Raw genomic sequence first — 69,547 nt, forward strand, 5'->3', positions numbered from 1 at the left:
TAAGATTTATATAAAATTTTTGAATAAGACGAATGGTTAAAACTTATAACATAAGTCAACAGTGTCACATATTAAACAACCGACGAAATAATACTGAGTGTGTCCAAAAGCATTCATCTCACTCTTACTACTCTAAGGCTGCATTCATTTCTGAGGGTTGGGAACCCTTTCCTCCCGACATGTAAAACGGAATGATAGATTAACACATAATTAATTAAGTATTAACTATAACTAAAAATAAATTAATATAATTTTTAAAGCAATGTTTCAATAGAAAAGTTTAAAAACGCACGTGTAAAAAACAATAGATGAAGTTAGGAAAGTGTTAAAAAGGACGCACTCTAAAAGGAGAGCCATTCATCGTCCCTTTCGCTTCGTTTTGTTGCACACAACTGCCTGTCCGAAGAACACTAAAAAAGAGAAGAAAACGTAAGGACAAAAACAATGAGTAACAAAAGCACGGCCTACTTAAAAAAAATAATCTCAGTTGCAATGAGGGGTGTTTTACAATCTAATTAAGTGTTCCTCTGTTTAATCATTCGTCTTATTTAAAAATTTTACAAAAGTATGTAAAAATTAAGCCATGCTTAAAGTGCCTTTAATAATAAAACAAGTAAAAAAATAAATGATAATTATGTGATATTTTAAGATGGGTGCTCAAACTTATATTTAAAAGTTAATTCATCAATTAAAAATGGAGATAGGATTGTTACAAATAAGTTATTTTAATTAATAGTTAGTAGCATGCATGCTACACAGTAACAATTTTGGCCCATTTTCATGGCCATCAGGCCATGTACTTACAACTAATGTAGTTAGTACGGTGTCAGCTTGTATTTTTGAACCCAGTGTACGAACAAACTTTGGATAAGACATATTAGTACTCCATATATTAATATATCTATATTTCTGTTACGTACAGAGGTTACAAGTACTACTTTATTGTTAATAGTATGTTATGGCATTTTAATACCTTGTTAATAAGTTGCATTAACTTTTTGTGGCCCCCTCAATATTTTACACAAGCTCCGTCATTGCTTACAATATACTACTACTCTAGGTCGATCTGATGCATGGCGTTGTTGCGAGTACTACTACGTACACGACCCTAGCTAATATAATATCCCATGTGGGTTGTACGTCAATGTTTTGTCCGAGAAACTATGCTTGAAGACAAGATTCACTGGTGGAGAAACCATCTTTCGTCGGTCGGCCGATTTCCACAATAGTCCCGGATACAATAAAAACCGGGGCTAAAGATGATCTTTAGTCCCGGTTCAAAAGGGTAACGGGCATATTTGATCTTTAGTCCCGGTTTGTGTTACCAACCGGGACTAAAGATCATCTTTAGTCCCGGTTCGAATGCTGTCAGGGCCTGTCAGGCCCCCCGGGATCTTTAGTCCCGGTTGGTAACACAAACCGGGACTAAAGATCGTAACTTTAGTCCCGGTTGGTAATACCAACCGGGACTAAAGATCCCGGTGATCTTTAGCCCCGGTTGGTGCTACCAACCGGGACTAAAGTCCCACCCCTATATATATGTCTTCTTCCTCCTCCAGCTGCGCGAGCAAGCTTCAAAATTTCTTCAAAAAAGAGGGGAGGTCATGCCAAAATTTCTATTGAATTTATTTTGGTGATTACATACAAATCGGAGGTGCCTAAAAGGTTTGCAACTTCATCCTCCAATGTTTTTTTTTGTCATACTACATTTGCACCTATGTTTTGCACACTTTTTTTGTCTCCAAAATTTAGTTGTAAGTTGATGAGAGAGAAAATGTGTGTGGGGAAGAAAGAATATATAGAAATTTAGTTCATTTGCTAAACAAGGTTTTATAAAATAGTTGAGAAGGAAAACTGTAGTGAAAGTTAATCTTAAATAATAGAAAACAAACTAAAATGAAAATTAAAAGAAGTAAAACACATTAAAATTAGTTTAAAACTTTACAAATAGTTTTTAAGAATTATTTGGTGTAATATTTTATGATTTTTGTATAAATAAAGATATCTTATAATTATTGTATGACTGTCATTATTGTAAGAATAATTATTTGTGTACGGTTTTTTTGACTCATGTAGATGGATCGGCAATGGATGTACGCTGACCGGCGGTCCAAAGAGTTTATTGACGGCGTGCACTATTTTTTGAGAGTGGCCGAAGCTAACAGGCAAAGGGGTTTTATTTGTTGTCCATGCAATAAGTGTAAGAATCAGAAGGAGTATTCTGCATCCAGGACTATTCATTTCCACTTGTTTGAGTCGGGGTTCATGCCAAGCTATAATTGTTGGACATCCCACGGAGAGCAAGGTGTTGAAATGGAAGAAGATGAAGTGGAAGACGACAATATTCCGGACTTTGCTCAGTATGTTGGATTTGAAGGAAATCAAACGGGGGAGGAGGAAATAGCTGCTGATGGTAACGACGTTGCGGATGATCTTGGTCAGATGTTGCAGGACGCCAGGGAGGACTGCGAAAGTGAAAAGGAGGCCCATAAATTGGACAAGATGTTGGAGGACCACAGAACTTCGTTGTACCCAGGTTGCGAGCAGGGGCACAAAAAGTTGGATACCACTCTGGAGTTGTTGCAATGGAAGGCAAAAAATGGGGTTAGTGACAAGGCATTTGGCGATTTATTGAAACTCGTCAAGAACATTCTTCCGGGGGGAAACAAATTGCCCGAGACAACGTACGAGGCTAAGAAGATAGTCTGCCCGTTAGGACTGGAAGTTCATAAGATTCACGCATGTCCGAACGATTGTATCCTATATCGCGGTGAGGAGTACGAGAACCTAGAAGCATGCCCTGTTTGCAAAGCACTACGATACAAGATTAGACGGGACGATCCAGGAGAAGTTGACGGGCAGCTAACAAAGAAGAGAATTCCTGCTAAGGTGATGTGGTATTTCCCTATAATACCACGGCTAAGGCGTTTGTTCAGGAACAAGGGGAATGCTAGAATGTTGCGATGGCACGCTGAAGAGCGTCAACAGGACGGGATGCTGAGACACCCCGCCGATGGTTCGCAGTGGCGAAACATCGACAGAAAATTTAAAGAATTTGGAAAGGACGCACGAAACATACGGTTTGGTTTGAGTACGGATGGCATGAATCCTTTTGGAGAGATGAGCAGCGGCCATAGCACTTGGCCCGTTACGATGTGTATCTACAACCTCCCCCCCTGGCTATGCATGAAGAGGAAGTACATAATGATGCCGATTATTATTCAAGGCCCCAAGCAACCTGGTAACGACATCGACGTGTACCTAAGACCACTGGTCGAGGATCTTAAACAGTTGTGGAAGAAGGAAGGTGTCCCCGTGTGGGACGAGGACAAACAGGAGGAGTTTTACCTACGAGCGCTGCTGTTCGTAACCATCAACGATTGGCCTGCACTTAGCAACCTATCCGGACAGTCCAACAAGGGGTACAAGGCTTGCACTCACTGTATGGATGAAACAGAAAGTACGTATCTTAAGCACTGTAGGAAGGTTGTATACATGGGTCATCGTCGATTCCTTGCAGCAAACCACCCGGTACGGAAGAAAGGCAAGCACTTCGAACATAAGGCCGACCACCGTACGAAGCCTAAACATCGCAGCGGGAAAACAGTGTTTGCTATGGTTAAAGATCTTAAAGTAGTGTTCGGAAAGGGGCCTGGAAGCCAGCATATAGAGAGCGAAGATGGTCACGCGGCGATGTGGAAAAAGAACTCTATATTTTGGGAGTTACCATATTGGGAATTCTTGGACGTACGCCACGCAATCGACGTGATGCACCTCACTAAGAACCTTTGCGTAAACCTTCTTGGCTTCCTAGGTGTATACGGAAAGTCGAAAGATACACTGGAAGCACGTAATGATCTGAAGCATATGGAACAACGCGGCGACCTTCACCCGGAACCAAAGGAGAAAGGAAGCCATTACTTGAGTCCAGCCAGCTACACTCTTAGCAAGGCAGAGAAGGAAAGTATGTTTGAATGCTTGGAGAGCATAAAGGTACCGTCTGGATACTCCACGAATATCAAGCGAATAATAAGCACGAAGGAGAAGAAGTTCACAAACCTAAAGTCTCATGACTGTCACGTGTTGATGACACAACTGCTACCAGTTGTAATAAGGGGTATCCTTCCAGACAATGTCCGGGCAACAATAACAAAGCTATGTGCATTCATGAACGCAATTTCGCAGAAGGTCATCGATCCGGATAGATTAGATGCCCTTCAGAATGAAGTGGTGCAATGTCTCGTCAGTTTTGAGTTGATATTTCCACCTTCATTTTTCAATATAATGACACATCTGCTTTGTCACCTTGTGAAAGAGATCCGTATTCTCGGGCCTATGTACCTACACAACATGTTTCCTTTCGAGAGGTACATGGGCGTTCTGAAGAAGTATGTTCGTAACCGTGCTCGTCCAGAGGCAAGCATCGCCAAGGGTTATGGAACAGAGGAGGTCATCGAATTTTGCGTAGAATTTATCGAAGACCTTCGCCCAATCGGGGTACCGGAATCACGCCATGAAGGGAGACTACGGGGAAAGGGAACTCTCGGAAGGAAATCAATTATGACGGTAGACAACAATTTATTCCGTAAAGCCCATTTCACTGTTCTGCAACACTCTTCATTGGTAGCTCCTTACATCGAGGAGCACTTGGCTCTAGTTCGCGCCAGGAACATCGGTAAGTCCGATGTATGGATTACACGGCATCACATTGATACTTTCCCCGCGTGGCTACGACAACATCTCATGGGTAACGAGTCGATCAACCAACAACTTGCCTTCCTGGCGAGGGGACCGTCTGGGTCGATCGCGACATTCCAGGGATATGAGATCAATGGGTACACATTCTACACGAGAGCCCAAGACATGAAGAGCACGAACCAAAACAGCGCTGTTCGTGTCGATGCCATGGGACACGATGGAACAACTGCCACGTATTACGGTGCCATCGAGGACATATGGGAACTTGACTATGGTCCTCTCAAGGTTCCTCTGTTCCGGTGCCAATGGGTTAGGTTGACTGGTGGAGGCGTAATGATTGATGACAGTGGGATGACAACTGTTGACCTTAACAAGGTTGGATACTCGGACGAACCTTTTGTCCTTGCCAATGATGTAACGCAAGTCTTTTTCGTGAAGGACATGTCTAGCAAAGGAAAGAAGGGCAGAGGGCCTGATGAGCCTAAGCGTCAAGTGGTTCTCCCAGGCAAAAGAAAAATCGTCGGAGTTGAGGACAAGACTGACGAGGATTACGATCAGTTGGATGGGCAACCCCCTTTCACGGTGACGATTGACCCTAGCATCCTCCTATCAAATGAAGACACCCCTTACTCACGCAGCGATCACAAGGAGGGAACAATAGTGAGGAGAAAGTACGTGCGGTCAACCGTCACCGCCGATGTAATGCCGTAATTATTGTGTACACGATGTAAACTATTTTGGATGTATTGATTATCCATATAAATCAATTGATGTATGGCATATGTTAATTACGCACGATTATTAGAGGTTTCAACAAGTTCAAATCATGTATATGCTAGTTATATGTGATACTTACAATTTTTAAAAGTTTTAAATCACACAGGTGGCAATTTCATATGTACGTTAATTAGAGTTTTTAACATTTAATTTACTAGCATTCATATGCTAATTATAATTGACTAGAGGATTTTTAAAAGTTTTAAATCACGCAAGTGGCAATTTTATATGTTAATTAGAGTTTTTAACATTTAATTTACTATCATTCATATGCTAATTATAATTGACTGGAGAATTTTTAAAAGTATTAAATTTAATATATTTTTAAAACTATCATTCATATATTAGAGTTTTTCACAATTTAATTTACTATCTTTCATATGCTACTTATATATGACTATTCGAATTTTTAAAAGGTTTAAATCATGCATGTGGCATTTACATATGTTAATTAGAGTTTTTAGCATTTAATTTAATATAATTCCTACGCTAAGTATATATGATGATTACAATTTTTATTAATTTTAAATCATGCAGTATGTACATACATATCTTAATTAGAGTTTTTACCAATATAATAATATCATTCATATATATGCTAAGTATATATATATATATATTGGAATTTTTATTAATTATAAGTCATATATTTGCTTATTACGATTTATCCACTTAAATATTTATTACAGACAAAAATAATTTTTCGAAGTAATTGTCATTAATCTTTGTACTTTAAATAATGTTAATGCATTAACTTCTATTTTATAAACACATATGTAAGCGAAAATCATATGCAGTGCTATAATCTTTAGTCCCGGTTCTTAACCCTAACCGGGTTTAAAAAGAATTTCGAAATAGCGGGAAAAGATATTTACTCCCGGTTGTTGAGAACAACCGGGACTAAAGATATCTTTAGTCCCGGTTGTTCTCAACAACCGGGAGTAAAAATCTTTTCTTTACTCCCGGTTGTTCTCAACAACCGGGACTAAAGATATCTTTAGTCCCGGTTGTTGAGAACAACCGGGAGTAAAGATCCGGGGGTATATATATTCCCGGTGCGCCCTCGTCTTCTTCACCAACACTTAGACGTTTTCGGCCGATCGATCTCCCTCGGCCTCTCTCCTTCGCCGCCACTGCCTAGGGCAAATCCCCGCGCCGACGCCGCCGTATCTCGCCGTCGTCTCGAGCTCGTCGTCCTCGCCGCCGCCTCCGCCTCCTCCGCTGCCGCCGCATCTCTGGGGTGAGAGCCGCCGCCGCCAGATCTCCCTTTATCTCTCGATCTCTCCGATCTCAGCTCGATCTCTCTCCGTCTCTCTCCGTCGCCGCCGCCACGCCACGCCGCCGCCGCCACGGCCCCGCAACGCCACGCCGCCGCCGCCGCCGTCGCCACGCCACCGTCGCCACGCCGTCACCACGCCGCCGCCGTCGCCACGCCGTCGCCACGCCGCCGCCGTCGCCACGCCGCCGCCGCCGCCCCGATGCCGCCACGGCCCCGCAACGCCTCGCCGCCGCCGCCGCCGTCGCCACGCCACCGTCGCCACGCCGTCACCACGCCGCTGCCGTCGCCACGCCGCCGTCGCCACGCCGTCGCCACGCCGCCGCCGTCGCCACGCCGTCGCCACGCCGCCGCCGTCGCCACGGCGCCAACCGCCGCCCCGATGCCGCCACACCGCCATTAACGAACGAGAACGAGAACGATCGAACGAACGAGAAGCGAGAACGAACACGTCAACGTACGTTGCCGTGAGAACGTGAACGAGAACGAGAACGATCGAACGAACGAGAGCGAGAACGAACACGTCAATGTATGTTGCCGCGAGAACGTGAACGAGAACGAGAACGATCGAATGAACGAGAGCGATAACGAGAACGATCGAACGAAGACAAGTGAGAAAGAGGGAACGAACGTGAACGAGCTAGGGAACGTGAACGAGCGAACGAACGAGGACGAACGTTAACGTGAAATGCAATATATATATATATATATGTATATATATATATATGTATATATATATATATGTATATATATATATGTATATATATATATATGTATATGTTACTTCGCATTTGACTATATACATCTTTTTGTATCTTGCAGAAAAGACGTGTTGTCGGAGTCGTCCGTCAAGCCTGAGTGGAAGAGCTAGCCCTAGAAGGAATTGGAGCAGGCAAGTGACGTAATAATATAAATGATTGTTATATTTGTAATGCAATTAATTAAGATTATTAGACCTGTAATTAGACTTATCATATAAGATTGTGTAGTGTTCTAATATTATTTGAGTTTTAATATAAGATTACTTTATTTGTAATTAGACTTAGTATGTAATTATTGACTACGGAAGTGGTGCGACAAGTAGCAATTGACTATTGTAGTCTTAATTACACTTAGCATACATGACTATTTTAGTCTTAGCATGTAATATTATTTGAACATATATATAAGATTACTTTATTTGTAATTAGACTTAGCATATAATTATTGACTACGGAAGTGGTGCGACAAGTAGCAATTGACTATTGTAGTCTTAATTAGACTTAGCATATACGCACGAAACACTTAGCATACATGACTATTTTAGTCTTAGCATGTAATATTATTTGAATATATATATAAGATTACTTTATTTGTAATTAGACTTAGTATATAATTATTGACTACGGAAGTGGTGCGACAAGTAGCAATTGACTATTGTAGTCTTAATTACACTTAGCATATACGCACGAAACACTTAGCAGACATGACTATTTTAGTCTTAGCATGTAATATTATTTGAGTTTTAATATAAGATTACTTTATTTGTAATTAGACTTAGTATATAATTATTTACTAGCTAGGGTTGTATAATATACGTCACCTAGACTTAGCTTATATCACGATTTGTAATTAGACTTAGCACGTAAGTTTGTGTAGGGTTCTAATGTACGACATTTACACTTAGCATACATGACTTAGATTGTTAAAACATAAATGTCTAGTGACTTAGCAGATGTTTCTTGTATCAACAGATGGCTGACCGCGATGAGGAACAGATATTGTACGATACAATCGCGGAGGGAAGCAGCCAGTACTGGAATGAAGAAGAGGGGAACGAGGATCCAAACCAGTACTTGAACGAGGAAGGGAACGTGGAGAGGGATGCGGAGGGGAACCAGCAGGGGCACGTGGAAAGGGATGTGGAGGGGAACCAGGAGGAGGAGGCTAGTGGTAGTCAACCCTCCGTTGGACAGAAGAGGGCACGCGGGCAACGAGGTGCAGCGAAGAAGCTTGAGGGTCGGCACATCATAACGGAAGTGGAAGAAGATGGACGTCCTAGTGCCCCGGCCGAAGCCGCCAAGAACTATGTACGTCACAGCGGTTGGGTTGTGCGGGATAACGTGCCTGTCAGTACGGTGTACTGGCGAAGAACAAGGGCACGAGGAGATCATGAGAGCTTTGTCCCAGATTCGGAGAAAGAGATGCTGTGGACCACAATGCTCGAGACATTCACGCTTCCTGCGGGTACAGAGGACAAAGTGAAACGGTGGACTCTGAAGAAAATGGCAGAACAGTTTCAGAGCTTCAAGGGAGATCTGTACAAGAAGTATATACTGAAGGGGCAGACACCGAACTTCGACACATTCCCAAAGCTAAGGGATCACTGGGACGAGTTCGTTGCATATAAGACAGGTGAACAAGGGCAGGCGATGATGGAAAGAAACAAAGAAAATGCCGCCAAGAAGAAGTACCATCACCACTTGGGGTCAGGAGGCTATAGCGTCGCGATGCCGAAGTGGGAGGAGATGGAGGCTAGCTTGATTGAGAGGGGTATCGAACCGGCAACAGCCAATTGGCCGGAACGATCGAAGTTCTGGTACTATGCTCACGGTGGAACGCTCAACCCAGCTGATGGCTCACTGGTATTCGGCGTTCAGATACGAGAGGCTGCGCAACGACTAACAGATGCAGTGGAAGCCTCCTCTCAGGGCACGTTCCGACCCGACAGAGATAGGGACGAGCTGACACTCGCCCTGCAGACTCCAGAGCATCCAGGACGAACACGAGGGAAAGGGGTGATTCCTTGGAAGATTGGTTTCAAGGAGGACATCCACACGTACAGGAGTCGGATGAGGAGCAAGAGAGATACCGAGGCGAAGATTGCAGACCTAGAGTTCCGGGTATCGAGCTACGAACTCAACATGCAAGAGGAGGTGGCAAGGAAGGTTGATGAACGCATGGCCGCACATCGGTCCCATGATCCCCAGCCGACCATTCCTCCTGCAATGGTGAGCCCGTCAGGAAACCGTAGCAGCTGCGCCTCAACGGGGCAGGTAGGATCGCAGAGCATGGACGCCATGCAAACACAGGACGAATCGACCTGTCCCGTTGATGACATCACTCAGCGGACACCATGTGAGCTGCATATTCCTTTCAAGAACTTATCAATAAAGGTAAGATTTAGCCATTCCGCTAGTTCCTGCTTATATATGTTGATTACTAATAAATAATCTCTCACAACATGAAGGTGGCGTCGGGCATGGCCATCCCAACGGACCCTTCAGGTACTTACCACTGCAGGCCGATTCCAGCAGGATACTCGAAGGTCGAAGTTGAGTTGGTCGAAGGCGCGTACAAGGACCTCGAGCTGGATTACCCTGGAGGAGACGGTGAGACGCATCTACGAGACACAAGCCATGCCATTATTCTATGGCGCAGGCGGTACATCATCCTCCCTGGGCGACAAGCGGCGTCTCGTGCACCATCTCCTCCGGCTCCGCCATCTCCTCCTCATGATCCTGCACCGTCTCCTCCTCATGCTCCGCCAGCACCGTCTCCACCTCAGGCTCCAGCATCGACTCCTCCTCAGGATCCTGCACCGACTCCTCCTCGTGCTCCTACACCTACTCCCCCGCAAGCTCCTCTTCCGGCACCTTCAAAGTCAAGGGCCCCCCCAGCTGCACCGCCTGCCCACACAAGGGCAACGAAGAAGGCGAAAGTTGACGCCGCCAAGAACAAGGACCCGGGGTACGATTGCACGCAAGAGGAGCTTGACGCTTACGTTGCATCAGAAGTCAAGAGACAATTCAAGCCTCGAAGTCCAGAAAAGAAGATTCCTATAGACCCCAGTGTCAGGAACTTCTTCAGGGGTATGTCTGCACCTGTCAAGGAGGCCATCAAGCTATCGGACTATGAGCGAACGCTGAAGAAAGCATCTTCTGGAAAGTCCAAACCAGTCCCTCAGCTTGGAGAGCAACCAAACCAGGAGATCGAGCCGTTGGTGACCGGTAAAGAAATGACGATAGAACAGTTTATTACTGACACCGGTCTAACTACGGATCAATTGCTAGGAGTCGCACCAATCGAAAAGGCGGAAGTGAAATACATGTACGAACTCGGTAAACCGCTTGTCAAGCCTGAGCTGCTGCAGTCCCTACCCACACAAATGTACAAGTTCCATCAGCTGTACATGGAGATGAGCGCCACCGGTAGAGAGATGATCGGAGCGAGGATCAGGGACACGGACTTCTTGCAAGGAGATGACATTCTCTGGATCAATTTCACACATATCTACGAACTATACCAGCTGGACGCCGTCGACGTCTCTATTATGAGTTGCTGGATTTTGTAAGTATATCGTCCAGTTCGATTTCTTACTATACGTCTCCTTTAATTAATTAGGTCCTTGTATATAAGTAGACTATAGAAAATAATATACTCCCTTTTATCGTTGTAGAATGGAGATTCAAAGGGCCCGACGGCGGAGGGTTTTCGATACTGGATTCATCGACCCTCGGAGAGTAAACGTCGCAATGCTCGACCAATATCCACAAGAAACAGAGGACAATCTCGTCCATCTCCTGAAGGCGCAGCATTACAAGACGTTCATACTGTTGCCGTACAACACAGAGTTAGTTTAATTTTACTGTCTTCCTACATACCAAATTTCATTCCCGTACGAACTTGCTAAGTGTTTCATATGTAATGCATCCCACGCACATTGCAGATTCCACTGGGTGCTTTTACTCTTCGACCTGGAGGCCTGCACCGTCAACGTATATGACTCAATGGATAAAAAAGAGTCTACGTTTGACAAGGTTTTCGAACTTATAGACAGGTACCGTCATAAGTTCCTTTGTTAATTAAGAAAATCTTGTTATGTTAATTGCTATTACGAATCATAGCTTTAAACTCCATGTAGGGCTTGGTATCGGTTCCGTCATTTGGTCCGCGGCACATGGAGAGAAAGACTTAGGCGGAAATTCAAATTTCCTGTGAGTACACATGCTCTACATTTATATTTCTCCGATTCAAATACATACAAGTGTATATTAATTAGATCTCTCGTTGTTTGTCATTTATTTGTAGTGCGCAAAGCAAAAGCAGGGAACTAACTTGTGCGGCTATTACGTGTGCGAGTATTGCCACTGCCTTGCAGACCAAATCATCACCACAAGAGAGCTCGATGTACGTACAAATAAATTCAAAATTTCATTACGTAGCGATTTCTTGTTTAATTACTAATCAATTTCATACATTCATATAGTTTATTCGCATGAGGGATAACCTGACCACACACAAGGAATTTATCGCGGCGGTTCAAGAACAACTCATGGGATTCATCAACGAAGAAATCCTTGATCCCAAGGGTGAATTCTACTACGACGGAAACACAATTCACCGGTCCTTAGCTTCTGAGCTAGCAGCGAGTACTACTACGTCGAAATCGTAGCTAGCTAGGACATATAATGGATTGTAATTAATACATGACTACATATGTTTCTATATGCATGTGTACACATTTTCTATAATGTAAATATATTTTGTTCATATATATATCTATATACATATGCATTTGCATAACATATATATGTATAAATACATATATATATATGTATGCATATATATGTATTGAAACATATATATGCATGGTTTATATATATATATATATATATATAAACCATGCAGCAACAGGGGCATGCAAAAAAAAAAAGGTCAGCTCTATCTTTAGTCCCGGTTGGTAACACCAACCGGGACTAAAGATGGCTCAGCCGGCCACGTGGCTGAGCCATCTTTAGTCCCGGTTGGTGTTACCAACCGGGACTAAAGATCGATCTTTACTCCCGGTTATTTCACCCGGGACTAAAGATAGCGATCTTTAGTCCCGGATTGGTACTCCCGGTTTGGAAACCGGGACTAAAGGGGGGTTACGAACCGGGACTACAAAGGGTTTCTCCACCAGTGATTGTAAGCTGGAGGGGAGTTATTGTAGGGTCTTTGCTTCACCATAGCAGTGATAGCCGATAATCAATCCAATCTACTATGTAGTCTTTTAGCAATTTACACTAGGAATTACATCATTATCATCAACACCTCCTCCTCTGTCGTCTTTCAGGGATGGACATACCCATTAGAGAAAGGGTGAATTCTCCATCCTACTACCCATATGGCCACATATTAGCACCAGCCAGTGGCGGAGCCAGAAATCACAGAAGAATAGAGCTAATAAGGTAGAGCTCAACTAATGAGATATTCATTTTCTACAAAATTTACATGGTGAATTAATAAAAATTAACTAAGTTCTTGGAGGCAGGCCTAGGGCTCAAGTCCTAGCTGCCCTAGGCCTACCTCCGCCCCTGGCACCGGCACATAAACAACCCATCAAACCGATAAAGTATTCCATGCTAGGTATGAGGCGATCAATCATTGTTTTATCTTTTAATTTTATGATTACGTGCTCTTTCATCCTAAGCCTTGTTCGACTTTATTGCTTGTTGCTCGTCCTCTTCATTGCCCTAGTGAATATGCCAACCGCTAGCGCCAGTCTGCGTATGTCAACGTCGTGCAGTTAGCGATCCCACGGTCGCGCCTTTGTCAGTCTGTCCTATGGCTTGCGATGCTTCACTACTACAAAATGGATTTTTCATGGCACTGCCCTATATTTTTCTCTGGTGGTTATACGTGGAAACCGCCAGCGAAAATATAACAAGGGGTGAGAGGCTACGGATGCCAGCGAAAATGGATCTTCGCTAGCGGCCGGATTAAGAGGCCCACTAGCAAAGATACAATTATTTTTGCTGGCGGACCTCTTAAGTAACAACTAGCGAAAATGGATTTTCGCTGGTGGTTGGCTAAGAGCTCCAGCAGAAACGCCATACAAGCGCTAGGAAAAACCTACATAGCCTATAAAAGATATCTATCTATAGGAAAATCCCACTCATCTCTCTCTCCACTCTCGATCCCTCCTCCCTTATCCTTATCCCCTCCCAGCTCTCTCTCTCTCTCTCTCTCTCTCTCTCTCACTCTCTCCACTCTCGATCCCTCCTCTCCCAGCTCCGGGCGGCGGTGCTCCCAGCAGGCGGCGGCTCGCGGCGACGCTGCGCGGGCGGATCGAGGCGGCGATGCACGGGCAGGTTGTGGCGGTGGCGCTTGGGCAGCCCACGACGGTGGATCCGGCGACGAGAAGGCGTGAGACGGTGGATCCGGCGGCGGCGTTCGGAGGCAGATCTAGCGGCGGCAACTCCATTCGGCGGCGGATCCACCGCTGCCTAGTCCTAGGTCTTTCTCCCCCGCCCCTCCCTCGTCCCCTTCCCCCGCCGCCACCACCCACCCCCTCTCCCTCTCTCAGATCTGGCGCGCGTGCCACGGTGGAGGCTACGGTGGGGCTCTGCAGCGGCGGTGGCGAGGCGGAGGCGGTGGAGGCCGACGGGGCTCGGCAGTGGCGTCGTCGAGGTGGAGGCGGTGGAGGCTGACGGGGCTCGGAAGCGGCCCGTCGGCAGCGGCGGCGGTGATGGTGGAGGGGACTTCAAATTTTTGTTAATGTGTTGATTTTTGTGATGCTTGAATGCTTGGGTGAATGGAAATTTTTTACTGTAAATTATTGATGTAAATTTCTGTGGATTTTTGAATGCTTGGGTAAATTTTTGTGAAATTTTTGAATGGTGGAGCGTTGTCGGATGCGGACGGAGCGGTGTCGCTCCATCTGTCGATTTTTTTTTTGTTTAAACTTGGATAGTATTATCACTGGCGGCTAGCACAGTGTAACCCACCAGCGAAAATGGATCTTTGCTGGCAGCTGGCTTAACACGGCCGCCAGCGAAAATGAATTATCGCTGGCTGTCGATAACCGCTAGCAAAGATCTTGATCTTTATTGGCCTTTGCTTTGTGGCGGCTCCAAATTCCGCCAGCGAAAACCCAAAATGGCCGCCACGAAAGATGGTTTTTGTAGTAGTGCTTTGCCCTAGCCAGTAGTCACCTATAGCTAGGCTACTTTGGAATTTGTACTCTATTTTGTATCTTGGATGTCCTTTTGTGTCAAATACAAATATTGTATGATATTTATTGCATTTAGTTATCTTTATCGAGCATCTCTATCCCATCTTTTTTTTAAAGTTGTTTTTATCACTTTCGATTACATCAACACAACTAGGTGGATGAAGGCCAAGTTTTCTATAGAAACATGATCAATGATCTGCCAATCTAAATTAGAAGGGCCTGAGTTCCGTTAGATATATTTGCTTTTAACAGTTGCAATGCCTTCAATTGAGAGAGAGTGGGGGGGTGGGGTTATAATGCCTTAGCTATCTAACTCTAAGGTATTTGTAGTCCCCACGGACTTCATATATAATGTAGGGAAATAATTAAATAGTAGGGAACATGTAGGATCATGTGATGATTAATCTTGGTGATGAACAATTGTCAAATACGAGTGTTTGTTGAAAATACGGTGAAGAGTGTTATATGTCGGTGAACAGTGCGTCGACACTGGGTGGCCAGTCAGACCAAGCAGTGGGCGTCGGTCACACCCAGTGGCGGAGCCAGAATTTTTCTAAACCTAGGACCCAATTAGTTGTATGTATATAATTTTGCCTTTATCTTCTAGTTTTTGAAGTTTTAAAATGGAATTTCAATGAATATTTAGGATCAGAAAGTAGGGCTGCAGCCCTAGCTGCCCTACTCCTGTCTCCGCCCCTGGTCACACCGAAGGTGTCTGGGCGGTCTGACTGGGTAGCCCGATGATCAGATCAACAGACTCCGAGAGGAAGTCAGTTTCGAGTTGTTTTCATGGAATTTATAGATTGCTTCATGTTTGTAATTTCTAGATGGTTTCTATTCGTATGTGATACTCTTGTGTGTTGATGTGTGAGTCAAGTGGTGCGAGCTTGTACTCACATATGGTGTTTCTTTGTTGTTCATGTGCAGGTGTTGCTTGAGGCATAGGAGTATAGCCAATGATGGATCGGGACTAGGCTTAGGAGAAGTTGAGGTCTAGATGGTAAGTATATCATGCGGGATGCTCAGTCTAGAGAATAATGCACGTGGAGGTGAATGATTTCATATGGCATACACGTGGTGTTGTGTGTATGGAAAGATAAGTCAAATTTGGATTAAAGTCCAAGTTTAAAAAGATTGGACTGTGGAGTTGTATGGGGATCTTGTTTCCCTGGTTTGGTAGGTTTTCTATATAATTAGGAGTCCTAGTTCTAGTTGGATTCGTGGCTAAGGGCAACCATGTTGTAGTTATAAATAGAAGAGAGGTTGAGACTAGAAAATATCGACTTTTTGGGGAAAAAAGTTAGGGCTTTCTTTGAGGTTTCAAATCTAATTCATGAATTGAGAGATGAGTGCTTTAGATGCACTTTGTAAACATATATTGATGCAATAAAGTTAATCTACTTTCAAGAGTTTCGTCGATACATGTTTTTCTGGATTCCAATGGTCAGACCGGAATCTAGTGAGCGGTCTAACCACCAGGACTACACTGGTATAACCGGCGGCGAACAATCAATCAGACCGGCGACGGTGAGAAGGCAACGGACAAGGAGACAGCGGTTTGATCGGCCAGACAATATCTGTCTGACCGGTGCAAAGGTGAGGTCAGATTAGCGTGCACATGGTGATCAGACCGCTTACACCGAGACTTCATCAGGTTAGAGGGTAAACTTCTATTTTCGCTAAAACTTTTGGCAACCCCTATAGTAGATTTGGTTTCTTATGTTCGATCTTGCAGAACATTAAGATTTATAGTAATATGGATGTAAACAAATTAATTAGTGGGGCATCAAGAAATTGTTATCACAGAGAAAAAAACTTGAACACTATTCCCTCTGTTTCAGGTTATAAGATGTTTTGACTTTGGTCAAAGTCATACTGTTCTAAGTTTGACTAAGTTTATAGACAAATATAGTAATATTTATAATACTAAATTAGTTTCATCAAATCATAATTGAATATATTTTTATAATAAATTTGTCTTGGGTTGAAAATGTTACTACTTTTTTCTATAAACTTGGTTAAACTTAAAACAGTTTAAGTTTGACCAAAGTTAAAAACGTCTTTAACCTAAAAAGGAGAGAGTACCCAAATTCCCCCCCCCCCCAAAAAAAAAAGCTTTAATTAGCTAGTCATGTAATACCCATATGGAGAATTAATGTTATATTAATTACCTCGTGCAGAACATATTCATTTTCTCCTCCTCCCTTCATTCTATATATTTCTCTTAGAAAAACTCTATTTGTAACCTGCACCTGGTTACTAGCTTCCAAAAAGGGAAAATAAGAGTGGAGAGCATATCAACAAGTCAACAGTCAGGCTCGCCGGAAATCCATCTTAAAGGACGTTAGCATGATCAAATAAGACAAACTTAGCTAAAGGTAATCATAATGGAAGGCACATGCGTTTGAACATCAGATATCATTGTGTGCTAAGCACCGATAAATCTAATGATGATCACACCAACCCTAAGCTGAGACACAATGGCATTATTAGTGACACATTTAATCTGTAATTTTGTTCTGCCTTTAGCCAAAAGAGGTAGTGCTACCTTTTCTATAGAAAAACTTGAACTAAGACTTACCTTAATTAATTTGAAGGGTTAATTTTTTTTTAAAAAAAAAGAAATAATAAAAACGGCTCCATCTTATATTAGTCCATCCCAACAAGAAAGGGAAGATTTTGGCGGCATTAGTATGCTGTTTTTGAGTGAATTTTACTTCGGACCATAATTATTAACCATACTAGTTTTCTCTACTGGACTAGGATAAGTCTAACGTTCCACTTAACACCACATGTAATTACTATTATTGCACTTTGAACTAAGATTTACAGTTTGGGCCTTCATCCCTACTTCAGCAAGTAGTCTCCTTTCCATTTTCACCAACATCAACTTGTACTGGCTGTCTGCAGACCCAGATCGATTAGCCCTCAATCCTTGTGAATTCATGTGACATGCCTCTGTGGACTATGGGTCCATCCTCTAGCGATCTAGCCGCCCGGAGCCTACAGTACCAATGCCACTATTATCTTGCCGGCTGCCGCGCTTCTTGATCGATCGAGTTGCTTTATCTGCAATATATATAACCCAAAGATTGAAGTGCATCCCTAAACATATTGAAGTGAGTCACCAGAAAGATATCCCAGTTGCAAGGACGACATTGACAGGGTCGCCGTAGCAAATTGGACAGGCACGTTGGTTTGGTTGTGACTTTAATCACAACGGTCCAGGGGATGCAAGTAGGACGGAAAGAAACAACAAAAATGTGCTGCCTAGGGATACCGCTGAAAATTACTCCAACCATTTTGCCTAGTGTACCGTACAAGGGTGCTGCTGGCTTCTCCCATCATTACTTAACAACCTTTCCAAGGGGCCTAATTAAACACGCTATGATATACCATAATTACAACATAACTCACCTCATTACCAGGATCTACCACAATTACAACATCACTCACTTCATTACCAGTGCGACGGGTTCAGAGTTTAATTTTGGTATTGGAGGTGCCGCAGTATCACACGTAGAGACTAACGATTTTGCTGTAGCAACACACGCCCCCGGCGTCCCCTCTCCCGTGCCGCCTACTACATCCAGCGCCACAGCCCTGCTCTTTCTTTTCTTTCCTTTCCGAGACGATAAATAGTTTTCCGGCGTCCGCTGCACCGCGCGAAGCGATAGCACATCGCGCTCGCCTGGGCGTTTCCCTCCCCGCCACCCGCTTCCCAACCCCAAAGACGCCGCGCGCTACTGCTTAAACCCCGGAACCACCAACCAGGGGCAGCGCGCACGCCCATGCAGTGCGAGAGGCAGCGCCCCCACGCCGCACGCGCTGCCACGGACATATCCGTGCTGCCGCGCCCCCAATCCTAACAATCCGCTCGGCTCGGCTCGCCTTCACCATGGTGGCCGGCCGCGTCAAGGCGGCCATGGGCTTCCAGCGCAGCCCCAAGGTGTCCAAGTCGCCGGCTCACGTCGGGCGGACGCCGGAGACTCCTGGCCGGGGGTCATCGTCTGGCTCCCCGGCGCCGGGCGGCTCGGCGTCCAAGGCTGTCTCCTTCGCGCGGTCCTTAGGCGTGCACTTCCCGCGCTCGTCGGCTCAGGTGCAGCCGGCGCGCGCCCCGCCGGAGGTCGCCGACCTGCTGCGCGCCATCGAGCAGCTCCAAGAGAGGGAGTCGCGCCTCCGCGTGGAGTTGCTGGAGCAGAAGATCCTGAAGGAGACCGTCGCCATCGTCCCATTCTTGGAGGCTGAGCTCGCCGCGAAGAGCAGCGAGCTGGAGAAATGCAAGGACACCGCCGCGCGACTGGAGTCCGAGAACATGCGGCTGTGCGCGGAGCTCGACGCTGCCGTGCTGGAGGTGACGAGTAGGAAACAGAGGATTGTTCACATGGAGAAGGAAATGGCGGAGCTGAAGAAGCAACAGGAGGCTGCCGCTGCTGACGCTGACGACTGCTCGTCCACGGCTTCGGTCTCACACGAGCAACCCGAGAGCGCCAGTTCCGCAGCCAATCCCGCGAGTCTAGTTCAACGTGGACCGCCCATTCCACCGCCCCCGCCGCCAGTGCCACCGGCGGCATTCAAGTCCAAGTCCTACTCTGCCTCGTCGCGCGTGTCGCTTCCGAGTACTTCGGCGCCCTCGCCATCTTCTTCCACCTCGACTTCACCAACGTACTCCTGCTCGTCGTCAGACACCGTGACCACGCCAAGAAACCGAAAACCAGAGCTCTCGAAGCTACCGCCCATACCTCCGCCACCACCAATGCCAGCACTCAGCGTTTGCGGCCGCGCAGCCGCGCCACCTCCTCCTCCGCCGCCTCCTCCGGCTCGGAGAACGTCGGGGGCAGCTTCGCCGGCTGCGTCGGGACCGCGCGTGACGAGAGTGCCCGAGGTGGTAGAGTTCTACCACTCACTGATGCGGAGGGATTCAAGATCAAGGGACGGGAGCGGCGGAGGCGAAACCGCCAACGGCGGCGGAGTGGCCGCGACGAGGGACATGATCGGCGAAATCGAGAATCGTTCGGCTCACCTCCTCGCGGTGCGTAATTACTCCTCCTGTTCCTCCCAACCGCACATGAAAAAACCGCATTAAGTTATCGCTAGTGAAGAGATCGCACATTCTTGAAGTAAACATTTTACTGTTAGTAAAGCAAGATTAGTGTTCAACGTTGCTTCGTGAGACCGTCACGTTTAAGGTGGTGGTGGTGGTAGTAGTGGTTCATGTTGGTGGGAGGGGTCATTCTGTGCAATCATGGAAAGAGAGTACATGTGTACAAGTGATTAGGTAGCACAGCGACGATAGTTATTGGTGAGCCTGCATACGCCATGCTGCCGTTCTTGCCGGTACACACACCATCGCAAACCAAAAAAAAAAAAAACAAAGAGTGATATTCGATTATTAAAGTACTGGTTATGGCTCCGTTAGCATGGGCGAGGGCAGGCGATCATCTATCTATCTGCAGGACGAGAGTTTGGTGGCGGTGCTGACAGGAACAGCTGCATGCGCGGAGTCCGGAGAGTACGTGTCAGATTGGCACCGTGGGGCCAGGTGCAAACGCAGTGAATGTGGCATTCAAAGCGTGGTACCGGTTTGCCTAGCTAAATCGAGATTAGATTTGCGACTTACCACGGCCTCGAATTAACCCGGTCATTACTGCGACCGTGTAGTTGTCTCTTTCCCAACTGAATTACTCGTTTTAAGGATGATAGTCGCATTGAATTGGATGGAAAATATTCAGTGAACTGTTTTGCGACTGAATTACTACTCGTTTTAAGGATGATAATCGCACTGAATTGAATGACAAAGAGATGAAAAATATTTAGTGAACTGTTTTGCGTTTCACTGCAGATCAAATCGGACGTGGAGAGGCAGGGCGACTTCATCCGGTTCCTGATCAAGGAGGTGGAGGGCGCGGCGTTCGTCGACATCGAGGACGTTGTCACGTTCGTCAAGTGGCTCGACAACGAGCTGTCGCGCCTGGTACGCACTGTGCGCGCGCGTGGAACGATCACGAGAGGACGTCCGCTACGACGGTGAAACTAACCCGTGCCCGTGGCCGCGGCCGTGCGTGCAGGTGGATGAGCGCGCGGTGCTGAAGCACTTCGAGTGGCCGGAGAACAAGGAGGACGCGCTCCGCGAGGCGGCGTTCGGCTACTGCGACCTCAAGAAGCTGGAAGTGGAGGCCTCCTCATTCCGCGACGACGCGCGCCAGCCCTGCTCCACCGCACTGAAGAAGATGCAGGCGCTCTTCGAGAAGTAAGCCGCTGTACTTACCTGTATGCGTGTAGCTCGATTGGTTGCTCCCTAGCTGGCTCGGTTAGCTCACGTGTATGTGGCGGCTGTCGATGCGGCCAAAATGGCATTGCAGGCTGGAGCACGGCGTCTACAACCTCGCCCGCTTCCGGGACGGCGCCACGGGCAGGTACAGCCGGTTCCAGATCCCGTGCGAGTGGATGCAGCCAGACACCGGCATCGTCAGCCAGGTACCTACAACTTGCTAGCCCCGGCACGTTGTCGTGCCACTTAATTTGGCGGTTCACGCCGAGCGACACCTTAATTTTGGCAGCGTAGCTAGACCAACCCCCCTCGCGGGTGTGACCGTGACGAGCGTTCGTTTCGTTGGTTGGTTCTTTCACATGCGTGCACGAGGCGTATGTACGTAGCCGCGCTCGCGGTGGTACAGCGCAAAGGGAAATTCTAGGTGGATTTGGCCACAAGCCACGGCTGGGGCCTGGGAACCCGGGGACCGGGCCGACGGACGGAGGCGTGGCGTTTTGGTCGCCGCCCTCCGTTGGTGATACGGCGTACGGGCGTGGGACGCGGTGGTGTACGTGCACGTGAGCCTGTGCGGGTTGCATCTCGTGAGCTTGCCTTGTTCTCTCCTCGCGCTGCCCTTCTGTACAACAGCTACAGACACAAGAGGCTCATTACGCCTCGACAGCCGCTTCGTCCTGCGCTGCGTATGTGCGTCAACCGGAACAGCGCGAACGATCCGGATTTGTCAGCGATGCGTATACTTAGCTCAGGCTGAGGAACGTTTCGTCATTTCCATGGTCCAGTGCACCGTGTGGATGTTTGTGTGGATTTGCTGCTTGTGTGTTTCGGCAGGATTTGGAGCCTCACGAGAGAAGCTAAGCTAGTACTACTAGTGTAAAATTTCTTGGATACCGTTTGATCTGAGATCTACAGTTTTGTCACTTCGTTAGATTGTAAGTAGCGAGAACATCTGACAAGTGGATAGTTGTTCTGTTCTGCGGCAGCTAGGTTTGTTTAAGGCTTCTGAAAGAAAAAGATAATTGTCACGTTTGGCTTGAATAAGTTAAGCATTTTCTGATCACTACGTACTGAAAGATGGGGCTCCATGGCTGCTCAGGTGTCAGATTTCCCTCATGCATCTGTGACTGTGAGCATGCATTTGCATTTGGTACCTTTGCAGCTTTGCTGATCAATCGGGACAATTCTTCACCTGTGCACATCTTATCGTTGTAGACTTGTAGAAAGAAGACATGATATGAACTATTATGAAGTTTGTAATTGGCCTATCAGTTTGTAAATTGCACATGAAGTCTTTACATTTACAGTTTATTGCATTCGCGAAAAAACATTTACAGTTTACAAATTGGTAGGAAAATTAGAAACATAAACACATGCCCTCATCAATCTGCAATCACTGAGTTGATTGGTCTGTCCTGTCGTTTGGCCGCTTCATATCCTAACTTTTGAGGCTAACAAATGAAAGCAGTCCTCTCTTTCTCTGAATGATGTCCATTTGATTCATGGGCAAGTAATTTGGGCATATCTGTGATTTCTTTTATCGATAAAATGCATGAATAAACGTGTACGTTTGATGATTACTCATGAATGTAACCTTTGGTGTACAGATCAAACTCCAGTCGGTGAAGTTAGCAATGAAGTACTTGAAGCGGGTCTCTTCTGAACTTGAGGCCATAAAGGGTGGTCCTGACGAAGAAGAACTAATGCTTCAAGGAGTGCGATTCGCCTTCAGGGTACACCAGGTATATATTTACTCGCTAAGATGTTAAGATGCGCATGAATAATTTCTGAAAAGAATTCATGCTTACATTTTCTTCCAAGGTGCAACTTTGAAACGAATCACATCCATACTCCTCGTTTGCTGCAGTTTGCAGGCGGGTTCGACGTGGACACCATGCGGGCATTCCAAGAGCTCAAGGAGAAGGCATCTATGTGCCGGATACAACGACAAGAGCAGAACCGTCATCTAAGGAGGCAGCAAAAACTCGTTGCCAGGGCCTGAGCACCATTTTACTATCCCGATGTATCATATCATTTCGTCGTTACCATAGTTCGTTTGCTTTCTTGCTTGTTTCTGTTGAGAAATGTTCTCACTAGATTTATCACACCAGTGAACAATCTATGTTCTCGTTGTCACTGTAGCCGTCTTTCATTTTTGTCCCCTCCATGTTCTCTCTCTAGGGCCCTATTCCTAACCAGTATCTCGTCAGCTTGGCTGGGTTGTGATTAGCTTTACATAATTTTGCAGCGAAATGTATGTGTGTGGTGGTAGATAAATCTGTTGTCTGGAAATTCTGGTACTACCATATGTAAAGGATTACTGCCAACGGTTGAGATCAACGTTGTGCTTGCCTGCTTGGTATATCTTTATTAAGCGTATTGGATTAGAAATAGTACTACACTACTAGTTGTTTCCAATTTTCCATCCACATCCGAACAACCATCTGTTGTCTTTTGAAGGAGTTGTATCCAGTTGATCCTCGCTGTCTACCCTGGCATTATCCCCAACTTCTCCAACAAGAAGGAAAATGTAGTATCCTCTGATGGACTATCCATATATATCAGTTAACCAATTATGGAACCACCAATTGAAATACTCTCCATACAATCAACCAACAAATTATGAGAGAACGGCCAATCGGATTGAGAGATATATCCCCTTCCAATTCTTTCCCTCTATGCAAGGAGCGAGGCGTACAGGATCTGGTTCCATGCGTCCGGCACGCCGGCGAGGCACCAGTGGCTGCAGTCGTTGCCCGGGTGGCCGCCGCTGTACCCCGACGGGTGCCCGTCCCTCCTCAGCTGCGACAGCAGCGTGATGTCGAGCAGGAACACCGGCTTCGACATGCCGGCGATCGCGCTCCTCACCGCGCTCTGCGCCGGCACCGGCCCCGCCGGGTACGCCGACCCCGCCACCGGCTGCGTCTGCTGCGCGCAGCTCCTCGACCCCTCCCCCCAGTCCGCTCCGCTGCAGTTTCCGGACGTGTCACGGTGTCAGCGTCGTGAGGCAAACTGGGCCTAAAACGGGTGGGTTCATATGGGCTTTGGCCTTTTAAAGGCTACTAGTACTTACTTGTAGTGGGTTGGAGAGATGCCCTGGAAGTAGACCCTGGTCTTGGATGTGTCCACGTTCGAATCGACCCATCTGGCCCATGTAGACATCCCCTTGGAGAAGGCCGAGAGCCGGTCCATGTCCTTCATCACCTGGCCTCCATCTTGCACAAAGTCCCATCTGGATACAGAAAAGAATCAGAATAAACGTGACGGATCAGATCAGGCCATGATAATGTGACACGTATAGTTTGTGGTCTTACGGCTGGTCTCTGCCGGTGTGGGTCCACCAGTGCCAGGTGTTGAAGATGAGCATGTCGGCGCCGAGCCACGCGTCGCCGGAGATGGAGTCGAGCTTCAGCACGCGGCCGATGGACTCGTCGACGATGTCCACCAGGTAGGTGCTCCGGTAGTACGCCACCGACACCCCGTAGTCCTGCACGCATGTCACGACACGCGCACGTTAGCTGCCATTCCAGCGCTCGGAACCCACACTTGTTCCGGTCGATCGATCTGTCGATCTCGACACGGGATTTTTCTCAGCGTCGTGCAAATACGGCAACGCCTGTAGATAGCCGCATCGCATCTGGTATATACAGTACGTTACTACTGTAGAACGTAACATGCACAAAGATCCAAATCCGTCGGCGCCCTTACGGTGGACTCGGCCCATCCTTGTCTGCATCGGCGGCTGCTTGTGCATCTCGCTGTCCAGGAGGAATAATGAATGGGCAGGTGCGATGTCAACAACTCAACATGCCACCGCGCGCCGTAGCGATGGCCGGATATACGGGGCCAAACGGCGCGCGGGCACGCATAGAACCGCGCGCTCCGTGGTGGTTTCCTTTCCCTTAGAGCAGGTACAATAGCAGGCTATAAGCCAGCTGCAAACATATTTTAAGAAGATAAATAAGGAGAGAGAAGAGCAGTGGGCTACAGATTTGTACTCAGCTGTAGTACGAACTTCAAGATATATGACAGGTGAGATCAGTTAGCTATTAGATTGGCTATAAATAAATTGGAGCTAGCAGTTGGCTGTACTATTAAACTTGCTCTTATCTTTGAGCGGCTCCAGTACCCGTAGCTTTTGCACATATTGCGCAAAACAGAGTGATGGCAAATTGGGCCCGTGAAACGGCAGACCATATGCTAGTCGCATGGCATTCGCCGCGGGCAATCATTAGCACTTGGTACCCACCAGAGTGGACATGCCATTTGCTGTTGGGTTCATAGTATGTTCTAATCTGTAGTACTCCCTCCGTCCCAAAATACCATGGTTTTCCGCGTCCAACTTTAACCATTTGTCTTATTTAAAAAAATTTAAAAAAATTAAAAACATAAGTCACGAGTAAAGTACTATTCATGTTTTATCATCTTATAACAATAAAAATATTAATTATAAAAAAATTTCAAATAAAACAGACTATCAAAGTTGGACACGGAAACTTATGGCTGCATTTATTTCAGTACGGAGGTAGCAGTTGCTCACAGCCATGAGGCCATTGGCATGAACGAGCAGAGCCTAGTACACTCTGCTGGCTAGTACGAAGTGGTTGAGTTGTGGAGATCAACCGCAGTGCTTGCTAGTAGTCGACGTCTGTTGCAAGGAACCGGCTCCCGAACGATCGGACGGCTTTAAACGAGCTCTCGATCTTCTTGAGAGTTTTAATGCGTTGCCTAATTTGTTGGACCAAACCGTTTTGGTTAACGATATAATAGAATGTACAGTTATATGGTTGGTGGCACTAGCTAGCTTTGTGAAAATAATTGTAATTGTGAGACGAGCCGTGTTATGCACCTATTTATATTAAGCTGCCCAAAAAGGACATCATGAAAGCAGGAGTACTATCCAACCCCGACTGGATAAGATCAGAAGAAGCATGAACCCGTATGAACTTTGCTCTTTATTTACAACTTGGTTTCGGAGTTGAATCTCTCTGTTGATTCTAGGAATAACATGGACAGAAAACCCACAGCAAAAGTGCAAAAGTTAAGTTTTGTACAGTAGTACCTCAAATCGAAACTGACACATCCTAAGCTCGTGTACAAAACATGGGAATTGCAGATATCCTCGAAAATTGGTTTCTTACAGAAAAAGTTCCTCGAAAGTAACAATTGCACATTCCAACCTTAGATGTACTTGTACAATCCGACCATCCGAGCAAGTTGGCCCATTGAGTAATCCACGCTACAGAATACGTGCAGCGACCTTAAGGTGTCAAGGTACTACACGAGATTTCTGCAAACTGGTCACTCCCTAACCATCGATTACTTTGATAGACCGACTAACAAAAATGTGACTAGCGAACACAAATCTAATCTACCAGAGGACTTTCGCTTCTCACGTGCCGATGATTGTCTCGACCCCACTGGAATCTTTTTTCTTTGTCCCCAAAAAAAAAGGGAACAGGTACTGCATTTGGAGAACAGTTTGACTCTTGCCAGTGTATCGAGATCACGGGACGGGGTAAGAAGACCGATTAGAAAAACGTCAAGCTTAAAAAGGGACCGGAAGGAGACGGCGGCGATTCACTGGTCGGATAAGGACGCGCACGACGCTCTGCGCTGTCTCCCATGGCGTCCGGTTCCCACCGCCCCCAACCCCCCACGGGAGCCAACCAGCGAGCAAAACCAACCCACCCACGATACGATTTCCCCCGTTTCTGCCGCCCCGCCATCGCCAACTCGCGGTCGCGCGCGCGCAGGCGCAAGCCATGTGACGCGCAAGCAAGCGCGCGCGCGCGTTGGGACGGGCAGGCAGGCAAGAGCTAGTGGGCGGAAACGGCACTAGCGTTAGCGTACACTATTGCCTCGCCGCGCGAAGACGAAACACGCCGCGCGCTCCGGCGGGCAGCGGCCGGGGGGCACCAAAAGGGTATATAGCACGAGTGCGCGAGACAATCCGACCTCTTTTCTGAAAGCGTGTGGCTGCCCATTATGGGGTCATAATTTAAATAGTAAGCTTGCGGCCGTTCCCTTTCGCCAAAAAGGTTTACTACTGCTACACTTGGAAGATGGAATGTCTGAGCCGTGCCAGGGAGTTAGATCTGCCTCGCCAAAATAAATGAGAAAAGAAAAGGAACTGTACCGAGGTGGTAGTACTTTCGTTTTGTGCTTACGCTATGCAAGGGACGGCAAGAGGACAACTGATAGTAGTAAGAAGTACCATATGTGGGCAAGGCGCATGTACGTACCTGGAACGTGACGGTGGAGAACGGGGTGCCCCTGCTGTAGGTGGTCCTGGAGGACGGCGCGGCCGCGTGCAGCATGCACGCCAGCGACTCCCACTGGTTCAGGCTGATGGAATCCCCCACGAACAGTATCTTCTTCCCCCTCCATTTGCTGAGGAAATCCAGCCCGTTGAACCTGCAGTGCCAATGGTCGATACGCCATTAACGCAAACCGCTGCAGCTAGCTCGGTCGATCGATCAATTGGGCGCTCTCGCGGTCGCGGCTGCGTATGTTACCTCGGGAGCTCGCACGAGCTGGGACGCCACCGGTACTTGAGGTAGAGCTTGTCGGGGCGGCCGTACTTCTGGCAGTCGAACTCCGCCTCCACGAAGGGGCAGCCCGCCGTGTCGTACATCGGCAGCGAGTCGTCGTACACCCAGCTTCCCTGGAACATGTTGCACGACGCCAGACCGCTCCGGGCGGAGCCGCCGCCGCGGCGCCGGCCGGCCCCGTGCTGCCCCGTGGTGTTGCGCTTCGGGCTGCCGAAGTGACGCCGGACGCCGAGCGTCTCGACCACGCTCGCCACGGCGCCGCCCGCGAGCACCGAGCACGCGAGGGCGGTGGAGGCGACGAGGAGGAGGACGAGGCGGCGGAATGACAGCCGCTGTCTTGGCGCCATTGTCTGGCGCTGTGGAGATGAAGGGTGACGAACTGGGGACGGACGAGGGGAGGCAGTGAGCCAGTGACGACCTTTTATAGAGCTCTTCTAGTACAAGTTGATAACTGACCAGAGCTATTATTTAATCTTATAAACTTTATTATTAGTATTACTTTATTATCTGATGAAACAAGGAACTTATTAGTGCACCTTATAATTATACTTCCAAACTTGCTGTGCATGTGGTCTACCGAATTAGAAACCTTCTATTTCAGATTTTTTTTAAAAAAAATAAGGGAGAGAAATGGATGCAAATATGAAGCTGGATAGCCTGGATGCTCTGTTTTATTTCATCTTCGAAAGAAAAGGAAATGCTTTATTTTAGATAAAAACTGTATAATTGGAAAGTATAAAAATGACTTGAAATAGCGAAATAGTTGGTATTGATGCTCTTATTTATAGTTAATTATTTTTTTTCAATGGTAGGATATGTACCTACCGGGAGCAAGACGTCTACGTTAATTTTTTCAATTTGAAGATATGCCATCCTAAATTCTCGAAAGTGCTCATAGAGGTAGATGTTCAAATTGTGCATTAAGGATAAGTGTATACGTATTGTGAGCGTCTATATTTATAATGTGTTTCTAAACATAAATGACTTGAAATAAGTAACAGACAGTTATTACATTTCTCAAATAGCAAAAACTTTAAATACATATTTTTTTTCATATATAAGAATCAGTCTAAAACTCTTAAGATTGAAAGCACAAGACATTATTGACTTAATATTTTAAACAATTAGGTTTTAATCAAATTCATAATTAAAAACACACGATTTCTAGATTCTCGGTGGGATTTGATAATAAAATTATGACAATACGATGTACTAGTTTAAAACGATGGTACAAGATCATATTTGCAATTGTGCATTTTTATTTGAATTTCAAAATATAGCAGACAAGGTTACTTAACTAGTTACTTATTACAAAGCTCATAATAGCGAGTGATTAAAATTATATTGTATTCTTTTTAAAAATTATTATTATCTTTTTTAGGAACAATTATTATTATCTTCAGTGGAGTAATAAGAAGCTAATATGAAATGGATTGTTTAAATAAACAAAGAACACCACGAAAAGGAAGTTCATCTTTTTTAAGGGGCAGTTTTATGCCTTTTATCCGATCAGCTTTTTTGTGAGATATCCTCGTTAGATTCCACTACCATACGGGACCTGGAATGAGCAGAAAAGCCTTTTGTGACCCGGCTTTGATGCAACTATGGATTGACGACCCCGTTTCAGCGGGAAGAGACACATCAAGGACATGTGTCGCTAATATAAGGACATGTGTCGCTGACATGTGGACCTGTAAGGGTAGGCTCCTTCCCTTTTCATGACTCAACCTTGTCAAACCATTTTTTTAATTAGTTAAAGAAAAAGTTCATATGCCCCTATACTCCGGATAAAAGTTTATCTATCATCCTAAACCTTAAAACACCATATCCAAACTCTTAAACTAATTTAGATGATGCTTTTGTATTGTTTAAGCTTAAACTAGTGGTTTTGAATAACTAATATATCATATTTACATTTCTTTAATCATTGGTTCTCAATTCATACCTCATAATGATATCAGTACTTGTTTTAAGTGAGAGAGAGAACAAGAGTGTAAAAAAGAAATATTTAAGAGGATATTATAATGTATATGTCAAAGGTGGTGTTTGAATCTCCTGAAGATGAAGATGAAGATTAAGTTTTTTATGCAAAACGAGGTGGTATTAACGTATGATTGATTGAGTTTTAATTATTACAAACTTGAAAAATAGATTAATATGATAATTTAGAGCAACTTTTATATATAAAGTTTTCGCACAAAACACACTGTTTAGCAGTTTGAAAAGCGTGCCATGAAAATCTTAATCTTCATCCAACTTTTATAAGGTGCCGCATTGCAAACCCATCTTAGGCTATGTTCAGCAGCCTGTGTTACCAACACTTCTACCTTACCTTGTGTTTCGCGCGCACGCTTTTCAAACTGCTAAACGGTAATTTTTAAAAAAAGTTTTTATATGAAAGTTGTTTAAAAATCGTATTTATTATTTTTTAAAAAATAGTTAATACTTAATTGATCACGTGCTAATGGACTATTTTATTTTTCGTGTACGGGGGATTTGTTCCCATGTACTCCTAACTAAGTCAGCCATACAGGCTATATAAATAGTGAGGCTGATCCAATCAGCCCTAATGCACGGTGATTTTCTGCAGATGCAACAGGACGCTCGGCTTGCTGGCTCAAAGCCAGTATTGTAAAGTTAGGTGGTTGGATATCTGATTTCAAACGGAGGCATTGTTTTGCTTATTTGTGAAATAAGCGAAACGGTATATTTGCAAATGAAAAATAATTTATGAATAAAATTTTCATATACATGTTCTTAGCGATCTAAAAGCATCGGCTGAAAATTAAACTTCGATGAAAAAACCTCAAAATCAGCTCCAAATTTAAGGTTAAAAATTCATGTTTTGGCTGATAAGTATAAGCATAAGTGAAAAGATGAGGCACAAAGATTAAAGTGCCAAGTAGACTTCTAATAAATTTTTTTGGGAGCGGGATAATATGATTTTTATAAGAAATACAATTAACTAAATGCTGATTTGATTTATATGCAAATCAAATTAATCAAGAATTTACTCTACTTAAAAATATGCGAGGTTTGATTTTCTTTTTTTTACAATTTTATATGTGTTACTTTAACCACAGTTTAATATAAATAATAAGTTTACAAAATTTAATGAGTTTAAGAGATCATAAAGTTCTTTTTAAGGCAAATCGATACATGCCATTTTTTTAAGACTAAGTATTTTAAAAATTACTGATAGTTATTTTTTAAAAAATAAGTGTTTTGATTAGATCCCATTTACAAAATCAAATATTATAATGTGGGAGGGAGTAAGGACGTATATATTTAGTAAGGTTTCAACTTTTAATTTTAACTTTATGACTTAGGTTTAGAGTGGAGTTATAAAACAATTTGAACCCTGTACCTGCTCATGTTCCACCTCCTTCATTTTGTCAGAACATTTCAATTTGCTCCACTTCATTTTTAAATGAAAGTGAATCTGTTTGGTTGGACTTTAGCACTAGAAGAGATATAACGGACTAAAGTTGTGGGTTTGCCCTGTGTATAGCTTAAAGATAGAGCTAGTTCCCTTTTTTTTTTTTGATAATGGGAGTTTTTATTAAACTCAGATCAATTATATTAAGATAATTATATTATGATGATACAACTGCGCTAAAAGGTAGCGCCCAGCTAGTAGATGATTTTTAAGAAATTCTTGTGCAAGGTAAGGTGCGGTAACCTGTGACATCGAAACCAAACAATCGCTTGGGCTAAGAGGATGGCACCCAGACATCACGGATGGTCGGCTGGGTCTGCCATAATCAATACGGTCCACGAAGATACTCGTTACACGGGTGTGTACCAAATCTTTAGCTAGTTAATGTGCATCTTTTAATCGTCAGATAATTCTACACATGCATTTGTTCCTGAAAGTTTAATGCGTGCACGGTGCATCTTTCTTTGCCCTTTCCATGAATCAGATGCGCCTCTTTCATATGCACGCCACTGCAGGGAAAAGCACTGCATATGACAATGACTTCCCCAAGGTTAGTACAGTGTGTGATAGGCTGATGCTCCAAACTTATTTCGGTCTTTCCAAGTCCTCTTCCGGAGGACCGAAAAAGGAGCAAACTTTTAGTTTCGTGGATCAGGTAAGCATTGAAGCAGAGCATGTGACATGAGGACTGAGATAGCCTCTGCAACTGCATGCAGCATAACATTCTATTTCTGTTCTGAAATCTGAAAGATGTCGATTGCAGGGCACAGATACTCCACGTGTTGGAGGTTCAATTTATGGCGTCAGGCCGTCGCAAAACTTTGGATCTTTATTTAGGGGGTACAAAGAAGGACAGGGCAGGATCCTAACTCGAAAGATGGACAACTCGAACGCCCCATTCCGAGCCGGCCGTCGTAGCGCCGGTGCTGCATGCCTGCATGTTCTGCATAATTCGAAAGGCTACGAGTTATCGACGACGCCAAACATTCTGCCACACAAAAAAATCCACTTACATTCTGATGACATATTCTAGAGGAATGTAAGCAAGCCATAAGCCATTTGATGTCTGCTCCGTTAACTAGCTAGTAGAAGAAATGGTCAGAACTTGATCAGGAAGTACATGAAAACTCTGAAGTCTTGATAACGGAAGTGTTCCTAACCAGTAGCATGCAATGCTTTTTTGGGTCAGTTCCGGCGAAAAATGCACATTTGGGTCAGAGAGATTCCATCAGTCCATGAGAGTCTTCATCTTACATCAGGCACTGGATATAGGTATATCAGAACTCAAACCTAGAACGGATTAGAGAGTGATGGATTGAGGCGGTCACAGTCGTTATGCTATGCATGCACATGGCTGCATTAAGTCGTTGAAACAGAGAGACTAACTAACGCCAACACCAGATTAATGCATTACATTCTGTCCTCGGTGGCTCTATCATGACAAGTTAATTAGCACCGTCTTGGCATATTTGTGGTCTTCTAGAGTAGGCTAACTACTGTCACGCCCCGAACCAGCCCCGACCGGAACTAGCCCGTGACGCTCCAAATTAACCTGTTAATCGATACCAGTCCCAGAAAACAGTGCTGGTACCACAGGGAGACAGAATACCACAGCAACAGAGGTCTCTTTATTATAGAGTAGAGGTACAGTCATGTTGGGCTGCGGACAGATTCCGAGCTCACAACTGCATTACATAAGGGAAACGGAAGCCAGGACTTGGACCAACAACACAGGCGCGACTTGGGAACTAGGCCGAAACCCTAAAACTCATCGTAGCCGGCTTGCTCCTGGAAGAACTCCTCATCAACAGGGTCCGCTTCATCTTCTTCAGCAACTGGGGGGTTATTTATATAGAGCAAAGGTGAGTACGAGAGTACTCAGCAAGCCATGGGAATTAAGTGTTTAATGCAGGCTTCAAGGAAAGGCTGTTGTTTTTGCAATTGATTTTATTTGAACTCTTTTTTAAAAACAACTAAGTGAGTGCTTCTCAAACGACACGGATGAGACAGTGCGTCTCGTACGGTCGGAGTTTGTGCAATGTATCAGTCTTTAGAATTGAAACAAGGTTGGCACCCGGCCAACAGCTTTTCAACGGCCACCCGGGCCAACAACTTTTCAAACGGCCACCCGGGCCAACAACTTTTCAAACGGCCACCCGGGGCTAGCTGATCCCATCAGCTACAGATTTTTCAAACATCAAACCCCTTTCCACAACAGCAATTTCACAAGCAGTAGTCAAACAAAACTACGCTAGGAATCACCTCACATCCGCCCATGACCGTGGGCACGGCTGTTCGAACAGTTTGTTAACCTCTGCAGAGGGGGTACACTTTACCCACACGATATTACTAACCCGGATCACCCAGCCCGTGGGGATCAGCCACGTCGGGAGACCTCCAAGCTTTCATGACAAGGCATTTCGAAAGCCGACATAGGTTTACCATATGCCGACGAGAGGGGTCCTAGACCAACAACAGGTTAGGTCCCAGACCATACTGTGCCAGGAAGCCCAGGGGTCCTCCCCGACACCACCCCGGCGAATCCACATGTCTCTCGGCATCAAGGCTCCCCTGATAAGCTAGTTACTCAGCCAGGGGTGTCCCATTCCACCCATGTGGTCGTACTTGTCTTATGTTTGGATGAAATTCCAAGGAAACGGTCCTTAAGTGCAAGAGCGGGAAACCGTACACCCGGTACGTTCCCCGGTCCGCGGTTTTGGAAATTCATTTAGTTCGCAAGCACCGACCCAAGTGTCGGGTTTTCCAAGTCTTTTGTAAAACCCAAGTTTTACCTAAGTTGTTATTCAGATTTTAAGTTTGAAGGCGTCCGTCGATACTCGCACAGGGTGCGCGAATATCGAGACACAACTAGATGGTTACAAGGGGACATGATATAACAATTAACAAGGAAGGATCAAATGCGACAAATTAGGTAGGTCCGCCAATCTGCCTTGCAGACGGGACGACAGATTAAGTGCGATCCTATCAATGCATAATATTTTTCAAGCAACATAATTAAATTTCAAATATAGGCTCAAGATGTTCAAGGGTGGCTTGCCTTGCTCGAGGTCTGGAGCTTGATCCTCGAAATCCTCGCACTGCGGGTCTTCGGGCTCCGAAACTACACGCGAAACGGGACAACTCAACAAACGGCGAAAATAAAGCCCTATTAATGACCTCTAAGCGTGCCATTAGATAGATCTCGAGATTTGAGGAATTTTGGAAGTTGAACGGAGTCAAACGGATTTACGGTTGGGAAGATATTGAATTTCTAAGATTATTGGATTTTTGGTCTAAAGGAAAAAGGATTTAATTAAATCCTTTTTGGAAAAGAAAAAGGAATGGAAAAGGAAAGAGGGAGGGATTCTAGACTTTTCCTCGGGCGGCTAGGGCGCGGCCCAAGGGAAAAGGAGCGGACCGGCCGAGCTAAATGGGCCGGCCGGCCCAAGGCGGCCCAAGTGCGCGCGCGCGGGAGGGAGGAGAGAGAGGGCCGGTGGACCGGGCTCACCGTGCGTGGTCCCGGGTGGGACCCGCTTGTCAGCGGCTCGGCTCACCGTGCGGAGGGAGCACGCGGCGCACGCGCTCGGGCGGGGGAGGGACGCGGTGCACGCGCGCGGTTCGCGGTGGACGCGGGTGCGGCGGGCCCACGCGCAGCCTCACGGCTCGCGGTGGAACGCGCGCACGGGGAGGGACTGACCGGGGTCGGCTCGACCCGGTCTAGGCTGAGCTGGCGCCGACGTGGCGCCTACGTGGCTGCCACGCGGGCCGGCGGGAGGTAGACGACGACGCCGGCCGGAACGGACGGCGGTCGACAGCGGCGAGCGACGGAGCGAACCACGGCGATACGGGCAAAAGCGAGCACACCGGGCGGTTGCACGTGACGAGGGGAGACGAACCAACGGCTCGGATTTGCCGGGGGTTGCTCGACGGCGGCGGATTGCGGCGGCGGCAACCGGCGGCGGGGGAAGGGGGAAACGGCGACGAGGTCACGAGGGGCCGATTCCCGGCGGTGAGAGCATCTACGCGGCCACGGGAATCCGATGCTAGCGTCGGATTGGGCGGAGCTACGCCGAGCGAGGCTGGCGACGAGCGGGTGCTACGGAGCTCGAGCGGCGACAGCGGCGAGCACACGGCGAGCGACGGCAACGGTCGGGGCGGCGCCGGCTAGCTACGGGGAGGCTACTCGTGCTACCACCGAAAACTAAGGGGGGGATGGAGCGAGGAGGAAGAACGGAGAGAGGCACTACCGTGCGGGTCGGGGCGCTGTGACGAGAGCCGACGGCGCGGGAGTAATCTCTCCGTCCTCGGGCCGGGGAAGAGGAAGGAGAGGGCGCGGCCGAAGTCCCCTTCCGCGTCCTAGTGCGCACCGGCTCCTCCGGCACACACGCGACGGCTGCGGTCGGCGAGAGGGACGGCAATGGCGCGGGCGAGAAACAGAGAAGATTGGGAGGGGAAAAGGGGAAGTGAGGGCCCCTGGGTTTATAGGGGGCGGCAATGTCGGTTTGGAAACCGACTTTGGCGGTCAAGGCGCGAGCTGGCGCTCCGGCTAGCGGCCAAAACGGCGACAGGGGGGAGGGAGGATGACGCCGGCGGGAGGAAAAGGAGAAAAAGGAGGGGGAGAAAGGGGCTTGCCCCCTTGCCGATTTGGGAAAAAGGGGGAGGGGAGCGGGGGCGTCGCGGCAGAGGGAGGAGGGCTCGGCCTCCGTTCCTTGGCGGCTTGCGCGCGGAGTGGCGGGGCCGAGACGATGACGACGGCGATGACGGCGGGGCGGTTTGGAGCGGCGGGACGACACGGGCGACAGGCGCGTGCAGAAGCTGACGGCGGCGGCGACCGGGCGGTCGGCCACCACGGCACGCGCGCGCGGGTCGCAACGGGAGGCGCGGCGGATGGAGGGGCGCGGCTCGGGCACGCGCGCTGGCTGCGGGGCCGAGCGGCTGCGCGGCTACAGGCGCGGCAGGGCAGCGGGGCCGGGCGGCGCAGACGCGACGCGGGCGAGGACCACGCGGGCGCGCGCGCGAGCGACGCGCGGGGAGCAGCAGCGAGGGCTCGACTCGGCGCGGGCGGCTCACGCGCACGCGCGCGCGGCGCGCGGGCGGAGCGGAGCGAAGGGAGAGAGGGCGAGAGAGAAAGGGAGAGAGAGAGCGAGCGCCGGGAGAGAGGGGAGGGGGCCGGGGAAGAGGGGGAGATGGGCCGAGAGAAATTCGGCCCATCGACCCCGGGGGAGGCAAAATAGACTTTTGCGGAGGAAATTGATTTGGAAGGATTTGGATTCGGAATTGAACTCGACGATAGATCGGGGATTTGAGATCTTGAGATGGCACGGACATTAGACGACAAGCGAAGAAACAAATTTCGCAATTAGGGTTTTTAAGAGATAATTTTCCCGCTAGGCGCCACGACGGAACGGGCGCTACAACTACACTAAGAGCAGGTACAATAGCATGCTATAAACCAGCTATAAACATATTTTAAAGAGAAAAAGAAAAAGAGATAAGAGCAGCGGGCTACAGATCTGTAGCCAGCTGTAGTACGGATTTCAAGACATAATGTGTGTATGACAGGTGGAATCATATATTAATAATATAATAAGCAACTATTGTATAAATTGTCTATTACATTGGCTATAGATAATTTGAAGCTAGTAGTGGGCTATACTATTAAACTTGCTCTAAGCCGACAATAAAGTAGAGTGTTAAAAACTACCTGGCAGCTTGGACAAATAAGTTGTTACAGTGTTTTTTTTTGTCTTTTTTATTAGAGAAGGGTATTTTTTACCCGGCCTCTACATCCAATCGGATATATACGGCCATTGAAATATGGAACTTAGCCCCGTAAACAACCCAATCTAAAATTCGCTCCATAGAAGATTTGAACTCAAGACCCCGCTACTCAGGTCACTGTAACCACTAAGCTACATGCCCTTTTGTTTTACAGTGTTAATCCTGAAATTCGCTCCATAAGTTGTTACAGTGTTAATCCTGAATTTGTCACCAGCTGTTGGTGTAGAGGCGATATATAGTTTAGTCGCATTCACTACACTCGGAAACTTAAAACAAACAGATAGGGGCGCACGACTCACTTGTGCTTCGACAATTAAGAAGTGTACACGTAAGTTTGAAAATCACTGAAAGCATCGTACCGCATTGCTTTCTCCGGGTTAGGCGCATAATTAATCTCTCATATTTACACATACCCAAAAATCTGCATATATATATCTGTTTCTCCCCGCCATCAGCAAAAGCCGTTTTTCTTTTCCAGCTGGAGCACGCATCAGCTCCATTCTGTACTGGTATTGCGCTTTGCCAGGCAAATCATTTCCATCATCTTGTTGAACAGCTGGACAACCAGATAGCGATGGGTCTACCTCAGAATCGGCCCAATACATGGCCCAATTTTCTTTGGCGTGCAACAACAGGATGAGCCAGATTTTTTTTTCATTTTTTCCAGTATCTTCTAAACAAAGATGCAAACTTACCACGGTTCACTGATTTATTTCACTACAGGCTACAGGTACAGAAAATTTACGCGCATGTCACAGATTGCACACAATCGGAAGCAAAAACAGCATATGACGAAACATAGGGACAAGCTAGTTAGCTTCACATTTCACATTGATCACAGCGTCATTTGTCCTGGCTACTTTCTTCTCCCTCGTAATCCATCAACTTCCAGTGGCCATCGGCGCCCCTCACCATGCCCTTGTCCCTCTGCACGCTCCACGACGGCGGGACGTGGTACTCCTCCTTGAGCGCGTCCACATTCTTGTTCACCAGCGCCACGTCCCGGTCGACCTCCAGCTTGAACCCGCCGCGCTTGCCCTGCGCCCCGGCGACGCCGTGCATGTAGCACTCGAGGCTGTGCCACACCGCCTGGTTCCCCGGCGACTTGAGGTACGGCGACCTCCTCGTGTCGACGGGGAGCTCGACGCCGACGTCCGCGTACCCCATCGGCGGGTACTTGGGCACGACGTCCGGCGAGTTGCAGACGCGGAGGAGGCGAAGGCCGGGGAGCTCGTCGAAGAGCTTTCTGAACCCGGAGTCCCCGACGCGCGGGCAGGCGAAGGCGACCGCCGTGACGGGGCAGGCGCCGTGCTGATTCAGGCCGTTGGAGACGATGTCGGCGGCGTTGAGGGTCGCGACGGCGGCTCCGAGGCTATGGCCGACGACGGTGATGCTGGTCTCCTCGTCCTTGTACTTGTCCATTAGCCTCTTGATCTCATCCGAAATCTGGTCACAAATGCAACGTCAAGATGTAAAACTATACAAACTGACCACGAATAAGTACACCGGATGTCCCTCAACTTAACAGCGAGATTTTTTAAGATCGCTTAACCACAAGGCTAATGTATACCTCTAAACTTACATAAACCGTGTAATCAAGTCCTATAATAGTATATATAGATGGTTTTGTTGATGTGGCATCCCAGTCAACAATATGAGACTACATGTAAATGAGAATGTGAGATGAATAAAAATGTAGGTATGCATCCTTTTTCTTCTCTTTTCTTTCTTCTCTTTTCGTTGGCGCAGAGCATGGTGTGGATCCGGGCGGCGGCAAGCGGCTGGAGCAAGCAGGCGGAGCAGCGGCCTCCGCGAGGAGTGGACCGGAGCGGGGGCGGCGAGCGAGCGAGCGGCTGGAGCAGGCATGCAGAGCGGCGGAGAGCGGAGCCGTCCGAGTAGAGCGAGGGCGGCGGCGGGCGAGCTCGTCTCGCACGAGGATGCCGAGGTCGACGTCAACGTCGTCCGCGACGGCGCCGCCTCCGCCTGCTTCGGGATGGGGCATAAGAGGTCGATGAAGACGGCCCGAGGATGAGGGGACCCGGCGGTGATGAGGTGGTTCTGGTGGAGAGCACCAGGGCGTCGGGTGGCCGCCTACTAGTCTGGAGGTCGGCAAAAAAGGCGGCGACCGGGCATGGAGGCCGTGGAGCGGGGCCGTGACGGATTGAGTGGTGTGGTGGAGTCCAAGGGGACCTGACGGCAGCCGAGCATGGTGGGGAGCTCATCTGTCGCGGGGGGCGGGGGGGGGGGGGGGGTGGGCGCATGGAGGCGGCGAGCAGCCGGAGCAAGCGGGCAAGCGCACGGGCGGCCGGCAGAGTGGAGCAGAGCGGTGGAGGGCGAGCACGCGGCCGACGGAGCGGCGACGAGCGGAGCGTCGACGGTGGCGAGTGAGCGTCCGCGAGCGCGCGGCGGGCGAACGTGCGGCCGGCGGAGCGGAGTGGGTGGTGGCTGCGCCAAGAAGATTGAAGAGAAGAGAGAAAAGAAAAAAAAGAGAAGAAATAAGATATCGGTGCCCCATATTTTTTTTCATCTCACTTGCAGGTTGACTTTTTTTTTAATTAGGATGTCACGTCAGCGAAACTACATGTATATACATATATATACTGCCATATGACCTTGAATGCACGATTTGTATAAGTTTTGGTGTACACATTTCTGGTTTTGTGGTTAAAGGATCTTAAAAAAAAATATCGCTGTTAAGTTGAGCGACCTCTGTGAACTTATTTCAACTGACTAAACGTAGGCCCATTTAGAATGTGGATTATATTGTTGGCCCATCTTGTTGGCCCAGCTTTTCACTCGGTTTCACATGAACATGCACGTCCGCTTTCGGGCATTACGAGTAACGTGTCCGGAACCCATGCCCGAGACGTGCACGGCCGAAACTCTTGACGACAGCTCGGCCATGATGTGATCAACGGTGGATGTATCGACCAACAGGCGTGGTACGCGTTGGCGCACGGATACCAGAAAACCAATCAGAAAACGGCTAAAACAGGTCTTTCTCTGGATGACCGGATCACATACCCGTCTGATCCTTTGCCTAGTAAGCACACACCAGTCACCACGCGAGCGCCGAAAACCGGATGTAGGCTTGTCGCTCGCGTGTGGCTGGAAACGTTAACCATAGCAGAGGCGATCGCGTCGCGCGGATCGCGGAAGCTGTCGCAACCATGCAGCTAGCCATGCAAGGCCAGAAAGATCTAGCTGACTAGCTTTGGTCCGGAGAAACAACAAATTTAATGACCGAAACCTACCAGCCACAGGAAAAGAAAAAACCTTAACTACTCCGACACTCCGTAACTCGGTACGGTCATCACGCATGTGCGGGCACAACAACGACGTGAGTAGAGTATAACAAACAGCACGGTTAATCGTAGAATGCAGTAACGTGCATTATGCTGCGTACGTACGTACCTGCTCCCTGGCGCTGAGCTTGCTGTACTTGGACGCCGGGTCGCTCGCCGTGTAGATGGACAGCCACCCCCTGTGCACCCTCGGCGCCGGCGAACGGCCACCGGCGCCGAGCACTCCGGCGGCGGACACGAGCGTGAAGTCGAGGTCGTTGAGCCACTCCATGGGCCGGACGGTGCCGCGCCACGCGACCACCACGTCGCGCCTGCCCAGCGCGGCCACCCCGGCGTCCGTCGCCACGGCCACGTACCCCATCCAGTTCGACTCCCGGTTCCGCACCATGAACGGCGCCGGCACGCCGCCGGCGCCCGCGGTGGCGTAGAAGAAGGCCGTCACCTCGTACAGTCCCGCCAGCTGGGTCGACGCCTGCGCCTTCTCCAAGAACCTGTCGCGGCTGTACCGGCACGCGCCGGCGTGCGGCGACCACGCCTCGCGGATGAACGCGTCGTTGGTGGCCTGCGCCAGCTCGCCGTAGCCGATGACGCTGCGCCGGAGGTCGGCGTCGAGAGGGTCGAGGAGGCCCTTCCAGTGGTCCTCGCCGTGGAGCTCCCTCCACCGCTCAGCGACGGCCCTCGGCGCAGTGGTTGACATGGTGTGTGTGTTCCGATCGATCGAGGCGTGGTGTTGGCTACTTGGTAATGCGTCTTGTTATCTAGGAATTTGGATGCTGTTGACCTGCTGGTTTTCTTGCAGTGTTTGTACTCCCGCATTGTTAATTGCAATTAAGGACAAACGGTGGCTTGTGTTTGTGATCATAGGCGCGGTCATCGGATCATGTCACTTCTATAGTTTGTATGTAATCCCAGTTGCTAAAAAAAAAAATCTAAGAACAGTACGACATATGTATATACTACTCCAATAAACAGTACGACAATGTACATACTACTAGCTGATCTTAAATTATTTGAACGAATCCTGATCTCAAATTATTAATTGATCTGGTTTTAATCCGCAGTGCTCACGAAAAATTCTGATTTTTCTTTTACACGTTGATTTATATAGAGTTGTAGGGGAGAGCCCTCGTAAGAAAACACAAAGAGAAAGAAAGGAAAAGGAAGATATATATACAGCGGAGTGAGTGAGAGAGAAAACAATCAAGGCTGTCGTATTTCCTCTAGCTTATCCATTATTCTTGGTCGATCTTCCTCAGTGAAAATTAAGCATCGTTAGGACCAGTTCCTCATCTCTTGTTGATTAATGATTAATTTGGATGGATGAAATCTGTTCGATATCGTTGAATTTGTTCCCATGCATTTTATAGCACGCCGTCGATTTCACTTCTTTTTTCTATGCTATCAAGTCTGCAGATTGTTCATTCTAGCATACCATTTGCATCAGCTATAGGAAGGTACTACCCATCTCAAAAATATAGTAATATAGTATCAAATGATATAATATATTTTAGTACTATGGATTTGGATAAGCATATGCCTAGATTTGTAGTAGGATATGTTCCATCCGATTTTAGGTTACTATATTTTAAAAAATATTTTTAAAAAGATGAAGTACTTGCTTGTGAAAAATACCAAAAATCCCCTTGTTTGTTTTTATTTTGAAGGAAATACCCCTCGTTTGTTGGTGCACATGTCAGCTCTTTCATCATTTTTTTAAAGAAAAAACAACCTGCATGCCGAGTATCGTATATTGATATAGTAGAAAACAAATTATAAGTTTATAGCCATGGAAACAAAAGAAAAACAGTTACCCCATGTGTCTACAATCGTTACTCTATTATTGAAGAGCAAAATAGAAACATGACAACCCTCTTTCATCTTTGACGATCCCATGCTTAGTTTATCCTATTTTAGTTGTCATGCTTCTCATATTAAGATGAAGATGAGGATTAAGTTTTTCACGCAAAATAAGGTGATATTAACGTATGATTGATTGAGTTTTAATTATTACAAAATTGAAAAAATAGATTAATATGATATTTTAGAGCAACTTTCATATAGAAAGTTTTCGCACGAAACACACCGCTTAGTGGTTTGAAAAGCGTGCCACAGAAATCTTTATTTTCATCCAACTCTTACTAGAGAAATGAACGGGACCTAAGATTCCTCGCTTGTGCTTGTCATCTCGATCGTATTAGGACATGGAGAGTTCTAAAAAAATATTAAAAAGATAGAGAGAGGATCGATTTAATGAATAGAAGAGGTAGGGCAACAAATAATTTCCCCATCTCATCCAGAGGAATTTACCGAGAATGTCCCGATGAATGATATACTCCCTTCATCCAAAGAAAAACCAACTTAGATGAGATGTGATGTGACCCCTCATAATATAACGAATATGTACAAAGGGCTATCCAAATTCGTTGTACTAGGATGGATCATATCACTTTTTAGGTTGTTTTTTTTGGGACAGAGAGAATATAGACATAAGTAGATGGGTAATCCTAATGGGCGGGTGATCGCTCCCTCCCCTCCCAAGCGATCACCCGCCCCTCCCCCTTACTACTTTACCTCCCCTTCTTCTCTTACTACTACACCATACAAATTTGAATTAAAATTCAAATTTGAGATGGGTATGTAAACTTTTTACTTATAAACTTTGGGTCTATAAACTAATATTTGAATTCAAATTCAAATTTGAAACGGGTATGTAAACTTTTGACCTATAAACTTTGGGTCTATAAACTAATATTTGAATTTAAATTCAAATTTGAATCAGGTATGTAAACTTTTGACTTATAAACTTTGGGTCTATAAACTTTAGGTGTATAAAGTTTAGATGTATAGAAATATTATATATAGAAAATATTTGATCACTACCTCTGTCCCTAGACGATCGATCGCCGATTAGCACTTCCGGAAGTAGATATACGGAAGGACCAAAGGTTTTCTATCCCACTCTAATTTTGTGCGGAATAAGTCCATTTTGCCTCCCTCATCTCTTGCGCTTGCGTGAATAACATCCCTCAACCGGAAAACCGGGTATAATGCCTCCTCCTTCTCTGAAAACCAGAGCAAATCACCTCCCTCGGTGGTTTTGCTGGCGGTTTCGTCCGACGTGGCGTGTTGACCCGGTTGACAAGCTGACTCAGCGTGGTGGGACCCACATGTCAGTGTGTAGCTCTCTCTCCCCGGCCTTTCTCTCTCTCCCTCATCTCTTGCGCGTGGGAACGGCGGTGGGGAGCGGCGCAGGCGGTCGGAAGCCGTGGCGGTGGCGGCGGGGACGGCGGTCGGAAGCGGCGGCGGTGGCGGCAGCGGTGGCAGTGGCGGTGGCGACGACGGTCGGGAGCGGAGAAGGAGGAGGCGGCGGTGGTCGGGAGCGGTGGTTGGGACGGCAGTGGCGGTGGGGACAGCTGAAACAGCAGACGGCGCCTGCGGTGGTCATGGAGTGGAGACGGTAGTGGCGGCGGTGTGGAAGCAGCAACAGCAGCTGGCCGCCCCGGCGAGCTCCCTCCACAGCGCTCGGCCACCTTGCGAGCTTTCTCCCCAACACGCGGCCGACCGGTGAGCTCCTCCCCCGCGCGCAGTCGGTCGACGAGCTCCTCTACCTGTGCGCGGCCGACCGGCGAGCTCCCTTCCCAGCGCGCGACCTCCCAGTGACATCCTCTCCCCGTGGGCGGCGGTGGTGGCGAGGGAGGCATCGGACGGCGACGGTGGCGGCGAATCGGAGGGGAAAACGTGGCGGTGGCAGCAGGCCGGCGAGATCCTCTCCCCATGGGCGGCGGCAGTGGGGGAGGAGCTCGCCAGGCGCCGGGAGGTCTCCACTCTCAACCGCCATCCCAACCGTCACCGCCGCCTTCTCCGTTCTCGACCGCTATCCCAACCACCACCGCCGCCGCCTCCTTCTTCGCTCCCGACCGCCATCCCCACCGCCACCGCCGCCGCCTCCTTCTCTGCTCCCGACCGCCGTTGCCACCGCCACTGCTCCCGACTGCCGTCCCAACCGCCACAGCCGCCGCCTCCGCTGTCGCTTCCGACCGCCGTCCCCAGCGCCACCGCCACGGTTTCCGACCGCCTGCGCCGCTCCCCACCGCCGTTCCCACGCGCAAGAGATGAGGGAGAGAGAGAAAGGCCGGAGAAGAGAGATAAGGGGGATAGAGAGCTACACACTGACATGTGGGTCCCGCCACGCTGAGTCAGCTTGTCAACCGGGTCAACACGCCACGTCGGACAGAACCGCCAGCAAAACCATCGAGGGAGGTGATTTGCTCTGGATTTCAGAGAAGGAGGAGGCATTATACCCGGTTTTCTGGGTGAGGGATGTTATTCACGCAAGCGCTAGAGATTAGGGAGGCCAAATGGACTTATTCCAATTTTGTGCCGCATCTTTCTTGCTACAAGGTGAAATTTTACATACCTAAATGGGCTTTTAGTTCCAGGCCCAAAGCTATGGCCCAAGTGGCCCAAAGATTGTGTCCGCCACTAATGGCCACACCACAATCATGGATTAGACTTGGGTAGTTGGATGTCACCTACTCCTAAACCGTTGGCTAGAGGTTCACCCTTATGTTGCGTTCATCACATGCATCATCTTTGGATGTTTAAGAGTTTGGATATATATATTGTCACACACAGGCCCCAGCACCTCAACGATGCTTTGTTTGATGCTTGGTGTTGGTGGAGATAAAGGTACTTCGAGCTAGGAATTTCTATGTGCTCATAGACAGACTTTGGCTTATAGTTTTCCATTGTCTTTTAGAAAAAGATGACTGGTGTTTAGTGAGTTCTGTTAAAAAAAAAAGACTTGACAGTTGACACCAGACAACAAAGAAATACCGGGCCTGCAAAACCGGCTCAAAGCCTCAAAAGAGGGGGTTCACGCCGCGCCGCACAGCGCAACACCAAGCACCCAACTCTCGTTCGTGGGCTCGTGGGGCCTGAGCAGATTTTTTTTTTTTTTGGCTCAAACCTGTAGCGAAAAGCCGCAGTGGGGCTGTCAAAGCCTCTAGAACCACTATACCGAGTAACATATTGTGAAGGAAAAATGCAAGTTCTACTACTCCTTGGCTTAAATAAAAGCTTCACTGCTACCGTGCTACGGGTCCCCAAAGCCATTTCAATGCTAGCAGCAGTGCAGCACCTACTGTTGTTTTGCCTTTATGATTCCGTACTGGTTAATGATTCTTAAAAGGTGCACAAAGCAAGTTTAATAATATAGCTAACTACTAGCCTTAAAAAATAAACTATCATTTATAACCAATCTAATAGTATGCTTATATACAATAGTTAGTTGTATATATATTACATTATTAAATAACTAATCTACTCATCTCTTTCACATGGTCTATTAGAGCTCTAGTATTACTCACTGCAAATCTGTTAAAAAATTGATTTGGCTAAAAAATAGTAATGCAACTCTTTTAGTTCCTACTTATATTGGACTAGGGAATGATGTGAGGAATCGAAAGACTAAAGATAGAGCGATGTAAACACCTCACACACACACAAAAGAAAATCTTTGCAAGAATTACAAAACTCATGTGTTCCACCGCTACTAGCGACCTGTTCTTTGAGCTCCTAAACGGGAAAAAAAAACTATGTTCAATCCATTTTCAACTTTGCAATTAATTTATTCATTTGTATTATTGAATATAATAAAACCAAATCGTTCAACTCTTCAGCCAAACATCACCATTAGCCCCCCCTTTTTTTTTCATTGTTACAACTTTAACACTATAAGTTTGCTATATGAGTATACACTTAGCAAACTTTTTTTAAATTATTTTTTTCGAGAAACACGCTTAGCAAACCGAAGGTAGGAAAAATGCACTCTTTTCATTTCACCTAGACACAACCTAGTTTTTTTTTATGTTAGTAGCCATAGCAATATCATATTGTACCGTACATTGCAGCACAAATATAAACCCTCAGACGTATCCCTAGTGAATCCCTCTTTCCACTCCCGCAGTCACACCCTAAGCCCCTCCTCGCATCCCAAAATGGCGGCGGCCACCTCCACTTCCTCCACCGCGCTCGCCCACCCCAAAACCCTAAACCCCGCCTCCAAATCCGCGGCCGCCGGCTCGGTCTCCTTCCCCGCCGCCCAGCCCCCATGCCCCCTCGCCGCCTCCGCCGGCGGCCGCCGCCGCCGCGGCGCCGTGGCCGCCAAGGTCTCGTCGCCGCAGGTGATCGGGGCCACCATGCCGTCGCTGGACTTCGAGACATCCGTCTTCAAGAAGGAGAAGGTGTCTCTAGCTGGCCATGACGAGGTCCGATTTGTGCCCCCCTGTCTCCTCCTTCCGTGACCCTCTTGGTGGTTAATCTGTGAAGGGTTGCTGTTTTGTGATGTTTGTGGGTGGTCTTGCTGCAGTATATTGTGAGGGGCGGGAGGAATCTGTTCCCGCTGCTGCCGGAGGCGTTCAAGGGGATCAAGCAGATCGGCGTAATCGGATGGGGTTCTCAGGTTAAGAAGATGCGAACTTTCTTTTTCCCTCAAATGGTTGCTTTTTGCCACCTTTGTTGATCTGGTGAATATACCCATCGTCCTTATATTTGTGGCTCGAATTTGAGTGCTTTAAGTACCATTGACAAGCAAATGGATATGCAGCACTGACTTGGGGATATCACTTTATTTGTGACAGCACAGTTTTTTTTATCAGATAATAGAGGGCAATCAACGTTATTATTGACTGAGCATTCTCTGGTCACTTAGTTCTTTTTTACCATTTCTGTCAGGATGGTATTTCAAGTTTAGTGTGACTATATATGGGATAGAGCTTGCCTTTAGTTATGCTAAGTAGAAGTCAGTCTGTAATTATGAATGTTCTTTGGTGCCTTATCAGTGAAGTGTTCAAGATTGAAATTAGTTAACAGCATGCGTAGAGCTCTTACTGAATAAAAGCAGTTGCTTGATTAGCATTTAGCTCGTTTAAGTGCTAATAATTTACCATCAGTACTTTTTCCCCATATATCATGACATGTTCTGGACAGAAAATTACATATATTAACAAAGCTAAATTTGTGCTATAACAGAGGCTATGCTTTTTATTTGCAGGGTCCTGCACAAGCTCAGAACCTGAGGGACTCACTTGCTGAGGCAAAATCAGACATCGTTGTTAAGGTTAGTTTTTTCTTTAATCCTCTGGTGGCCCGACATGTCTTAGACGAGGCCGTTTTTCATGTATAGATTCATTAAGTGCTGTTAACTTTGCATGCCTAAGCTATCAAGTATTTTGTTGTGTCCTGTAACTCAAACGCACCAATTTTCTGTAAGATGGCTATCTGCCTTTTCCTCTTTTCATTTTAGAATGTGTGCATGGTCATCTTTTTCAGCACTTCAGCAGTTGTACTGCACTACAGCTACTTACTGGTGCATCTGACTTGAATATCTTTTGTTTCAGATTGGTCTCCGGAAAGGTTCTAAATCTTTTGAAGAAGCACGCGCAGCTGGATTTACTGAAGAGAGTGGGACACTTGGAGATATATGGGAGACTATCTCAAGTAGCGATCTTTTGTTGTTGTTGATATCAGATGCTGCTCAGGTTTATTTCTGTCCTACCTGGTTTAATTTCTAAGAGATTTTAGAGTGACACTGTACAATTCTGAAACTATATTGATCATAATTTGCCATACTAATATATATTGATATTTCATGTTGACTTCCACATACTGAATCTTAGTTGGACCACATGTTGCTCAGATATATTTCACACGGCACAATACATGTTTTGTAGAATTAAAAAGTAACATAAATCCATATATTATGATATTTATTATGTCAGCTCGAGTTTTTTTTTATTTACAGAATGCCATCTAGTTGTTTATAGATCATAATTTTGAATGTCTTAAAAACAGTTTTGTTAAGCTTGTGTGTCTGATTGTCTGTTATGCTGTGGATTTGTTATACAGTGAACTTTAACTGATGTCTCATTTCTATGTGGCCTGCACAATTTTGCTACGGATATTGACATGCATTGTATAATACTTTGTACAGGCGGATAACTATGAGGAAATTTTCTCACACATGAAACCCAACAGTATTCTTGGATTGTCACATGGATTTCTCCTTGGACATTTGCAATCTGTTGGCCTTGATTTCCCTAAAAACATCAGTGTTGTTGCTGTGTGTCCCAAGGGAATGGGCCCATCAGTTAGAAGGCTTTATGTTCAGGGAAAAGAAGTAAACGGTGCTGGTATCAACTCCAGCTTTGCTGTACACCAGGTATTTATGTTGCTACTCACCTTGTTTGATTTCATTTGAGAATAAATGCTCTTTTCCTTTGGTCCTTCCATCAAGTATATAGTTGCTAATCACTTTTGTATGTTCCATTATACAGGATGTTGATGGAAGAGCAACAGATGTCGCTCTTGGATGGTCAGTTGCTCTAGGTTCTCCTTTCACATTTGCTACTACTCTAGAGCAGGAGTACCGAAGCGATATTTTTGGCGAGCGAGGTGATTTACTTTCCGGTGTACACTAACAAATTTCTGCCTAAGCTTGTGGCTAATAATTTATTTCCAGGTATTTTGCTTGGGGCTGTACATGGTATTGTGGAGGCTCTTTTCAGGAGATACACAGAGCATGGGTTGGATGAGGACTCAGCATACAAGAACACTGTTGAGTGCATCACTGGAATCATCTCTAAAACTATTTCGAAAAAGGTACATGCATATATTTTTCCGTTATGCATTTAAGGCTTTTTACTTATTTCACAACAAGGTCCACGATTCTGTTTTTAAATCTCTTTTGTGCCTTTTTACTTGATGTATAACTACCAATTGTATCAGGGGATGCTTGAAGTGTACAATTCATTGACAGAAGAAGGAAAGAAGCAATTTATCGAGGCTTACAGTGCAGCATATTATCCATGCATGGATATACTATATGAATGCTATGAAGATGTTTCTTCTGGAAGTGAAATTAGAAGTGTTGTTTTGGCTGGAAGGAGATTTTATGTACGCTCTCTTCCATATCCATAAAACATATCATAATCTTATTTCCTTGGGTTTTGAAACAAAATAAAATATTTGACGCCTGTATTCTTATAGGAAAAGGAAGGACTTCCTGCTTTCCCGATGGGCAACATTGATCAAACACGTATGTGGAAGGTGGGTGAAAGGGTGCGGTCAACACGGCCAGCAGGTGATCTTGGCCCATTACATCCTTTCACTGCTGGAGTGTATGTTGCACTTATGATGGCACAGGTTGGATGATTGTATTCTTTTTTTCAAATTAGAACCCATTTATATACATTGGTTTATAAAATGTTTATTCATATGTTCTGTTTTGCACTGATTTTAGATTGAAGTCCTTAGAAAGAAGGGCCACTCTTACTCGGAGATCATCAACGAGAGTTTGATCGAGTCTGTGGATTCCCTGAACCCATTCATGCACGCTCGTGGGGTGGCCTTCATGGTTGATAACTGCTCCACAACAGCCCGGTTGGGATCAAGGAAATGGGCGCCACGCTTCGACTACATCTTGACCCAACAAGCTTTTGTGACTGTTGACAAGAATGCTCCAGTTAATCAAGACCTCATCAGCAATTTCTTCTCCGATCCCGTCCATAGTGCCATTGAAGTCTGTGCTCAGTTGAGGCCCACCGTTGACATTTCAGTGCCTGCTGATGCAGACTTTGTGCGTCCAGAGCTGCGACAATCTTCGTGAAGTTTTTGCCAACTCCAGGGGCACCTCATAAACTATGTCAGTATCTGACGGTTTCAACTCTCAAAGCTATGTATCACTATTTGAGAACCTAAATGTAAACTTTTGGAGTGTAGGATTGTCGTTTGGTTGTCACTGGACTAGTGCTGGTGTTTGGCATGAATAAAAATAGTGGTTTAATAAATGCCGTTCCCTTAGAGCAGCAGAGGTGGCTGCTCCCTCTAATTCAATCCATATTATCGTACCACGAATTAAGAGGTAAAACGCACAGACCCCCAATATCTTTAGCACTAGTACATTTTTCTTAGCTTTGGACCCCATGTTACATCGAATGTTTGGATACATGCGTGTAAATTGCAAGACAAATCTTTTAAGCTTAATTGCTACATGATTTGACAATATGGTGTTACAGTAAACATTTGCTAATGATGGATTAATTATGCTTAATAAATTCGTTTTGCAGTTTAATAACGGATTTTGTAATTTGTTATATGTGTCCGTATATTCGATGTGACGCGCCAAAATTTTTTACCCCTAGATCTAAACACAACCTTCCTGTAAAGTTTGCCCCTTATATGAAGTATGACTCTTTCTCTCATATCTTTTCTCCTTCATATAACCAGGCAATACCGTTTAGCACTTCAGTTTCTTCATATAACCAGGCAATACCTCTTGACTCTTAGACTTGAGAGAGGGAGGTGGTCTATTTTTCTAAATTCTCTAAAAACACCCGTTTATTACGCCACCCTAGAGCCTATTTACAGGTTTTCCTTGCGTGTTTGATTGACTAAGAGCATCACCAATAGACTGTTAAAATTTAACCCTCTATTTTTTTTATTGAAACATCTAATGGGATTTAAGGGATAAAAATATCCTCTCCAAGAGATAGCTAATTTCATTTCCTAAAAAAAGTTAGCCACATAAGAAACTTTCAAACAAAATCAATCTTTTCGTATTTTCGCGTGTGACTTCTAGAGTGGACAAACTCGGCAATTAGTACCAGGGCTGCTGCCGACTTAGGGGGCGGACCCACTAGTGATTTAAGTATTCAGAAGTATACCCAAGATTTTTGAGAAAAAAATGTATATGTACTCTATACTTCGTATATGTATTAAAAAAATTAAAGAAGAAGCCTCAACTATTTATTTTGGGCCTTGTTTCACCATTGGGCCTCAACTATATTGGGCCCAAATTTCCCACTCACCCCCCTCTTTCCTCACCGCCCACACTCTCAGCCCAATTCCCATTTTCCCCTCCCTGACGATAGCTGGCACATCCCCATTCCCCAAACCCTAGATAGTGACTCAGTGAGGGAGAGGACGTGTCGCCATGAGGGGTTGGAGTGGCGGCACCGGCGAACTGGCGGAGGGCGGCCGACGTGTGCGGCGGCAGGCGGCGGCGACTACGGGTCTACGGCGGGGCGGCGGCGTGGAGGCAACTCGGCACGGGCGCGGCTTGGCGGCTGCAGCAGGGAGGTCGCGCGTGTCAGACTATATTAGGTATTTCCCCCCAATACTTTATACTCGTGAGAGATTAATATATAATAGCAAGACATACCTCCATCTAACAGGAGTAGAGCTATTACCCATCTTGAAAGTCTGAATCTACATAAAAATCTCATTCTTACTTGCTCTCTTTACAACTTTGTTTGTATTCTTATATCAATTTATCTCTACGTCCTCAAAATACAATATATAGGTACGGATTCTATGATCGGGGCATCAATCCATCAACATTTATTTATAGGTATTTTACTCAAAGCACGGAACTATTTTCTAGTCAAATTATTATCAAGGCCATGTACCACGTAATCATGCCTTAATCTAGGCCTCGTTCGAACTAAGGCATGAGTTGAGCTTTTCTATGGCAAGGAAAATGTGGTGAGTAATTAGGTTATAATTTATTGAGTATTAATTATTATAAACTTAAAAATGAATTTATTTGATATTTAAGAAACTTTTATATAAAAACTTTTTAAAAAATATCATTTAATTGTTCCAAAAAACGTGCTAATGGGAAATGAGTTTGAACAACACCCTAACGAGAAAAGAGGAAATTGTAGTTTGGAATTGAACAAAAGAACATACCCTTAATCACATTAGTCGAATTTTAACGGATGAAGCTTGTCCATAATTACAGAGTCAGTACTAAAGTAGACATTGTAAAACCCAACGGTGCCAACGATGAATTCGATGCCAAAGGCTCACATCAGCATGCCAAACAACCGAAACCCAACGATGAATTCGAGGCAGGAACTCATTTGGCCTCTCATTCTTCTCCAACCTTTCTCCCCTGACCCCCTCCTATATATAATCCAAATAGATGCAAATCGATCACAAAGCACACACAAAAGCGGCAAGGGACTTAGGCCACTTAGCAGTAATCCATGGCTGAGCGGGAGGGAGCCGTGGTGAAGAAGGGGCCCGACGAGGGCATGAAGATGGCCACGGCGCTGCTAGAGGAGTTCGGTCTGCCGCTCGGGCTGCTGCCGCTTGCGGAGGTGATCGAGGTCGGGTTCGTGCGCGCCACCGGCTACATGTGGATCGCGCAGCGGAAGAAGGTGGAGCACCAGTTCAAGATGGTGAGCAAGCAGGTGAGCTACGACGTGGAGATCACCGGGTATGTGAAGGCCAAGTGCATCAAGAAGCTCAAGGGCGTCAAGGCCAAGGAGCTGATGCTGTGGCCGCCGGTGAACGAGATCACCGTCGACAACCCGCCCACCGGCAAGATCCACTTCAAGAGCCTCGCCGGCGTCACCAAGACCTTCCCCGTCGAGGCCTTTGCCGCGGGTCAGTAGGCACCGGGCAGGCAGCGTTACATCCAGTCATCCACTGCTATATATGCTAGCTATGCGCGCTCATTGCCGGTTGCCTGGTTCATAAAAAAGTTTGGTGCTTACGCATGATTGAGCTTATTGGCAACTGATATATCAGTATATCACAGATTAAACACATATAGTCCATATTTTGCACCAACGCACCAAGCTTCCGCCACTTCTGTTTCTGGCTTCATAATGGGCCTAAACCAATAACGAGTTGTGAAATTAAACAGCCCGCAACGTTTCGAAGTGGAATTTTTAATTTAGGCTGTGTTAGTTCACGCTAAAATTGGAAGTTTGATTGAAATTGGAATGATGTGATGGAAAAGTTGAAAGTTTATGTGAGTAGGAAAGTTTGATGTGATGAAAAAAGTTAAAAGTTTGAGAAAAAATTAGGATCTAAACACGGTGTTAGGCCCCTTATTCTAACGTCGAGTTTAAAGCATGTCCTTGTACCATAGTACTACCATATATAATCTGCCCCTTAATCTTCAATTTCATAGCACATAAGATCCCAGGGTAGTATTGTGTCCAGTTTCAGTTAACGTGGTGAGTTGACGGCGGTCAACCCGACTGAGCCAACGTATGACCCACATGCACCCCACATGTCAATAACATGAAAAATATAAAAGAAAAAAAAAACCTTCTCTACTCCTCTTTCTCCACCAGTGCACGGGGCGCACGACGCACTTTCTCTCCATTCCGATATCAGGCAGTGGGGCACGGGGAGGTAGAGGCCAAGGACGGCACAACTGGCTAGGTTGAGGCAAACGTGGTCAGCGGCATCAAAGTCAAGGGTGAGGAGAAGAAGGTTGTTGCTCGCACCACCGCAGCCACCTGCACATCTTGATGCGCCTCCGCATGCTCCCCTGAGTCCGCTTGCTCCACTGCGGGTCGCCGACGGTCACATGCGATTGCTTTGCCCGTCTATCACCTCGTTGTCGAGACGGACCTAGGGAGGAAGAATGCTGGCTGCATGTGGGGAGGGAGACGGGAGAAGCGGAAGGAGGCCGACTTCTGGTCGGAGGTGGGAGAAGCTCGCTAGCCAAGAGGAGGGTTAGGTGGAGGAACTAGGACACGCCGACATATGGGGTCCACTATTTTTTATCTTATTATTTGATAGGTATATGAGCCCTATATTTTTTTTTAACTTGTTCTTTTTTTTCTTCCAGTGCCACGTCAACACTACATGAGACGCGGACTAAGTAAAATTAGCTATGTAAGCGTCATGTTAGCTAAAATCGGTCTCAATACTAACTTGGAAACTTGTTTGCATTGGTTTTGGAAGATGAGATGCGTTGTACCCAGTTTTAGTGATGAGGGGTATTCAAACTCGACCCTTAAATATTCTTAAAAAAAAAACTCGACCATTAAATGAGGTATGCAAAGTAAACTTCTTCCTTCCGAAATAGTTGGCGGCCCAATACAAGCACACCAGGCCGGTTGGACGGCGCACGTGACAGACTGACAGTCACTGTACACTAGCCAAGTCTCGTTACCAACTTACCATGAATCATGACAGTCTCACTAACATGCTGGCGACGATGTGTCGATGTCGACATTAGCCTAATTAAGAAAACCGCGGTACTCCACCGGGCACCGCTTTTTGTGATGCTGCTGGTGTAAGCAGTGATGGCGTGGCTCGTATTGCTTGTGTGCGTCCGTCCACGTCGTCAAAGTGTTTCGACGTGCGCCGACGCAGCGGAGAGTCGAAAGCGAAGAGTGACTGGGTCGTGGTCGAAAGCGTCGGTGCGCACCCAAAAAAAAAAAGCGTCGGCCAACCATAGCGGACGTACTCACGTACGTGACTACGTGAGCAGTAAGCCTACGGCCATCACGACTCTCCTCCAGTCCTCATGTCCCCGACCTGCAAGGGCGGCTGATCGGGAACGAACTCGAATGCGGGTAGTCGACGCTCCAGAGGAGTAACTGGTGACAGTGGTCATGCCCCTAGATGGGCGTTAAGATCGTACAATTCGGGCCCACTGGTCCGGCCGTTTGCCTGCACGCATGGCCAACCCAGTAAAAACTGATTAGCTGGGTGCCCCGTTAACTGAAGCATTCCGAGTTTCCGACCATATCCGAAAGTAAAAGGCATTCCGATGGCGTGTCTCGCTTATCACGGAGCAGTGGGCCTCGATTCGAATTCCCACCTGCTACGTGCACCACCCCACCCTACGATTGTAGACTCCTCCTCCTTTGATCTTTTCTAGTGGTCCTCCGGTGAAGGCCCACCGTGCCCGGCTGCCCGCGCCATTTCGCCGAAATAAAGTGAGCCGTTCCTGCGTCTCCCAGCTCGCACCGTGCCTTTAATTTAGAGGCGGCAGAGCAAACCACGATCCATGTCAGATTCTGGATCGGAGCCGGGGTTGAATTGGGAACTCGCAACGGACGGAGCTGTGCTCGTGAGCGTCACCGCGTCAGTCTCGCACAGTCACAGACCGACTCACCGTCCCAACCCAGAGGCCAGAATACACAGGCACACCAACCAACGCCCCACGCATTCACTCGCCTCCAGCTAGGCCCCACCCCCGGCCGACAAGCGTACGTGTAACGCGTACCGCCTGGCCTTTTCCGTTGTGCATGCCACGACGGCCACAACGCCAGTCGTAGTACTGCGGTACTTCGTCCCGGCGCCATCACTGCGATTGATTCGCGCAGATGCGGTGCGCGGTGCGCCTCACGGCTCACGCTGACTAGCCTCGACCGCACGGCCCAAGTGGAGTTACGCGCGCTTTTACTCGGTTTCTCCCGTACAAACCCCCACCCCAACTCGATCTGGGTTTATGCGACTTGCATTGTATTTGTAGGGGAGCGAGCGAGGAATCCGATACCTGGAACCTGGTGTAAAAAGTGTTGCTTTGCCTTTGTTTGTTGGTTTCAAGTATTGGAAATGAATGGAGTGACAGTATCACAGTGGTCTTTCGGAGGCACACTTTCGTTCACTCTTTCCGGTGACGATCCATTAAAAATTCGCGTCAGCATAAACGAAAAATGAAAGGAAATGAAGGGAAAAGAGAGAGAAAAAAAGAATCTATTGGGGAAGTTCGAATAAATCCTTGTCAAAACTGCTTTGAAACAACAGCAAGAGCAATCCTGTCTGTGCAGTAGAAGTCGCATTTACCGATGGCGAATTGGCGATCGATCGCGTTAGACGAGGAGCATCTGGAAGAGCATGTCGTTCCAGATGTCGATGGGGCCTGGCAGGCACCAGTGGATGCAGTCGTTGTAGAGCTGCACCTTCTGGTTCGGCAGGTGGCCGTACCGGCTGGGGTGGCCGTCGGGCCGCATCAGCATCGCCGCCGTGGCGTCCATGAGCATCATCCGCCGGCCCTTGGCCTCCGCGACCTTCTCCGCGGCGCGGTACTCCTCCATCTGCGCCGTGTAGAAGTGCAGGTCCCGCCCCTCCATCACCGTCTCGTTGCTCCGGAGCGGCTGCGTCCGCTTGCAGTTGCCGCCCTGGTCCCACGTCCCGTTCTCGAAGTGCGACATCGGCGACAGCATCCGCACGATCACCCGCCCGCGGAGGCTCTCCAGGTCGTTGATCGCCTTCAGCGCCACGCGCCACGCCCGGCGCTGCGAGTAGTAGAGCGTCAGGTCCGGCACGCCGTACTGCCTGCTGCAGAAGCTGCACCCGACCAGCCGCCGCTTCTCGTAGAAGAGCGACGGCCTGGAGAACCAGTTGGCGGCGGACACCAGCACGTAGTCGAACCGCGAGATCTCGGACACCCACGACTGGTCGGGCTCGTCGAGGTACAGGCTCCAGTGGCCCGTGTGCGCCGGCCCGTCGTGGTCGGGCTCACGCGCCTTCACCAGGAACGGCGACCAGAACATGCTGACGGTGAAGTTGTACCCCCTGTAGTGGTACACCTTGTTCTGAGTCGTCGGGTTCGCCGACATGTCTTTGGGATACGCCACCTACAGTTGCCCCGTCCCAGAGAGGAAAGGAAAACCATCGGGTCAGCTTCTCGCCGTCTCAGGCCATTGTGCAAACATGGCAACGTCTCACGTTGTCACCACACACACACACCCCCCAAAGAATTGAACTTGGCAGACTGAAAAGCCTGTGAAAGCAAGCACTCTTACCTGGGAGAGGAGGCAGAGCAGGGATTGCATGTGGTTGCGAGCCAGCGAGTCACCGACGAAGGCGAGCGACTTGTGACGGTTGAACTGTAGGAACTGCACGGGGTCGAAGCGGGGCAGCTCGCAGCCGGAGGGGCGCCACCGCCACTTGAGGAATTCGAGGTCGGGGCGGCCGTACTTGAGGCAGTTCTGGTGCTCCTGGATCATGTAACACGTCTTGTGGTTGTAGTAGGGCGCGTCGGAGTCCGGCACCCACTCGCCGCGGAAGATGTCGCAGTACTTCATCACGCTCACCACCGGCGCCGACGACGCCAGCTTCGTCGCGCGGGGAACGGTGACGCCCACCAGCCCGAAGTACTGCGCGTTCGTCAGCAGGATGAGGATGGCCAGCGCCGAGAAGTACACCGGCACGGGGCCGAACAGGAACCTGAGCACGAAGTGGAGCTTCATCTCGCCGCCGCCCCCGCCGCTCCGGCCTCCGGCCCCTCTCCCCCCCTCTTTCTATATCTACCTAACTATGCCTTTGTAGTTACAGGTCACAACAATTCAGAAGCGAGAAGAACAATCAGGACCATTTGGTGCTTAGCTCTAGATTAGCAAGCAAAGCTAGCTAGCAGCGAGGGGAGAGCGAATGCCCGGATGGCTTTCGGCTTTGATGGCTAAAACCGCTCTTGCTTGCTCGCATGCTGTATCTTCTACTCCTTTGGCTTGCTATCTCGTCCTCCTCTTGAAGCCGGTGGTCACGAGAGGGTAGGTGCGCAGCTCATTTCAATACTGGCAAGTGGGGGCATGTCTGTCCCTATCACTATTTATTATGTAGCCTAAAATGTCCGTCTAAAAATATAGTAATTTCCAGCTATATATCTAAATAAATATAGTAACTTTTGGCAATACATCTATACACATTTATCCGGATATATATGGACATACTTATCCAGATATAGTCCAGATACATAGCTAAAAGTTATTATATCGTATCTGGACATACTTATCCAAATACATAGTTAAAAAAACTATTATATTTTTAGTAAATTTCATAAATTATACCTATTATGGTTCAAGTGATATAAACCATACCAATTTTGGTATGTAGCATTAACCCAAGATATTATGGTTTTAATGTTTCAAAAAACTACACTTTTAATAATTTTGACTCTGATCTACCATACTTTTGAATTATACAATCACATCTCAAATTTATGAAAATTTTAACCATCATATAAATGTTACACCCGCTTTTAAATTAAATTTTGATATATAAATATGTTAAAATGATTAACGGTGTGGTTTTGTGAAACTTTTAAACCATAATACCCAAAATTATGTGTTACATGTTTGAATCCTTGTGATTTTGTACAACTTGACTATAATAGATACTCTTTCGTCCCATAACATATTTATTACGACGAATCTAGATAGCCTTCTCCCGTTCAGATTCGTGCTGTCCAAATTCCAAATTCGTAGTATTAGGATATGTCTAGTCCAGCCTATATTATGGGATGGAAGGAGCGGTTGTGTCCCCCCTTGCTTTCCGAACTTATCTATCTCGTTTTCCGCGTACATGTTTTCAAAACTGCTAAACAATATATCTTTTGCAAAAGTTTTATATAGGAAAGTTGCTTTAAAAACTTATATTAATTTATTTTTTAAGTTTTTTACGCTACTACTTAATTAATTTTACATTAACGAGTGTTTCGTAACACGTGGCACACTAATGGAGGGTTTCCAACACCTTCTCCCCAGCACGGAGGAAATAGCAATATCTAGTTAGCGGTTTGGATTTGGTTTGCACTGCTTATGGGGCTCCCATTCCCTTGCCTATGGTGGCTGGCCAGCCATGTCCTCGCATGACCTATGTTGGATCAATACTCTCACCGCGTGCCATTTGCCGAGCTATCTAGCTGTAAACCCGCGCTGTGTCTACGACCGGCGATTGGGTCGCCGTCGTGCTTGCACAACCCGACCGGCCTGCAGCCGATCTCGAGTTATTACAAATAATCTTTGTTTTGTTTTATTCTCTACTAGTACTGGTTTAGTTGTACTGCAGAGGAATCGACCAACCGGAATGGAACATCCGAGATAAACAAAACAAAAACAACTGGATTACTTCTCGATAGTCGACCGATACACTCAATTCAATGAGAATCGGTTTGTCTGTTTTACCGGGGTGCTCGCCAGCAGTGGATTAATCTTTTTTTTATATAATCCAGGTGCGGATTAACTGGGAGTAAGAGTAAACTGCTGTTTTAGGAGACTGATGTGGGGAGATGCTTCTGGTCGGGCTACGGACTAACTTTAGAAATCACCATGTGTAGCAGGGAAACGGCACTTGGCCGGTCGTCCGAATAGCTCGAAGTAGCCATCACACGGATGGCCTGTTTGATGTTCTCTCTCGTTGCTTAGCTCAACATCATCAAAACCGGAAGGAGTCGTGGCTCATTTCAGCACGGGAATCCCAGATCAGGCAGGTACTGAACTGAACCCGAAAACAAACCGTCCCAATGCGTCGTTTGAGCCTGTGACGAGACCAACTGCTGCTACTCGTGTACGAGTAGTACTGGAGCGGCGGCACCGTCAGAAAAAGAAACACCTTTTTTTCGTGCAGCTAGCACTTACTCCTCATCATGGCCGGGCTCCGGCTACTACTGTACAGGGAGACACGGCGACGTGGCGTTGTTAGCCGAAACAGCTGGCCTTTTGGTTGGGCCGGTGCAAACGGGACCACATGCCTGCGACTTCGACGACTCTCAGTATCCGCTCTCCGGCCACGGCCAGTGCATCGGCCGGGTGAAACGGGCAAAAGAGGTGGGCAAAAACGTTTCCCCCGGGGAGCGGTGTGGGGCCGGCGGGCAAACGTTGCGCCACCAACCCTCGCCGGCGACGCGCGCACATGGCAGCACGGCTCGCGTGCGGGGCATGATGGGGGGGACGATGCGTGCCGTAGGCCTCAGATCCGGCATCATGTTGTCTTTTTCCATCGATCCTCTCCGACGATGGGCGATGGCGATGATAACGCGACAAAGTGGTAGAGATGGGGTTACACCGATGGGCAGTGTCGCACATGCATGGGGGAAGGCGGGGGCCGCACGGCGGATTCGGCAAGGGAGATCCGCTTCCGTTGGTTTGCTTGTGCGCGAGATGGGCGTGCACTGCTGCCGGTTCTGGGCAAGGACGCCCATGCAGGGCACACGCATTCTCCCCGCGCGTTCCGGTCTGATGGATCAAATTGGCACATTAACAAACCGAAAGGCGATCGACTTGGCCAGACTGAAAGCCGAGGTTAGTGCCTGGGACGTTTGTGACTTGTGAGTGCCAAAAGTTAACTCTCAAAGTCTCAATTTGAAGAAACCATGATATTACGCACTAATGTGATAGGGTGGTGCCATGCTCACACCATAGAAAAAGGCTACCACCACACCAAGAAAAGAACTAGAATATATATATGTTTTGAGAAAAGAAGTGAGAGAAAAGTTCAGTAGAATTTCGGGGATGAATAAAGGCAAAAGCTTTGCTGGGCCTTTGGCATTTTGAATTTTGATCACGGTTGGGCCACTGCTGGCTGCCCGGCATGCAACGGCGTAAATTATCGAGTTGGTACTGACATCGTTCACCACATGGAGTGATGGAAGTAACTATGAATGCATGTGATCGGATGATGACAAGATCCAGTCAGTACTCGGTACTAATACCTGCTCCAAAAGCTAACCAGGCGCCAAATTAACTAATTTATCTCCAAAGATTAAAATCCACTTTGTGTTGTCCTCATGGTGTCTTCACAGCTAAACAACTTCAATAAAATGGTTCAAACTGGCGGAAGGCTACCACTTGCACTGCCCTGTGCCAGCAGCCATGGCCCAGCAGAATCGATCGCAAAGTTCTTTTTCTTCTTTTCCTTTTTACTGTTGGTATGAGATAAAATCCACGCAATCAGCTGCTGAGATGCATACCAAACAAATCGTGCTCTGTAGCCAATCTGTACGTGCAGCTAGCAACCTATCATCACTACTGCAATGTCGTCCCCCCTTTGTAGCTCACCGACACCCTTGGGGTAGATTTCGATGCTTGAATGGCGCTGGTAAGTTGGTAGTACGAGACAAATTCCAATCGTTTCCAGCTTCCAACAAACTTTGGTGAGCGAGACAGCAGATGGGATGGTAAACAGGAGAATCAACCGGGGTGAAACAATCGAACCACATGGAGCTGCAGCCTGCAGTCACAGGTAGTCCAGTCCACCGTATACGCCAGCTGATGCAGGTTTTGCCGTGGGTTTAGCCACCGGATTACACGCCTTGACTGGAAGAATGAATGAATAATTGAAGCAGTCGAATGTCAACACAGAGCTTATAGCTGGATTATTATATAGTACAAGCTTCCGAATGGGATTTAGTTGGAACTTTGCCCTTTTTGTGTTCTTCACCTAATCGCTTGCATCAAGGCAGGATTTTTGGTTAGCTGTCACAGAATGAGGATGATCCAAAAGGATTTGCTTTGTCATTGATTTATCAAAGGAGTTGGCTAGATGACAATCATTGTATTCATGCGTAGTGGGACAATAGTGGATATCAACCTTTATATCCGGCCACACACTATTCATCCCAAATGCAACCGATTACGAAGACTTGCACCTACATTCAGACCGCAGCAACAGCCAACAGCCATGCAATGGTGCCCATTTTGGTCTCCTGCGTGGCGACGTGCTTCCTGCTGGCTAGTGGTTGGGGATTCAACTGGTTGACCAAAGCCATCGTACATTCGTATGTGTGATTATAAAAGACCACTTTATCTGAGTTCCGTGTGACGTCACTTCTTGTGTTGAAGTTCAAACGGGGTGCAAATTAGCAAGCCAGCTAATAGGATGACATTGAGGAATGAGGATTCCCGGTGATGTTGTTATCTATCTAGGTAGATCATAACTTGGATTTGCACTACTAGATAGGTTGGAAATCTCAACATGGTACATTTTCCTGAGCGAACTGGATTCAGGATGATATAATGTAGATAAATCCAACCTTAGCAGCCACTCGGCCAGCCCAGTTGATACAAAGCCGCAAAAAAGCTAAGCCCACCTAAGGCCCACAATAAAATCTTACACAGAACAGTGCCCTGAAGGCGAAAATGCTAAGGGGCGCCCCCTCTCTTCTCCTGGTTTCCCTTTTTGGAACAATATTACTTTTCTATTTTAGTAAATTTATAGACTTAAAGTTTGTACAACTTAAGTTTACACATCTAATATTTAGAGACCTAAAGTTTATAAACCTAAAGTTTATATATCCGATTCAAATTTGAATTTGAATTCAAATATTTTTTAATATAGTATTTCTATACATCTAAAGTTTATAGGCCCAAAGTTTATATGTCAAAAGTTTACATACCCGATTCAAATTTGAATTTGAATTATATCTGATTCAAATTTGAATTTAAATTCAAATATTTTTTATATATAGTATTTTATACATCTAAAGTTTATACACTTAAAGTTTATAGACCCAAATTTTATAAGTCAAAAGTTTACATACCCGATTTAAATTTAAATTTGAATTCAAATATTAGTTTATAGACCCAAAATTTATAAGTCAAAATTTACATATCTATTTTAAATTTGAATTTGAATTCAAATTTTTTATATATAGTATTTCTATACATAAATTTTTTCAATCTTGTGTTTTTTATTTTTTAAAAATTTATAGTGTAGTAGGAAGAGAAAAGCTTTAGCCGAGGCGTCGACGCGTCGTGCGCCACGCGTGTTTCCACGATTCCACCCGCAATCGCACGGCTGACGGCACCGGTGTGCAACCCCACGGGCACCGCCGAGCGAAAACTCACCAAAGACCACCCTTGCAGTGGTCTCGGGCCTCGTTTAAGCCACCGCCCCCGTTCACTGGTTTTTATTTTCACTGACAGGAAAGGGAGCCAAGCACTGAGGGCATACCTGTGACTCTGTGAGCCGGCAGAGTCGTCGGTGTGGCCGGGTGAATATGGCGGATTCGCGGCTTGGATATGGCACAGCAACGCCAGCGGAGACGCGGAGTGGCGTCCCCGCGGCGCGCCCCGAAGGCCCAAACGTTACAGCCGGACCAACCTGCGGTACGCGCGTCGTGGGCCGTGTCCTGCGACTTTGGAGTTTGGATTCGATGCGGTGCCTGTGTTGGGCTTGGATTTGGATACCTGCTGCTGTACCCGTTAGCCTGTGGTGATCCACCTGGGCTCCCCGCATGTACAAGTGTGAAAATAAAAAGTCCACTTTAGGTGCCTCAACTATGGGTCGAGTAACATTCGCATCCCTTAACCGCAAAATCAGGTATAGAGCACCCGTCAACTTTTAAAATCAATGTAAATCAATTCCCTCGATGGTATTAAGAGCTGTTTCGATTGACGTGGTGCCTACGTGGCTTTGCTGGCTTGGTCTTCCTTTTCGAAGAATTCTCATATATTTGCTTCTAGCAGTTTAGAAAAACAGTTGACAAGTATGTAGGATGTTATATATGTGTCTATTGCACGTTAGTTTTCCATTAGTATGAACTATATATGTGTATTTACATCGATATTTTATTTAGTTGTAAACTCCCTACTCTTATTCAAGTATATGCTATGCGCAGTGCTTCTCCTTTTTAATATATTACACATATGTTCTTGTATTTGATCGGGAATATGGTACTGTCCATGCAATTGTTACATGCACGTATAGACTTGATAAATATATGAATTATAAATTAATGTGCATATGTATACAATTACGTGTGTTACAATGTACAAATCGGAGAAAATAATATAGATATATATGACGTCTAAAAGAACTACTGAGAAAATACATACTATACGTACGACATCTAAATGAACTACTGAGACGACACAAAACGTCTTAAGGGTGGGGTCTATATCAATTAGGACGTTTTAGGTTGTTTTCTAAAAACGTTTCTATGTTTGTAGAGATGAAATTTCCTCGTCTCTAGCAATGTCTTAAATAAACCATGTACGCTTTAAAAAAACGACTCTATATTTTTGAGACGGTCAAAACGGAGACGTTTCTATAACACTTTACAAAAATGACTCAATTGTTTGTGGGAGACGAAACAAAACATCTAAAAACTACAAACAAGGTGTCTTCTTTAGGGGTGGTTTGTTGTAGTGACATGGTTCTCCGTAGGACCGTGCTGCTGGCATATCCCATCATTTGGTCGGCGATGTACATCCCTACAAAACATGGAATCGAAAATTGTAGTGTACTAACATACTGGAACTAAAATATTTTGTGGTAAATTATAAGTTGTACCTGTTGTTTATGGTTACATGATTGGTGGTTGACTGAAGGACCAATATCCTTGGCCTAACATCTCCAAAAAGCTTGGTCCTTGTGGTTGTGCGTTTTTATTTATGGACATTTGGTACATCCTCCGCAGGTGCAGCGCTAATTTAATATAGCAATATAAAGATCGTCAAAAATGAAACACATTATGTACAAAGCAATGTTGTATGAAGCTCCATGCCACTGATCGTTCATACCCGTTGGAAACATGGGCATGCTAACTTGAGGTACATTTGCAAAAAGCAAATATGTTTGTGACTTAGTAAATTACAAAATGATGAACATTAACATGTGTGTTTATTGAACTATCGGAAAACGCTGCATGCCCTGGAAGGAACTGCGAGCTTCCATCTTCTATACGCATCGGAGGAACCATCTGGCTGGATCCTGCGAACCACGCAAACCCTCCCTGCCATTCACTGGTGGCACTTGCATGCGGAATTGAAGGGATCACTGTTATACTACCTGCAATAATCTCTATAGGTGAATATTGAATTCAAAAATAGCACCAGTTGATCCATGTCAACAACAAAAGCAGGACCGTCCCATGGAGAAAAATAGTAAAGCTTGGTTTTTCTGGAGCTTTTCAACGCCTGCCTCACATGTGTGAGAGAACAAAGAAAATTAAAAAAATGCATAGGGAATAGAACTAACAATAGAGCTATCGAAATAGAAGGCTTTCCAAGCAATCCATTGTCCCACACGGCACATAACTGTAGAAAGGTTTGAAAAGTTCAGAAAACAAAAGGCAAAACCACCACCTAATTTTGGTATTTTCCGAAAATTAGTCCATAAAAATAGTGTGTATTGTACTTTTAAGTCCCAAGATTAAATTAGCATTGGGTACAATAATTGATTCTATAAGTTAGGATACTTGACTATGGATGAAAAAGAGCTAAATTTTTGGACGATTTTCAAATACGTAGAGCTTTTGTTTAATTTAGAGAAATGTTACCATAACTATAATGCTTAAAAATAATTCGTGCACCTAATATAATTCAAGTCCCACTGGGCGGGCATGCGGGAGCGCCGGTCTCGCGCTCCCAATGGCGGGAGCACGTCGGTCCTGCACGACCAATACACGCAATCGACCCAGTCCCGCATCGCCAAACAGCGCGACTGCGCTGGTCATGCTTCTCCAACCCGCACGACCATGTGGGTCCCGCGCAATTCACCGAATCATTGGTTGATTTGTTTTAACTATGCGCAAAAGTTTAGCAGCAATTTGTTTCTGCTAAAGTTTAGGAGTGATTGGATTTTTTTTTACTGTAGTAATGGCCTGAATTCATGGTCCGTTTCAAGCTGTTATACATGGACCTTAATGTTAGGCCATTGCCCTAACTTTCATCCCATATATATGGATGGCCGCACTGTCTATCCAAACCTTCATCCCATGTGTAACCACTAGTGTACAACTTCCTAGGCCATTGGAAGATGGGCCATGGTCTATTATTTTCTCTTATGACGAGGAAGATACTAGTTAAGATAGAGCATAGGTTCATCTTTGCATTCGTCTTATCACAAAGAAGACTAATTTGACTCCCTCAAATAGTCAAATATAGGATGGATATAATTCATGTCTCTCAATTATACAACTGGGTATATCAATTCATTCAACTATTTAAATTGATGTGAGACAACTCCCTCGTCTCATCTTCTTGCTCACCCCTCCCCTCTCTCTTTTTCTCTCTTCCTCATCAAGCTCGGATCTCCAGGGTAGCAACAGAGGCAGAAGTGAGGCAAACACAACCTTGGTTATCGTCGGCCTCCCAAGGTCCGAGCCGAGCGGAGTTGGGGACAAGGTCCTCCTTGAAGTTAACCAAGAAGCAGTTGCTGAGAGCGGGATGACTGACGGGCAGCAGCAGGGTAGACTCCCATCCTCATCCATTTCGCCTTGCCTCGATACCTCAAGGACTAGGCCTCCGCTGGCTCTTCACGCCACAGAGAGTGCTCTTCCTTCCTACTACACCGCACATAGTGTTGGTTGAAGATGGGAGGCGGTAGTGGCAGGAGGAAGTACCATGGAGAGGGGCTCGACGTGCACTAGACTATCAACGGAAAACTAAGGTTGTGGCCACCAAGGAGAGAGGTGCTCCCTATGGCCATCCATTAGAGTTCGTCATTGAGGTCAAAGACATCGACGCGGTGCTCCCTATGGCCATCCATTAGAGTTCGTCATTGAGGTCAAAGACATCGACGCGGTGCTCTAACGAGCCGTAGAGGATGCCCTCCTCATCGTTTGGGTTATATGTGAGGCTACCTATGTCAGATCTGAGCTCGAGCTCGTCATGGTTGGGGAAGATAGAGAAGGGAGAAGTAGGCACTAACATGTGGGACCCATGTTTTTTTTATTTTTTTCCCTTGTCACTTACATTTGAGCCCCACGTCTATTTTTATTTCCTTCAGTAACTTAGCTACCACATGGGTACCACATAAGTGAAAATCGCCCTTAAAATATCTATCATTTTCAAAGTTTTAATAATTGAAGGGATATATGTTTTGTGATTGAAGGATATAATTAAATAAAATCCGACAAATTGGACTTTTTTCCGTTCTGGTCACCTTCCAGGAGAACAACAATGCAAATCTAGCAGAAAAAAGCACAAGAAAGGTCCCTCATCTTGTCATCGGATTACAAAATCATTCCCCAACCGCAAAACAAATATATGTCATCCCTTAACTTACAAAACCGGATCACTTTGGATCCTTAGGCAGTTTTGATCCCGGTTTTATCCTACGTGGCAACTGAGTTAGTGTGGGCCCCATACGTCAGAGTGACCACGTCATCATCATCTGTTTTCCTCTTCTCTCCCTTCCTCCTTTCTCACCCGCGTGGCCTCCTCGGTGGTGTCGAACACGCCAAGCCACATGCGCACGCTCTGCTGCGAGATGTGGATCTCTGCCCCGTACTTCCTCCACGGCTGCTTCCTCACCCCGCGGAACTTCCTTTCTGGCACCACATCCGCACCCGCTGCCAAAGCCGCCGCGTCCACTGCCGCTTCCGTCTTCTTCACCGGACCGACACATTCTAGCTAGAGCTAGCCGCCGCTGGCACCACACCTGCCAGCTACTGCGCGATGTGGATCTCGTGCACGATCTGGGGAGGTGAGCCCGCCACGACGCATCATTGCCATCGTTGTCGCCGGATCTGGGGAGGTGGACGGTGGGAGGGAGTTGGAGAGGTGGTTGGAGGCGAGGTCGAGGACGGTGAGGAGAAAGGAAGAGGAGGGAGCAGCTACCTTTCTCGACGCGACGAAATTGGGTTGGGAGGAGGGGGGTGGCAATGGCGCCCGACGGTGGAGGGGAAGAGAAAGACAGAAAGGGACGGATCGGAGGGGGAAGAGGAGGGAGCCGGAGAGGAGGAAGGAGTATCTCCGCCCGCGCCGCTTTTTGTGCTGGCCGTCGCCCGCACCGCTTTATCTGCCAGCCGTGCCCGTGCCGCTTTCTCCGTCCGCCGCTGCCCGCCGCTATCTCCGTGTTGGCCGCCACACGAGCTGCTCTCTACGCCGGCCGCCGGCCGCCGGCCGCGCCGCTTTCTCTTGTCGATCTCGCACCCTCCATGAGATGGGGAATAGAGGAGGAGAGGGGGGAAGGGGAAGAAGAAGTTGAGGTGGTACTGACATGTGGATCCCACGTGGGTCCTACGCTAACTCAGCTGCCACGTAGGATAAAACCGGGGTCAATGCCGCTTAAGGACCCAGAGTGATCCGGTTTTATAAATTGACGGATGTCATATATCCGGTTTTTTGGTTGAGGGATGATTTTGTAATTCAGTGATAAGATGAGGGACGTAAGATATACTTTTTCCATCTAGCAGGCCGCAAGGACACAATATTGAGAACACAATTTACAGGGAAGAGGATTGAAGAAGGGAATAGCTATATATAGTCAGGATTCAGGAGACCTTTTGAAGGAACGACACCATCATACGAGCCCGCTACCCGCTCTTTTTTTTTTCCTTTTTGGGCGGCTGGAATGCAGTTTGCTGGCCACTTTTCACTAGTCGATCGGTGCTTGCACAATCCCGCGGATTAAAAGTGATATGAGATTACTTCACAATCTGTATGTTCACGTTCATCTACGCGAAGACAATATTGGTATATTTTCGAAATGGGTTCATGATTATGAACAAGTGTGAGAATAGTCATCTCTATGTCAAAGAAAAATCTAAACTGCAGAGTGCAAAGGCAGCTAACAGGTAGAAGCTTCTGACCTGTAGTAGCACACAAAGGCAGTTCTAAACTGAAACAAACTGTGCAAGACAAAACACTTCAGTGAACATACAGTAATTACTAGCAACAACAGTCAACGGCAGCACTCAATTGGCAGCACTCAATTGTTTAGTTCACACCAAAATTGGAAGTTTGGTTGAAATTAGAACGATGTGACGGAAAAATTGAAAGTTTATGTGTGTAGGAAAGTTTTGATGTGATGGAAAAGTTAGAAGTTTGAAGAAAAAGTTTGGAACTAAACAAGAGCATATTGGCATACAAAACTTTTATGCATTCACGAAAAAACACTGGCGCGCCATCAGGCTATGACGACGTTGTAGAGTTCTAGGCACACGAATCTTTGGTTAGGGCGTTTCAAGTTGGTACAAGCGCCACAGCTTAATTTCATGAGATGCTTCTGCATAATATGGACGAATTTAGTCCCAGGGAGCCTTGGCTCAATCGTACATGACCAAAGGACACTTTGTATATCTCGAGGCAAAAAAAACTAAACTACACCAATTGAACCACATGACCACCAATTAACTTGTGTGTGTTACTACTTAGGACAAATCTTTTTCTTTCAAAAAGACTACTAATGAGATCGATCAATCTGAGAGCATGTGGAGCAGCATGTCGTTCCAGGCATCGACCGGCCCCGGCAGGCACCAGTGGATGCAGTCATTGTACAGCACCCGCTTCTCGTCCGGCCAGTGGCCGTACCGGCTCGGGTGGCCGTCCGGCCGGAGCAGCATCGCGGCGGTGGGGTCCATGAGCACCATGTCCACCCCGTTCGCCGCCGCCTCCCTCTGCGCCTCCCTGAACTCCTCCACCTGCGACGTGTAGAATTCCAGGTCCATGCCTCCCATGGCCGTCTCGTTCCCCCTGTACGGCCGCGTCCGCCGGCAGTCGCCGCCCTTGTCCCACGCGCCGCCCTCGAAGTGCGACATCGGCGACAGCGTCCGCACGATCGCCTTCCCCCTGAACCTGATGTCGTTGATGGCCCGGAGCGCCGTCCGGAACGCCATCCGGTGGGAGTGCCGCAGCGTCAGGTCGCTGGTGATGTTGAGCGCCACGTAGCTGCCGCCGACGAGCCTCCCGTTCTCGTAGAACAGGGACGGCCGCGTGAACCAGTTGGCCCCCGAGAAGATGACGTAGTCGAACCGCGCCACGCGGGCGAACCACTTGCAGTCGGGCTCGTCGAGGTACAGCTTGAACACGCCGGGGCTCTCCGCCGACTCCTCCGTCCTCACCAGGAACGGCGACCAGAAGATGTGTATGGTGAAGTTGTACCCCTCGTAGTACAGTATCTTGTCCGGGTCCGTCTTCCCCGTCACCGACACGTCCTTCGGCGTCGCAACCTGCCGTCGCCGGCCGCGCGTCACAACTGAT

General features: G+C 47.0%; 8 protein-coding genes and 1 non-coding gene across 9 annotated transcripts in view; 5 read left to right on the plus strand and 4 right to left on the minus strand.

Annotated features, from left to right (window-relative positions):
* The first annotated feature begins 2,410 nt into the window (after positions 1-2,410).
* LOC136355458 (uncharacterized) lies at positions 2,411-15,667 on the plus strand. Its single transcript, XM_066308045.1, has 2 exons — positions 2,411-3,577; positions 15,657-15,667. Exons 1-2 carry the CDS (start codon positions 2,443-2,445, stop codon positions 15,665-15,667), a joined length of 1,146 nt encoding a protein of 381 aa, XP_066164142.1. The 5' UTR covers positions 2,411-2,442.
* A 2,559-nt stretch (positions 15,668-18,226) lies between these two features.
* LOC4325372 (protein INCREASED PETAL GROWTH ANISOTROPY 1) lies at positions 18,227-23,361 on the plus strand. The gene is made up of 6 exons (XM_015771210.3): positions 18,227-19,761; positions 20,572-20,703; positions 20,798-20,979; positions 21,092-21,206; positions 22,605-22,739; positions 22,865-23,361. The coding sequence occupies exons 1-6, from the start codon at positions 18,628-18,630 to the stop codon at positions 22,997-22,999; spliced, it is 1,833 nt and encodes a 610-aa protein (XP_015626696.1). The 5' UTR covers positions 18,227-18,627; the 3' UTR covers positions 23,000-23,361.
* A 165-nt stretch (positions 23,362-23,526) lies between these two features.
* LOC4325373 (protein trichome birefringence-like 38) lies at positions 23,527-27,942 on the minus strand. Its single transcript, XM_015771218.3, has 5 exons — positions 27,516-27,942; positions 27,243-27,414; positions 24,312-24,484; positions 24,071-24,229; positions 23,527-23,965 (listed from the first exon to the last, which is right to left on the minus strand). Exons 1-5 carry the CDS (start codon positions 27,896-27,898, stop codon positions 23,674-23,676), a joined length of 1,179 nt encoding a protein of 392 aa, XP_015626704.1. The 5' UTR covers positions 27,899-27,942; the 3' UTR covers positions 23,527-23,673.
* A 9,513-nt stretch (positions 27,943-37,455) lies between these two features.
* On the minus strand, positions 37,456-40,956 carry LOC9270605 (phospholipase A1-II 4-like). Its single transcript, XM_015763011.3, has 2 exons — positions 40,186-40,956; positions 37,456-38,217 (listed from the first exon to the last, which is right to left on the minus strand). Exons 1-2 carry the CDS (start codon positions 40,771-40,773, stop codon positions 37,615-37,617), a joined length of 1,191 nt encoding a protein of 396 aa, XP_015618497.1. The 5' UTR covers positions 40,774-40,956; the 3' UTR covers positions 37,456-37,614.
* A 5,070-nt stretch (positions 40,957-46,026) lies between these two features.
* Positions 46,027-49,965, plus strand: LOC4325375 (ketol-acid reductoisomerase, chloroplastic-like). Its single transcript, NM_001409401.1, has 10 exons — positions 46,027-46,345; positions 46,447-46,539; positions 47,131-47,196; positions 47,477-47,617; positions 48,070-48,297; positions 48,413-48,530; positions 48,598-48,737; positions 48,864-49,031; positions 49,125-49,280; positions 49,378-49,965. Exons 1-10 carry the CDS (start codon positions 46,076-46,078, stop codon positions 49,741-49,743), a joined length of 1,746 nt encoding a protein of 581 aa, NP_001396330.1. The 5' UTR covers positions 46,027-46,075; the 3' UTR covers positions 49,744-49,965.
* Positions 49,966-51,020: 1,055 nt separating this feature from the next.
* Positions 51,021-51,664, plus strand: LOC4325376 (uncharacterized). The gene is made up of 2 exons (XR_010742264.1): positions 51,021-51,239; positions 51,439-51,664. It is a non-coding gene; the product is annotated as an uncharacterized protein (transcript).
* A 147-nt stretch (positions 51,665-51,811) lies between these two features.
* On the plus strand, positions 51,812-52,645 carry LOC136351163 (uncharacterized). The gene has a single exon (XM_066312006.1). The coding sequence runs from the start codon at positions 52,127-52,129 to the stop codon at positions 52,535-52,537; it is 411 nt and encodes a 136-aa protein (XP_066168103.1). The 5' UTR covers positions 51,812-52,126; the 3' UTR covers positions 52,538-52,645.
* Positions 52,646-55,494: 2,849 nt separating this feature from the next.
* On the minus strand, positions 55,495-57,338 carry LOC9271197 (protein trichome birefringence-like 19). The gene is made up of 2 exons (XM_015759976.3): positions 56,645-57,338; positions 55,495-56,476 (listed from the first exon to the last, which is right to left on the minus strand). The coding sequence occupies exons 1-2, from the start codon at positions 57,089-57,091 to the stop codon at positions 55,709-55,711; spliced, it is 1,215 nt and encodes a 404-aa protein (XP_015615462.1). The 5' UTR covers positions 57,092-57,338; the 3' UTR covers positions 55,495-55,708.
* Positions 57,339-68,529: 11,191 nt separating this feature from the next.
* LOC4325378 (protein trichome birefringence-like 21) overlaps positions 68,530-69,547 on the minus strand; it is a 1,603-nt gene continuing 585 nt past the window's right edge. The window contains exon 2 of the mRNA XM_015774984.3: positions 68,530-69,516. Coding sequence (XP_015630470.1) covers positions 68,764-69,516 — 753 coding nt within the window. The 3' untranslated portion in view covers positions 68,530-68,763. The remainder of the gene's footprint in view (positions 69,517-69,547) is intronic.

The sequence above is a fragment of the Oryza sativa genome, chromosome 1, assembly GCF_034140825.1.
Source record: "Oryza sativa Japonica Group chromosome 1, ASM3414082v1".
In the NCBI taxonomy this organism is placed as follows: Eukaryota; Viridiplantae; Streptophyta; class Magnoliopsida; order Poales; family Poaceae; genus Oryza; species Oryza sativa.

Bases quoted from the DNA above. Each gene is read 5' to 3' on its own strand.
- LOC9271197 (XM_015759976.3), bottom strand. From the start codon at position 57,091: ATGAAGCTCCACTTCGTGCTCAGGTTCCTGTTCGGCCCCGTGCCGGTG. The intron at 56,477-56,644 runs GTAAGAGTGCTT...GGGCAACTGTAG, and splicing joins TGCTCTGCCTCCTCTCCCAG to GTGGCGTATCCCAAAGACAT.
- LOC136351163 (XM_066312006.1), top strand. From the start codon at position 52,127: ATGGCTGAGCGGGAGGGAGCCGTGGTGAAGAAGGGGCCCGACGAGGGC.
- LOC4325372 (XM_015771210.3), top strand. From the start codon at position 18,628: ATGGTGGCCGGCCGCGTCAAGGCGGCCATGGGCTTCCAGCGCAGCCCC. The intron at 19,762-20,571 runs GTGCGTAATTAC...GTTTCACTGCAG, and splicing joins GTTCGGCTCACCTCCTCGCG to ATCAAATCGGACGTGGAGAG. The intron at 21,207-22,604 runs GTACCTACAACT...TTTGGTGTACAG, and splicing joins ACACCGGCATCGTCAGCCAG to ATCAAACTCCAGTCGGTGAA.
- LOC136355458 (XM_066308045.1), top strand. From the start codon at position 2,443: ATGTTGCAGGACGCCAGGGAGGACTGCGAAAGTGAAAAGGAGGCCCAT.
- LOC4325373 (XM_015771218.3), bottom strand. From the start codon at position 27,898: ATGGCGCCAAGACAGCGGCTGTCATTCCGCCGCCTCGTCCTCCTCCTC. The intron at 27,415-27,515 runs GTAACATACGCA...TTGGCACTGCAG, and splicing joins AGCTCGTGCGAGCTCCCGAG to GTTCAACGGGCTGGATTTCC. The intron at 23,966-24,070 runs GTAAGTACTAGT...CGGAAACTGCAG, and splicing joins ATCTCTCCAACCCACTACAA to CGGAGCGGACTGGGGGGAGG.
- LOC9270605 (XM_015763011.3), bottom strand. From the start codon at position 40,773: ATGTCAACCACTGCGCCGAGGGCCGTCGCTGAGCGGTGGAGGGAGCTC. The intron at 38,218-40,185 runs GTACGTACGTAC...ATTTGTGACCAG, and splicing joins AGCTCAGCGCCAGGGAGCAG to ATTTCGGATGAGATCAAGAG.
- LOC4325375 (NM_001409401.1), top strand. From the start codon at position 46,076: ATGGCGGCGGCCACCTCCACTTCCTCCACCGCGCTCGCCCACCCCAAA. The intron at 46,540-47,130 runs GTTAAGAAGATG...TTTTATTTGCAG, and splicing joins TAATCGGATGGGGTTCTCAG to GGTCCTGCACAAGCTCAGAA. The intron at 47,618-48,069 runs GTTTATTTCTGT...TACTTTGTACAG, and splicing joins TGATATCAGATGCTGCTCAG to GCGGATAACTATGAGGAAAT.